Here is a 72,089-nt window from a genome sequence, read left to right as displayed (position 1 = left end):
GTTACTGGTAAGGTAAATTTTCACAAGTGGCTGTCTCAAATCATTTTGAGAGTAAGAGTTTTATGTGTGCATAAATAAATAAAATTTTCTTATGAATTAATTTCTAAGATGAAAATTATATTTCTTTGTGGAAATCCCTCAGTTTAAAAGTCTTTGGTTTAAAATGCCATGAACCTAGATAGTCCAGTACAATAATGGGATGGATAATCTCCAAAGAATTAGAAAGCAATGGAATATCTTGATGGTTCCCAAATAACTTCCCTTGGCACACTTACCTACTATAGGCTTGCTCAGAGAAAAAGAGATTAGCCACAATAACAGAAGACCTTCAACTTCTAGGAAATATGTGTAATAGTGATTCTGTCAGCTCATCTGTTATCTATCACTTCTACAGTTTGGGAGTAGCTGTGCATAAGTAGGACACCTAGTTTTCCCCACATGGTAATGCAAAGACCTCAAAGCAGCTCCTTTCCAAGGGTTATTAGTAGGCATGCAAACCAGCCTGGTGCAGACAATGGAGCAGGAAACCCTTATAACCTGCACATCTTCCTCAAGGAATGACTTTGGATTCAGTTCAGTTCAGTCGCTCATTCGTGTCCGACTATTAGCGACCCCATGAATCGCAGCTCGCCAGGCCTCCCTGTCCATCACCAACTCCTGGAGTTCACTCAGACTCACATCCATCGAGTCCGTGATGCCATCCAGCCATCTCATCCTCTGTCGTCCCCTTCTCCTCCTGCCCCCAATCCCTCCCAGCATCAGAGTCTTTTCCAATGAGTCAACTCTTCGCATGAGGTGGCCAAAGTACTGGAGTTTCAGCTTTAGCATCAGTCCTTCCAAAGAAATCCCAGGGCTAATCTCCTTCAGAATGGACTGATTGGATCTCTTTACAGTCCAAGGGACTCTCAAGAGTCTTCTCCAACACCACAGTTCAAAAGCATCAATTCTTCGGCGCTCAGCCTTCTTCACAGTCCAACTCTCACATCCATACATGACCACAGGAAAACCATAGCCTTGACTAGATGGACTTTAGTCGGCAAAGTAATGTCGCTGCTTTTGAATATGCTCTCTAGGTTGGTCATACCTTTTCTTCCAAGGAGTAAGCATCTTTTAATTTCATGGCTGCAATCACCATCTGCAGTGATTTTGGAGCCCCCCAAAATAAAGCCTGACACTGTTTCCACTGTTTCCCCATCTATTTCCCATGAAGTGATGGGACCGGATGCCATGACCTTCGTTTTCTAAATGTTGAGCTTTAAGCCAACTGTTTCACTCTCCGCTTTCACTTTCATCAAGAGGCTTTTTAGTTCCTCTTCAGTTTCTGCCATAACGGTGGTGTCATCTGCATATCTGAGGTTATTGATACTTCTCCCAGCAATCTTGATTCCAGCTTGTGTATTTTCCAGTTCAGCGTTACTCATGATGTACTCTGCATATAAGTTAAATAAGCAGGGTGACAATATACAGCCTTGACACACTCCTTTTCCTATTTGGAACCAGTCTGTTGTGCAATGTCCAGTTCTAACTGTTGCTTCCTGACCTGCATACAGATTTCTCAAGAGGCAGGTCAAGTGGTCTGGTATTCCCATCTCTTTCAGAATTTTCCACAGTTTATTGTGATCCACACAGTCAAAGGCTTTGGCATAGTCAGTAAAGCAGAAATAGATGTTTTTCTGGAACTCTCTTGCTTTTTCCATGATCCAGCAGATGTTGGCAATTTGATCTCTGGTTCCTCTGCCTTTTTTAAAACCAGCTTGAACATCAGGAAGTTCACGGTTCACATATTGTTCAAGTCTGGCTTGGAGAATTTTGATCATTACTTTACTAGCATGTGAGATGAGTGCAATTGTGCGGTAGTTTGAGCATTTTTTGGCATTGCCTTTCTTAGGGATTGGAATGAAAACTGACCTTTTCCAGTCCTGTGGCCATTGCTGAGTTTTCCACATTTGCTGGCATTTTGAGTGCAGCACTTTCACAGCTCATATTTTAGGATTTGAAATAGCTCCACTGGAATTCCATCACCTCCACTAGCTTTTTTCATAGTGATGCTTTCTAAGGCCCATTTGACTTCACATTCCAGGATGTCCTGCTCTAGATGAGTGATCACACCATCGTGATTATCCAGGTCGTGAAGATCTTTTTTGTACAGTTCTTCTGTGTATTCTTGCCACCTCTTCTTAATATCTTCTGCTTCTGTTAGGTCCATACCATTTCTGTCCTTTATTGAGCCCATCTTTGCATGAACTGTTCCCTTGGTATCTCTAATTTTCTTGAAGAGATCTCTAGTCTTTCCCATTTTGTTGTTTTTCTCTATTTCTTTGCAGTGATCGCTGAAGAAGGCTTTCTTATCTTCTTGCTATTCTTTGGAACTCTGCATTCCCCTTATGATTATACAGTGGAAGTGAGAAATAGATTTAAGGGCCTAGATCTGATAGATAGAGTGCCTGATGAACTATGGAATGAGGTTCGTGACCTTGTACAGGAGACAGGGATCAAGACCATCCCCATGGAAAAGAAATGTAAAAAAGCAAAATGGCTGTCTGGGGAGGCCTTACAAATAGCTGCGAAAAGAAGAGAAGTGAAAAGCAAAGGAGAAAAGGATTAGGAACCCCAAATCCCAACATAGACACATTTTACATAACATGAGTTCCAAGTCAAAGTCTCTCTACAGCTATCAGACACTATCTAAACCAAAGATGTGAGTAAGGGAAGTTTCAAATTCTCTTTGTTACTTCTAAACTAAGAGAAGTTATAGAAGGATTCCAACATGGAAACTCTAAATCTTTTGCCTATTATTGGTATCCTCTGTCTCCTAGGTATAAATGCTGTTGAGTGTCATATTTATCCAAGGATCACGAAACAGAAAACAATGGGAAAAGCTCATCTGGGCCGAATCTCTACTTTTCTGTAGAATTTTACTAGACCTCAGAAAAATTGCAGTTTATTTTTCTTTGAAGGCAAAAAGAGAATGGAGCAGCAGAGGATGAGATGGTTAAACAGCATCACTGACTCTGTGGACATGAAATTGAGCAAACTCTGGGAGACAGTCGAGAACAGAGGAGCCTGGTGAGATACAGTCCATGGTATTGCAAAGAGCTGGACACAACTTAATGACTCAACAACAACAATAACAAATTTTTCTTTGAAATGTATAAAAAGTGAAAACAGTCAAATGTTTCATAATTCTTGAAGCAAGAAATTCCTTAAAAAAATGGGGTTTTTTTCCGGGGGGGCAGATTTTGATACTAAATCTTTACTATTTGCTTAGGAATTTTCCTTTACCTTTTTTTAAAATCTTTGGTTCACTTTTAAGTATTAATTTGCATGTCAATATGTAACATTTCAAAATAGTTTAAATTCATTTTCTTAGTACTTCAAGAAAGAACATATCCAGTGAGTGTTGAATAAGTGATTTAGTGGTCCACAGTGGGGAAGAAATGGATGTAGCATCTCAAGAATGGCTGCTGGCATGCAATGCAAATTGTTTATTGTATTTGACTTAACTTTTCAGTGTATATGAATGAAATAATATTAATTTCAAAAGTGGCTTAAGATCTTCATATGAAGCTCTTTGATGGTTATTTCAATTTCTGTTTTCTTCCATTCAAAATATATAATATATTTTAAAAAACCGACTTCTTTTATCTGCTTTATTGATGACTAGCTGCTCAGTTTTCTCCTAAGCATTCTTTGCCTAAATGTTTCTGTTTTACCTGGAATACTCTTAGAGAGAGGTAATTTCCCCCCAAGTTCCTTATTAATTAAGTCCCATAAATTCAATGATCATCCCAGGATTCTGTTCACCTCAGGAATTTTACTGCCCTTTTCCATTTTATTAGTAATCCTCAGCCTCATCAGATATGATTCTGGCTTCTGACTTCTTTGTCTTGTTAAATCTTCTTAGTTTCTTGGTTCAATGAAGATTCATCTCCTTTCTAGAGCTTTGGAGAAAGTAAGGAATAACAATATATGAAAACAATTAAGAATCCTTGAGCATATAGTATTAATGTTTTAGTATTTACAACTTATCTTTTACAGTGGATCTAACTAGGAAGTGTACAAATCTCAAATCTAGTGTAGAGGACATTATCAACAATTTCAGAGGTCAGAAATTAGATCAATTTGTTTTAACTAAAATTTGGATAATTGTTTATTTCCTTATTCTGTCTATTGTTTGCTAAGAAAAAGGTATTAAAATCATTGATATCACCAATGATAATACTCTTGGAAGTATTAATTCTGAAATTAAAACTGATAGTTTTTTTAACATAACGTTTTAAAGTATATTCATTGATTTAATCTTATTTACATGAAATTTGTACAGAAAAAATCTTGATAAGTTGAAGATGATTTATTTCTTAAAACCTAAAGTTTAAAGTCATTTCATTTTTTTTAAAATAAAAGGCCAAGTTATAATAGCTTTAATGATCATTACTGTAGAGATCAATAAGTTAAGGCCTACAAACCAAAGCCAGCTTGCTGCCATATTGATACTACCTACCAATGAACATTTGCCACCATATTGATGGCAGAGAATACTAACTTTGAAACTTTATTAAGTGAAATATTATCCCAAAAGAAAAAAAAAAGAGAACTTTATTCTTCCCATTAGTAGATATGTATTTTTAATGTTCTCAATTATTATTGTGTTTTGAATTTTGTTAATAAAGCAATTTGTTATATTTTCTATAATTTGTTATATTCCATATGATATTCTTTATTTTACCTCTTGGTCTGCAAAGCCTAAAATATTTACTCTTTACCTTTACAGAAAAAGTTTCCTAACCTCTGCATTATACCATCACCAAATGCTACAATCACACTAAACCATTATCAAGAATATAAATATTATAAATGGAATATACTCTGTATAACATCTACTCAAGATATCACTAATAATTTTCTTAGAAGAGTTATAATTTTCCTAAATTTATAGATGTATCTTTCCTTCTTCAGATACTATTAAATCTAAGAGATCAGAATTGAGAGATATTATTTTAGTCCATCTCTATCTGAAAAACATGTAAGATCTCTCAATTATTAGCTCAACATATGTGACCACCTTCAAGCACTGTCTGCCTGCAAGTTATATAACTATTACTTTTTCATGAAGGGACAGTTTCCTGAATGCCTGATGCCAGGCACTTCTATGGTTATCTCCTTTAATCCTCACTCAAGTTTCATGCCCTGCTATCCCTGACTCTGAAAGCTGTTTTTTATCATGCTGTCTCTCATTGGTATAGCGGTTGTGTTGTTTTTCAAATTTCTGTGGTTTTCATGTTTTCTAGCATGGATTATTGTTGTAAGTTTCTTTTTCCCCCCTCTCTTAACCATTTCTTACCACTTCTTAACAATTGTCAGTAATTCACAAATGGAGGTACACACTCATGGTAAGGCTTAAGAAATAAAGGGATTCTGAGATATAAGAACAGAAAAAGTAACATTGGAAAGTGGCATCAGCAGTGAGGTAAAGAATGAATCTTAGTGGAACTAGGATAATCTTACTTCCTCAGCTCAACTCTATACCTTCAGCTTATGGTCATTTCCAAATAGTCTAATTTGGCCCTGTTTTTCTTACTCATAAAGAAAATGGTTTCAGACACAGTCTTAAACAACCAAATATCAAATGTTTTGTTGTTGTTTTGCCGACACAAGACTAATCAGGAAAATTTACTAATATTTAATTATCTTTTCCAGTTTTTGTTAGATATTTAACTTTCAAATTAAAAGATGAAAAAAATAAGAATAGTTTTGATTGTACAATGGAAATTGCTTCCAGGAAATTACAGTATTTTGACAGAGAAGTTAACTTTTATAGGAAGTTTTCTATAAATGGATATTGAATTTTGATGCAGAATACAACATATACTAGGGACATATATTTTAAAAAAGAAAGAAAGTTAAAAGACATTTTCCATGACAAGCTTAGAGGTAAAAAGTATTTTTTCTATAAAACAACCCAAGTTGCCTCAGAAGTAAATAAATAGAAGATAATTTACTGATAAGAAAATACTTGAATACTTACTAGGTATGGAATAAAGGAATAGAGTATTGTGACAGTGACCTGGGAAATTTGTACTTTCTGCAGGATCTCTGCCTTGCTTTTGGCCCATTCCAGGTAGCCACAGTGAGCAGCATCGAGCCATGAGCAGGCTGACTCATCTGCCTCCAGAACCACTAAAGTACAGTGACCCAAAGTATGACCAAGCTTTTTTCCTCTTAGGCAGATGAAATTAACAATGTTCCTCTGATTTGCTACACTTAAGGGCTTAAGCACTTGACATCTATCAGCCCTTCCATCATGGAGGCAAACTAAGATTACAGTTTCCCATTCAGAAATCATTGGCTTTGAAACCCAGTGTTATTTCTGCTTTGCTTCTCAGCTAACTGGTTAGATCCACCTTTCAATTCATATTGTTTCTGACCCTGTTTTCTTGGGTTTTGTCCTGTTTTTTTTTTTTTTTTTCAATCTGTTCCTTCAAAGTTCTGATTAATTTCAAGGAATTAAAAAAAAATTGACACTCCAACAGATTGCCCTCCATATTGTAGAAATCTCCCCCACTCTGTGACTCCCTTTAGACTAAGATTGAATTATCCAAGAGGTAGAAAGAGGACCACATTCAAGCAGGATCATGGAATCCTAAGGAAGATGGCTTCAGTGAGAGTCAGGGTTCAGTAGTAGTATTCACTACTGCAGATGAAGACTAAGAAAACAGATTTAACTTATGAAGTCCTCAGCACTGTTTTCAATTCTTTTCCTCCTATTTCTGATCAGTTTCCATGCTTCTTCCCTATCTTTGCCATTAGTATCACCCTTGAGAGAATCACCAATGCCCTACTACCTTCAGACTTAATTTTAATAGAAGCAGGACAAGGACTACAGTAGAGTAACATATTGGAACCCCGAGGAGGGCTTCCTCAAGAGAGTGTTTGGCAATGTTTATTTCTCTTTGGGCTTAAGAGTTAATGAGAGGGCTATGAAGGATAGGAGGGAGGTGAAACAGAAGAGATAATTTTTATTTTTTTAATATAAATTTATTTATTTTAATTGGAGGTTAATTGAAGTAAGCCAGGAAGAGATAATTTTTAGAACAGTTCAGTTCAGTCGCTCAGTCATGTACAACTCTTTGCAACCCCATGGACTGCAGCTCTCCAGGCTTTCCTGTCCGTAATCAACTCCTAGAGCTTGCTCAAACTCATGTCCATTGAGTTGGTGATGCATCCAACCATCTCATCCTCTGTTGTCCCCTTTTCCTTCTGCCTTCAATCTTTCCCAACAGCAGGGTCTTTTCCAATGAGTCAGTATTTCTCATCAGATGGCCAAAAGTATTGGGGCTTCAGCTTCAGCATCAGTCCTTCTAATGAAGCTGAAGGACTTAGAATAGGGAAATTTAAATTTAAGAGAAAAGAAGAGCCCACAGGAGAAAGATTGGAGATACAAAAAAGGGAAGGAGTGAGGAAGGGATGGGTTACACTTCTTATGCTGAAGCAAGATTGTGAAAGCAGAGTCTGGATGAATTTACTAAAATATTAACAGACAGTCAGAATTAAGATGAATAGCTCCCATTTGAGTAAACTAGGAAGTGCTATCAGATTACATTTGTTTAATTGCTCAGAAAATTCAAGTGAAATGACATAGAAATGTTTTTATATACTGGTTCAAGAAGGATGACTAACATTCTGACAGATTTTTTTCTTTCCACCCTACCAAAATTTCATTGAAATGACATAAGAAATGTAAAATAGTAATAAGTTCATAGAAACTTTAAAAAGCAAGTAAGGGTGCCATCAGAAATGCAAATTTCTGGAAAAACTTAAAGCGAATAGGATAATAGATATGAAGCATATCCCAGCACGAAGGAGCCTGTACCTCCATAGAGATGGAAAATATCTTCCAGAACAAAAGGAGCCTATAAATAAGCCCAAAATTAAAGGCTTCAGGGAACTGAAAATAGGTTGTGTCTGGTTGGCCATGATGGTAGAACAATTGCACCAGTGTCCTGCCTTCACTGCAACTAATTCTACTGTGAACAGGAGAAAGCCACAAATTTGGAAATCCAAATATGATGTGGGAGAGTCCCAAAAGAGATTTTGATGAGATAGTGTCTCCCCTGATTAATAGGCCCCCAAACAAGAAAGTGCACCCCATGTAGAAGATATGCAGTGTACACAAAACAGCCTGACAGTGCGGCCAGCAGCATGTGATCACTGTCAATCTCAGAACCAGGTGAAGGTTGTCACTTGATACATTCCAGGAGACAGTTCTTGGTAATCAAGATCCTTCCTTGTAAATATAAATAGATAACCAAAAACCAAATATTCAAGAATAGCCAACCCAAGCAAAAAGAGGCATCAGATTCAACAATAAAACAATGCAGCCTTTGTGGGAACAAAGTTAATTGGGAAACAAATAAAACTTCACAATTATTTTATTTAATATATTTAGTGACCTTCAGGTAGACAATAGCATTTTTTTAAAAAGCTGCTGTGAAAATGAAATGATTAGTGATTTTTTTAAAAATTACTCAGGCTAAATAGTAGACATAATAGCTAAAGATCAGCTTAGTGAAAAAGAGTGAATGAACTAATTCTTATATAATCCCAGGCAAAATGGCAAAGAGGTGAAAAGTATAAGAATTTATTGTACATAATGTCCTTCTTGATCCCTTTTTGGATTTGCAAGTTCTCAACTCTGTTGCAATTCTTTCTTAATCTTTTTTCCCCGATTTTGTTTTATACCTTCCAGAAATTTCTTCTTATTCTTCTATGCTAGTAGCACTCCTCTAACTTTAAAACATTGCTAAAGATATATTTTTAGATTTATATTTCTACCATCACTTACATAGAATTTGGAGAGAGACAAGAAGTTAATGTTTAGGTTCCATGAGTGACCTTAAAGGACAACGATGAGAGAAGATCCTCTCCACAGTTATTTCCTTGGTTTTGGTGTTTTACCTTGTTTCTCTCAATGTGGTTTCCTTTTCGGAGTATCTGTAGAAACTATGTTGCCAGAAGTACGTTTCTCCATAGATTGTTTTTTCCACCAGAGTGACATGAAAATCAGCCATGGTCTCTTTCATCCTGAATAGATTCTGCATGTTCAGAGTTTCTTATTGGGCACCTGAAAACACTGGACTGTAAGGTCATTCTACTAAGGTTAGTAGACATGTATTCGTGTTTTTGTGGCAATCGTCTAACTACATGAAGGAAGTTGACAAGCTGGCTATTTTTTAATAACAAAAATTTTCAGTTCAGCTCTAATCTTTATCATGTTAGTTATCCCAAGTATATATAGTGATGTCTTTAAAAGAGGAAATTTGATATATAGGCAAAAATAATTAAGAAAAGCAATTCTATATGTTATTTCATCTATGAAAAGTTAAGACACTTTAGATTTTTTGGCAATTAACTGAAAGTAAATATAAATTTATTCCTATTTGCTATAGTCTTAGTCTAGAATATGGAACAAAGATATTTGTAATTCTTTGATTATTGATTTCTAGCTTAACTAACTGATGGTCAAAGAATGTGCTCTAGATAATTCAGCCTCTTGCAATTTGTTAAGGTTGCTTGACGGCCCAGCACATGGTCAGTTTTGGTGAATGATGCATATACATATATGTTCTTTTATTGTTTGGTGCAGGATTGTATATATGCCAATTAAGGGAGGTTTATTGAAAGCATTCTTTAGAACATACACCTCAATGTTCGTAGCAGCACCATTTACAATTGCCGAGACACAGAAGCAACACAAGTACTCATCAACAGATGACTGGCTTAAGAAGATGTCTTAAGAAGATATATATATATATATCCCATGTATATATACACATACATACATATAATATGGAATATTACTCAGCCATAATAAAGAATGAAATATTGCAATTTGCAGCAATAAGGTTGGAGCTAGTATAATACTATGCTTAATGAAATAAGTCAGAGAAAAACTAATACCATATGATACCACATATGTATGAAATCTAAAAAATAACACAAATGAATTCATATATAAAACAGAATCCAGACATAGAAAACAAACTAGTGGTTGCCAAAAGGGTGATGAAGAGGGGAAAGATGAATGAGGAATATGAGATTAATAGATACAAACTACTATACGTGTGTGACTCATTGCAGTTTTCTTTGATTTGGTGTCTTATCAATTTGGACATTGTTTGCCTTTATTTCTTCAAGTTTTTACCTGTTCTGTTTTTCCTCTGGGATGCCAGTTGTGTATACTTTTTACTTGTATTAAAGTGACAAACTTTTTAGTATTTCTTCTCTTTTATTCACCAAATTTTAACCCTAATACTTTCTTTCAGATCACTTATCGTCTCTTCATCTTTCAATGTTCTATTTAGCACACCTATTTAGTTTTCTGCAGATGGTGACTGCAGCCATGAAATTAAAAGAAGCTTACTCCTTGGAAGAAAAGTTATGACCAACCTAGATAGCATATTCAAAAGCAGAGACATTACTTTGCCAACAAAGGTCTGTCTAGTCAAGGCTATGGTTTTTCCTGTGGTCATGTATGAATGTGAGAGTAGGACTGTGAAGAAGGCTGAGCGCCGAAGAATTGATGCTTTTGAACTGTGGTGTTGGAGAAGACTCTTGAGAGTCCCTTGGACTGCAAGGAGATCCAACCAGTCCTTTCTGAAGGAGATCAGCCCTGGGATTTCTTTGGAAGGAATAATGCTATAGCTGAAACTCCAATAATTTGGGCACCTCATGCGAAGAGTTGACTCATTGGAAAAGACTCTGATGCTAGGAGGGATTGGGGGCAGGAGGAGAAGGGGACGACAGAGGATGAGATGGCTGGATGGCATCACTGACTCGATGGTCATGAGTCTGAGTGAACTCCGGGAGTTGGTGATGGACAGGGAGGCCTGGCGTGCTGCGATTCATGGGGTCGCAAAGAGTCAGACACGACTGAGCAACTGAACTGAACTGAACTGATTTAGTTTTTAAATTCAGTTATTACATTTTTAGCCCTAGAATTTTTATTTATTCTTTTTAAAATCTATAAATTCTCCATGTTATTTTTTAAGCCTAATTATACCCCTTTTATCCAAGCTGATAATTCTAATAAATGGGTCATCTATTGATCTGATCTTTTCTCCTATTTTGTGTCATGTCTGTTTTCTTAGTATTTTATTAGTATCAAAGATTGTGTTTGCTAAAGTATAGTGACTTTGGATAATGTTATCTTTCTCTGTGGACCTAGTTTACCAGTAAGATGTTGGCAGATTACTGTATTCTAATTCTAGGATTCAATTGCAGATTTGGTGATGGCCAATCTACCTTTTGTTTGTCTCTGCTTTTCTGGTATGTGGACATCTGGGTTGCTAATTGATATACTGGACTTTTTCATCAGGATCTCTCCCTCTTGGAAACTTCTGAACTATAGTTTTTGTCCCCCTAGGACTGTGAGTCTATAGAAAACCTTACTCAGCCAGTCCTTCTTTGGCTTTCTGCCGAGCTTCTTATTACCTTATTTTGTATAATTTAATAATTCAGCAAATGATTTCTTATTCTTCACTTATTTTTTAGAAATGCATGCTTTATTATTTGTACTAAGTCTTATAAAAAACTGCATGCATGATAAAGCATATGCTTTTAAAATGTACTCTCTTAGTACGATCTTAAATTTTTTTCTTAGCTTAAAAAAAAAGCTTCTTTAAAAAAAAAAGCTTCTTCATATAGTCTGCTTTTCCTGGAACACAAGTAAAGTTATTTTGTTTTTATTCTTTTTCATTTTCTTAACCAGGTCCTCAGAGTTTGTGTCATTAAAGTCGTTATTCATATTTGAAATAGTCATAAGATTTTAAAATTTAGATTAGAAGGAACCTAAGACATCGTCTTCTGTTGGCTAATCTCCCACACAGTACAGAAATGTTTCCTGCAGCATCCTTGGCAGATGCTTATCCAGTCTCAACTTGGATATCTTCAGCAAAGGAGCTCATCATTTCCTAAAACAAACCATTCTGTTGGACAACTCTATTTTAAAAATCCTTATGTTGAGCTAAAATATGTTTCTTTGTAACTTATACTCATTTACTCATTGTTTTAAATTTTCCTTCTGGAATAAGTCAAAACAAGAGAACATTCCAGAGAGCTGTATTTAAAATACATCTAAATGCCATTCCTATCTTTTTTATTTATTTTATTTTTGCTTTCTTGTCCCAAAGCACTAAGCATAATTTGCTAAAAATAGATAATAATTATAAAAAAAGTTACCTATTTGGTAATAATTTAAAAGCTATCTTTACATTATATAAACCCCTCTGACATTTTGAAGACAAAAATCCTTTTGTAATTATCTTGAATTACATTTTTGTTTACCAACAACAACAACAAAAAGAGTAAGAAGACTGCCATCTATTTTCAAAGGTGAAACTACGTGACCACATGTGGGAATGTAGAGAAAACCAATTCAATTATAGAGGTCTGATTACAATCTGGGGGTGTGCATTCTTGTTCCCTTTTCATATGTAGACTGTCATTAAAACTTATTGCTTGTGAATTAATGATGACAATAATCTTGTAGCAGCTAGCATTTGTTGGGTACTTGCTATATGTAATTCATGTACCTGGTCTCTACATTTAGAGTGAGTTCTCTCTCAATAAGAACTTTCTAATCCCTTATAATATAATTTATGGTCCAAACAAGATGCTTTGAGCATCAAAGAAGGTGCTATTAATAGCTACTCTGAGACAACTGTATAATCTGAACTGTCCAGGCAGAGGGGGACTTAGAGTCACTCTTCTTGAAGTTAAATTCCAGTTATTACATTGGCTGATACCATTTGTCTAGAAATTTGCATAAACATGCCACATTGTTTCAAAAAACTCTAAAAGGCATTTTTAAAACATTATGTCCTGTCCACTTTATGAATTAAGTTGCCACTTAAACCCCATCTTCTCCATTGAACAATGTAGTTTTGTAAGCAAAATTTACTACTTTTTTCATAATTTGTCAAAAATGAAAACAATCCATTGTTCTTATTCCACTCTTCCTCATCTAAAATGGAGGAAATAGAAGGGTTTAGAAGTCTAGACCACCATCCTCCAACAGAACCCTATCAGCCTTAAGATGTTCTCAAAATGAGAAAAGACGTAGAGTTTGAAGAATCAGAGTTGTTGTGTTAGTAATCCCAAATTTCCAACCTAATTAAAAGTCAGAATATGGAGAGCACCTAGTGCTTCCAGATTATTTTGTAAAAGTGCTGTTTTTGCAAAACTAATCCCATGATCAATAAAGAATACCCATCCTCATTCTAAGCAGTGTTCTCAGTCTCAGCTGCACCATCACATGGGGCTGGTTCACCCTTAGTTGGTCTGGGGTGTGACCTAGGTGTGAGACTTTGATGTATATCTCTCAGGTTGAAAGCCATTATTCTAAACCTACATAACGGGGAAAAAAGGTTTTTTTTTTTCTAGGTCTAAGATTTGTGATTGCAAATGCTAGCATAGTGAAGGCAAAAAGAGAAGGGGATGGCGGGGCGTGAAATGGTTAGATAGCATCATCCACTCAAAGGGCATGAGTCTGAACAAACCCTGGGAGATAGTGAAGGACAGGGGAGGCTTGTGTGCTGCAGTCTGTAATGTTGCAGAGTCAGACACGCCTTAGTGACTGAACAGAGCAGGAGGATCACATAGATTCCAAACTTTGACATCTCAAGATCAATGCCTTACTCTGAAACATCTGGTTGATTCTAAAGGAAACTTTCAGAATCTTGCTGGTCAGATCAAAAGGGGAGGAGATTCTTATTTTTCCCTCAAAATATGTCCTTTTAACCTCAACCTGGCAGAAATCACTTTAGACCTTCTTCTGTTCATAAAATAAAGACTTTTGTGAGTTATTTCCTTTTTGCAGCATTGTATACTACAGAAATTGGATCAAAGCAGTGATTAGGTAAACTTTGGGGAAAACAATATCTATTTCCTTTTGTTAGTAAAGGAGAAAAACAGCATAGAAATACTTGTTTGCCACTGTTCTTGCCTTTGTACTCTTTAAAATGGATTTAAGATAATTACCATTTATCCTGTCACTAAGGAAGCAAGGTACACGCAAATAATTTTCATAGGAGCAATATCAGATATCTTCATACAAAAGTACCTCTTCTTTTTTTATGCTATCTTTTCTAATTTATACATTGCCACAATCCATCAGCCTACCTGTACTAGCTCTAGGATGTGTTAAGGAAAATATTTTTTTCACTTTAGTATCAAATACTCTTTCCTTAATGACTCAGTATCATCATATCCTTTGCTTTATTTTTGAAATCTGTATACGATTTTCTTTCCTGAATAAATTATATGTCCTAAAGGTAGCTACCAAATCATGATTTTGACCCACTGAGTAGATACTTCTGATTCTACTTACTCAAATGAAATGAATCTCACATGAGCCAGCAGCTTAGTTCTCATACCAAACTGCCAGAAGGTCACATTACAATGAAACTTCAGTTCTCAGAGTTAATAGTTTCCTCACGCTCCTCCCTCTGTCAAATATGTTCAGCTGAGCTTGTGCATATGACTTCAGCTCATAAAAAGTTTACAAGTGCAGCTGGAATGCTTAGCATTTGATTGTTACATAAATAAGTATTTGAGAACATATGTAAACTTGACAGTGTTAGTACCAGATGTTCCAGTAACACAATAATGGACTTTGAATGTCCCTTCTCACTTTCAACTTGTTTATTTTGTCAGTCTCTCTTTATCTGCTAAGTTTCAGATAAGCACATATTAACTCTATCCATAGTGTTGATCCTGTAATTGTTACATTCAAATTAAATGTATTTCATTTAGTGTGTAGAAGTACAAATAGCATAGATGCTAATACACAAAGTCATTTTTTACATTTCTCCATAAAATACAAATATTTCAACTCCTAACTGTTTATGGTTTATAAAGAAGAAAGAAATCTCAGGGCATATGAATATATTCTCAGATCTATAGCAATTGCCCTTGCAATTCTGAGTTTTCCAAGGTTTTTTTTCCTCTCTTTTTGACCACCAGCCACTTCAATTAAGAGATTTCTGTCTCCTACACAAATTCCCCTGCCTTCCTCCAGTCTTCTCCACCCCCCTTACCATAGTTGACTGTATCTTGATATGTAGAAGCTATTGGCATTCTGAGCACAATTTTTGCTTCTTTTTGGTTTTGTTTTGCAGTTATTTCAAATTCACTGAAGAATAGTGACAATAAGAATCATACATAAAACACTCATACATCTTCTTGCCAGATTCACCTGTTGTTGATATTTTGCCCCATTTCCTTTATCGGATGAATGTGCACTCTCCTTCTCTCTTTGCATAGTGTATGTGTGTGTGTGTGTGTGTGTGTGTGTGTGTGTGTGTGTGTGTGTGTGTATAGAGAGAGAGAACATGTATATATTATGAATATATTTATATACGTGTGTTTATATGCACACATGCATTTTTTCTAAACCTTTTAAATATTAGTTGCATGGTCTTTTACTCATACACTTCAACGTGTATTTTTTCTACAAATAAGAATATTATCTTACATACAAGTAGATTTAAAATAGACTTTTTTCCCCCTAATCTTCCATCTGTATTCCAGTTGTGTTAGTTGACCCAGTGATATTCATTACAAGGTATCCAGGTTTTACTTTTGGAGTCAGGTTGCATGTGTTGTATGCGATACCAGTAAGGGGATAGGTTGAGATAGTTATAGGGCCCTGGAAACTTTAGTGGCCCAGCAGTTTGCTGAAAGAAGAAACTTATTTAGAGGAAAAATCCAAATATGGTCAGGAATGAAAGCAAAAAGTTGAAGCCAGAAATTCAGTTCTAAGCCTCAGAATGAGAGGTCATACAAGGCCCCCAAAGGACAATCAATCATGAGATTGGGAAACGTGATACAATATGTGTTAAGGCAAGAGATTTAGAATTAATGCCCCGAGATTGATGGAGGTCTGTCTTCATGTGAAAACATCTCTATAGTAAGGAAGCAAGCTTGATAGCCTAAAAGAGCCAGAGCCTGCCTTGCTTGGGCTTTGCCTGATAGAAGACTGTGACTCAGTTAGTGGCATGGCTTACTTAGGTGAGATGCGATTCCCTCGGTGACACTCTGGAGCAGAACCTGAACTGTGCTTCAGAGATAAAGGAGTTCAAGACCTCCTGTACTCGTTGCCTCTGATCATGAGGGAAAGGGTAGAGAGCCATCCAAATAAGAGCAAAATAGTAAGAAGTAACAGGGGAAAGGAGTAAAAGACAGGTGGGGAAATGATTTCTGATTTTCAGAGTGGACCTAGGAAACATGCTTCAGGTTTGTCCAATGGATGCACAGTTCCGGAGGGAAGAGAGTCATCTAAGTCTGCTGCTTAAGTTGTTTCCTTTGGTAGAAAATGTGTTTTATTTATACAAAATATTATTTGTAAAAAAAACTAGAAACACTGTGTTATAAATTTAAAGCTTGCTTCCAAAGATACAGGAAAACAAGAAAAATGTGCCTGGAGTTAAGTAAGAGGAGACCTAATTAGCATTCTTATAGAATGAGCTGTAGATTTACGGAGACACAAAAGGGAAAAATACCAGAGCACCAGACTAGCACATCAATCATTTGAAATTGTCTGACAGTCCTGAAGAGGATATCCTGGCTGCAGAAAGCACGGAGCTGTCTTAAGGCTAGGGGCCCAGGTCAGAACTTAATAAGAACAAAAGATGAGCAATTTTGAGAGGAACCAGCTGGCTTAAGGTGATCCAAAGTGCACAGATGTTAAAGGCTTACTGTTCCAACAATACTGTTACTGACACAAGAAGAACAGAATAACCATTAAAAAAAAAAGTAACAAAACTTGATTTACCACGTTGACCCTTGGGATCTAACAATATATGTATTTCTGTTCTGCCATACTAATTTTCTTTTTTTTTAATTTTTATTTTCAGTACATTAAATTTACTCATAAGAACATTCTAAAAATGTACAATTTTCCCTTTTTAATACCATATAATAAAACATAAAAAAACACTAAACAGAATACTTGACGTTTACAATTCACAATCAAATTAGGAGAATCTTAAATATTTACAAAACTGTATATCTTTTTAAAAACACTTATTAAGTTACATGCAATTTTTTAGAATTGGTATAAAAGAATGGCTCAAAAATGGGAGAATTTTCCTTCATTCCTAAAAAGAAAACATCCAATAGAAGATTCTTGAGTACCATATCTACTTTAATGTTATTTTATTTTGTGTCTTCTGGTTGATGACTGTGAGAAAGAACAGAATTTATTATAAAACTTGAAAAAATGTAGCTGATCTTTCTTAGAAATATATATATATATAGCATAGCTGATCTTTCTTAGAAACATATGTATATATATATATATAATCCTGTTGATGTGATATCTTTAAGTAGGTTTTTTAAATGGTCTAAGCACAATAACTAAGAATCTATAATTTCCTTTATGCTTGCATCAAAATTCCTCGAACTCTTAACACAGGTGGTTTTGTGGCAAGTAGAGAGATGTTAGATCACACATCAATTATGAACTTTTTGATGTGGTTATTGAATGTAAAAGGGAGTAATCTAACACATAAAATCTAAGCGGTTGGAGTCATGGGAATAATCAGGAACTGAAAACAAAGTGGTTTGGAAAATGTTCATTTTGCTAGCGCAGAGTATGTTGCATATAAGCCGTAAAAGTTATTTTTCCATCTTTAAGACTGTGGCCATTATCTTCTATCAATGACACTGAATATTTTGTGAGTGTAAGAAATGTTACTGATAATTACACGGAAGCATTACGTACCCTAGAAAAGAGTCACTATGTACTACCTTTTAAAAATATTTAAAATGAATCATTCACCATATATAGTAGAATCAACTATCTCAAAGATACCCAACTTTATTTAGCAAGGAGTATTAAATACTTGGGGGCTTCCCAGGTGGCTCAGTGGTAAAGAATCTGCCTGCCAAGCAGGAGACTTGAGCGCAATCCCTGAGTCAGGAAGACCCCTGGAGAAGGAAATGGCAACCCATTCCAGTATTCTGGCCTGGGAAATCCTATGGACAGAGGAGCCTAACAAGCTACAGTCCATGGGATTGCCGTCATGACTTAGCAACTAAATAGCAGCGGCTACAGCATAAAGTACACAATAATAAAAAGCTTTTATGCCTGTCTCTGTGGCATTATTGAGTACATGGGTTGGCCATGTGAAAATTCCTCGTTGCATGCACCATGCCATACATGGAGACTTCCTCATTTGTTCTTACATGAAGATGTGAAAATAATAATATTAAAAGTGTTCCTCTGTGACTAGTTGTCTCCATTTTCAATTCTAGGACAGAGTAACTGCATAAATAAGCAGAATTTCAAATTTGATTATCAAAATCTGTAAGTATATCACGTTCATTTTGTTATTTGTATTCAGAGAACGTGAAAGAGAGGCTATCTAATTTCACTGCAGCTTGCTTCCTTTTTTAAAAAGAAAACATCAAAATAGTTTCATGGAGATGAGCTTTGAAGCACGGCTTAAACATACTCTTTTTTTTCTTTCTTCTAAGGTTAGTGTCACTTCAAAAATAAAAATAAGCACTCTTATTGGAACTTTAGGAATAATGCTGGGTATAAACAGGCTTAGAATATACTTAACTGTAGTAATCCTTCCCGACACACATAGAGATGAATTGATAACTGGATTTGGCATTTCAAATATTTTTTACCCAAGGCAAGGGCTTTAAGGTGTTTTCTTGGTATTAGAGAGTTTAGAGATGAAAAAGGTGCCATTTATTATTTTCTCTTTCTGTCAGCTTAGGACTTCTGTTTGCAATCATGTTTATAATACTAGGCATAACTGTTCTTAAATGTCTTACCTGTTGAAGAATGTTCCATTCAATGTGTATCCAAGGTTTTGTCTGAATAGTAGTCTGATAAAATCAGCTAAGGTAATTTATTGGAAGAAAACTTGAACTTGGGATCATAAGTGAGTTCTAATCAGGAATCTGCAACATAGTTTGTGTTGATCTCAATCAAATCACTTCCTCTCAGGTCCCTATTTTCTCATATGAAATGCAAGAGGTAGGTTGTAAGTTTCCTCAGTGTGAAATTAATTCCATTAATTAGGCATCAAATAAACAAGTCATTTAATTATGTTAACCACATCAGCTGGTTAGTTCAGCCAAAATATTTAAACAATTTACAATAAGACTATGAACAATCAGAAAACTTCATTGTTATAGCTTAAGAACTATCTGCTTTCTTAATATTGGTACTACCTTGCCAAGTAATAGCAATTTAAAAGATCTTTCTGTCAAAAATTGTAATAGTATACCATTTTCCTTCAGTATTATCTAAAAGAATATAATCACAGCTTACTTATTGTTGGGGCCATAGACTATAAATGTAAAAGTGATTAACTTTCACAATCCTACTTTCCCATGGGATTCAAAGAAGAAAATATCTGTCCTCCTTGTTTAAAAAAAAGGAGTGGTTACATATATTCCTATTCCTCCAAAAAGCAGAATATCCAAATGGAAAGGGTCGTTAAACCCTTTTATTAACTTGATAGCCCACTTATTTGAATAATTTTCTCTTCACCAGAACTGATAGGATACTTTACTATGTCAACAGATTATTTCTGATTGCAGACATAACCTCACAGTATTCTTATAATGAAATAAAGCACAGAATTTCAAGTCAGGAGATTTGGATGCAAGAATCTATTCTATCACCTATCATATACATATGATTAGGGTAATTCAGCATCTTTGAACTTCAGTTTCCTTATTTTTAACAAGGAAGCAGTAATACTTGTCTCTGGAGGTGTTGTCTGAATGCAATGAAATAACGAATGAATCATAAAGGCTGGTATGCATTGTTAACATTAACTCCTTAAAAATATTCAAAATAATTAATAGTTCATAAATCATGTTATTTCCATTTGCCTACATACAGATAACATCATACGTTTATGGTAATATTATTAAAATTTGAATATTAAAAGGGAAGTAAAGAAAGGAAATGGAGCAGACATTTCTTGAGCACTCTGCCACACCATCAGGAAGTCAGATGATAGCTTTATTTCTAACTCCTACATAAAGTACTTTCTAACTTCTGTGTTAGAAATGGCCTTGCATGTTTTCAACTCCACAAGAGAAGGGAACTAAAAATCTTTCTGGGTGCTATAAATGTGGAATAAAGAATAGCTGCTCAAATATGGAGAAATTCCAGGTTTTTTCCCCTCCACTCTTTCACTCCATTTCTCCAAATTTTATTTTTTTAATATATAAACCATTCATAAGTATATAGCCTAAAAGTCTAATGGATGTGGCTGCACACCAAGCTGTGAACTGATTTCCTTATCAGAAGGCTGCTATTCAAGTTGGAATCCAGGTGGATTTTTAACTGAAATGGCATGAGGAAAAAAAAATGAAAAAAGCAAAACCTTCTTCATTATGAATGTGAGATAATTACTTTTCAAAAATTGCAGCCCTAATCCAAGAAGGGGCCACAAGGTTTAATTGTGGGTGTGCTATTTACAGATTAATTAGGACATTTAACTTCATTTTTTATACCACAGAATTAATCCCATAAAAATTAGTGATCTCGAAGGAGTCAGTTGTCAACTCTGACAGGATCTCTTTGCCATAATCTATTAAAATGCCGCTTTTATCTTGTCTTGCCTGTGTCATATTTTATGGATTTTTTCATAAACACTGCCTATACTTCATAAATGTCTCAATTTTCTAGTCTATTAACATTACTTCAAAAGCAATTGATAAAAGAGTAGGGCATGCATGAAATAATACACCAATAATGTGAAGTGCTGGAGGCAAGAACAGTGGGTAGGATCTGCACAGCTTGTGAGCTGAAACAATGAAAGGATATTTTATCTACTACAATAAAGAAACAAATGATCATTTTTGATAGTAGAAAAAAGATTGCTAGTAATTGGGCGGATGAAAAATGGGTTACACAGAAAATACAGCATATTTTGAAAATGAAACTGAAATGAGAAAACAAACATCTCCAAGTATATGTTTACATTATGGGAAACACTTTCTCTTTGGTTACTAAAGATTTGGCATTCAACTTGATTTAGCTTAGATATGATATTCTTATTCTATTTATAAACAATATTTCCTTTGTATGCATATATTTAACCTATTAACATATATTTATTAAGTAAAATAAATGTTGAAATTGCTTTTTAAATTTTTAATGACTATTATTTTGGTTTTTGAAATCATTTAATTTTTCTTTTGAATGTATAGATGATTTATCTATAGCATCCTCTTTATATTTTTAAAGCAGTAATATATGACCTTATGGCAGAGAGCGAAGAACTAAAGAGCCTCTTGATGGAAGTAGTAGAGGAGAGTGAAAAACTTGGCCTAAAACTTAACATTCAGAAAACTAAGATCACGGCATCTGGTCCCATCACTTCATGACAAATAGATGGGGAGACAGTGGCAGACTTTATTTTCACGGGCTTCAAAAATCACTGCAGATGATGACTGCAGCCAAGAAATTAAAAGACGCTTGGTCCTTGGAAGAAAAGTTATGACCAACCTGGACAGCATATTAAAAAGCAGAGATATTACTTTGCCAACAAAGGTCCATCTAGTCAAAGCTATGGTTTTTCCAGTAGTCATGTATGGATATGAGAGTTGGACTATAAAGCAAGCTGAGCACCAAAGAACTGATGCTTTTGAACTGTGACGATGGAGAAAACTCTTGTGGGTCCCTTGTACTGCAAGGAGATCCAATCAGTCCATCCTAAAGGAGATCAGTCCTGGGTGTTCACTGGAATGACTGATGCTGAAGCTGAAACTGCAATAGTTTGGCCACCTCATGCGAAGAACTGACTCACTGGAAAAGACCCTGATGCTGGGAAAGATTGAAGGCAGGATTAGAAGGGGACGACATAGGATGAGATGGCTGGATGGCATCAGCAACTCGATGGAGTTTGAGCAAGCTCTGGGGATTGGTGATGGGCAGGGAAGCCTGGCGTGCTGCAGTCCATGGGGTCACAAAGAGTCAGACATGACTGAGCAACTGTACTGTACTGTACTGTAATATATGATCTAGATTGACATAATGAAATGAGTATCTTACCTGAATTTGTGCCACAAATTTAATTCACAGTTATGTAATCAGACTTTAATAAATATAATCAGTTTTTAAATCAATCAAATAAATATATTTAAATCAATGAAATAGAAGAGAAAGAAGAGAAGGACCATTATGTAGAGGCGGAATTCCTGATTTTCCTTTCATTCTATTCTTTGTATTTTGCCACTTGATTTAGTTCAGTGAAACCATATACTGTTCTGGACTTTCATTCTTAAGATATCATGGTTTATAAAAAGTAGTGACCCTAGGTCCTAATATGCCAAGATAGTCCCATTGTTTACCTGTAGCTATCAATAATTATTCTCACTCTCAAAAAATGTTTGCCTTGAGTGACACAGTATATCATGACCTATTGAACCATGTTGTCAAATAAATATTGGAATGGATTTTTTAGTAATACATTTAATTTTAAATTTCCTGAAACCTAAAGATACTATCTGAAAGAATTAGTGTGACTTAGTGTTAAATTCATAAAAGTTCTTGGTTCTTGACTCATACTCTTTTTTTGACTTGGAAACAAGAGCATTTTGTTGTTGCTCAGGTAAGAAATAGGCTTGACTAACTCCGTTGTGATCATTCAATTCTAACACTTAGAAAGCACATGATTTTTCTCAGGCTGAGCGACAGTGATAGAATAGGTTGTTGCATTGTACTAGGGGTACTCTATGAAGCAGGCAATGTATTATAGTTGTATAAAGTATAGGGTCCATTGTAATGATGCTGTAAGTTCCTGTGACCTTACAGGGTACAGGAAATCATGATCAAGGAAATGCTGTAGTCCTCTAATGTTGCAAAGAATATCTGAGAACCCTGATCCTCAGGACTAACATTAAGAAACTGTCACCAGAATTATATGAGTCATATCCAAACTTCTCATGTAGGATAAAAGACAATAAGCAACATAATAGTTTTTTAACCTGATCTAATTTACACCTACCTCTTATTGTTCAATAGGAAACTTCATAAATATTCACCCAGTTGCTCAAGCCCCAAACCTTGGGGTTGTCCACGTTTCTTCTTTTGCCCACTGTTTGTACCAACAAATTCTACCCCTTCTAATCCCCTCTTTTCAGTCAGAGTCTATTTTTCTTCCTCACCCTCAGAAGCCTAGCCCAAGCTACCTTCATCCTTCTCTATGGTTTTACAACAGCTGTGTTACCTGATTTTCCCCACTTCTCCTCCTGCTTTCCCCCACCCCCACAATTCATTTTGCATGCCATACTCAAGGTGACCTTTCTTTAAAAGAAAATTTCAACATATTTATTTATCTAAAAAAATTTTTTTGTAGTTGCTTTACAATGACAGAGTGACTTTTTAAGAAGGTAAACTTGCAAAGATAAACAAATGAGATTTCATCAGACTAAAAAGCTACTACACAGCATAGCAAACAGTCATCATAATAAAAAGGCAAACTTTGGAACAGCAGAAAATATTTGCAAATCATGTGTCTAATAGTGGCTACACTTCTAAAATATATAAGGAATTCCTACAGCTCAATAGCAAAGAAACTAGTAACCTGAATTTTAAAATGGTCTAAAGACTTAAATACATATTTCTTCAAAGAAGATATGCAAATGACCAAAGTAATGTCACTAATCATCAGGGAAATGCAAACAAAAATCACAATGAGATATCATGTCATGCCTATTAAGATGGCCATTAAAAAAAAAGATGAAAAATATTGACAAGAATGTGGAAAAATTGGAACCCTTGTATGCTGTTAGTAGGAATGCAAAATGGTACTCCTGCTATGGGAAACAGTATGAAGGTTCCTCAAAAAAATAAAAATTGAACTACCATATCACTCAGCAGTCCCACTTCTGGGTATTTATCCATTAGAATGGAAATGAACATCTTGAAGAGATATCAGCACTCCCATGTTCCACAATAATCAATATGTGGAATCAACCTAAATACATCATTCCATGAATGGATGAATAGAAAAGAAGCTTGTGGTATATACATACAATAGCATATTATCCAACCTTTAAAAAAGAAGAAACTCCTGCCGTATGTGACGCAACATGTATGCACCTTAAAGATATTATGCTAAGTAAAATGTCACTCATAAAAGGTCAAATACTGCATGATTCTAGTTATAGGTGGTATCTAAAATAGTCAAACTCATAGAAGCAGGGAGGAGAATGTTGGTTGCCAGAGGCTGAGGTGAAGAATAAATGGGTTGTTGCTAATCAACAGATGCACACTTCTGGTTTTACAAGGCAAATAACTTCCATAGGTCTCTTGTACAACGTTGCGCCTATAGAAAACATTGTACACTTAGACATATATTAAGAGGGTAGATCTCATGCTACATGGTCTTACCATAATACTGTAAAAATTTTTAATGTAAATCTGATTGCATAATTCAGTAGTTTCCATCAATGTTGAGGATAAAATCCAAGCTCTTCACTGTGGTTTGTGAACACTACACGATAGAACCTGTCTTCCTCATCTCCTGTCATTCTCTTTTTCCCCATTCTCTAGCCACATTATCTTTTATTTAAGTCCATCCAGCAAACCTTGATATTGCCTATGCATGTCTGGTTCCCTGGTCATCAGATGATCTTTCATGAGGCCTTTCCTGACTATCTTATTGAGTACGATTTCAACCCACCCCTCACTACTTATGTATAGAGAAATGACTTATAAATTTATCTCCTTTAATCTAGATCATTCCTTAGAACTTCAGACTTTTTGACTGAAGTATAGTTGGTTTGCAACGTTGTGTTAATTTCTGCTGTACAGCAAAGTGACTCAGATACATGTACATATGTATTCGTATATTCTTTTTCATATTCTTTTCCATTATCTTTTATTACAAGATATTGAATGTACTTTCCTGTGCTATACAGTAAAACCTTGCTGTTCATCCATCCTATATACAATAGTTTGCCTCTGCATGCCTGCTAAGTTGCTTCAGTTATGTCCAACTCTTTGCAAATCTGTGGACTGTAGCTCACCAGGCTCATTTGTCCATGGGATTTTCCAGACAAGAATACTGGAGAGGGTTGCCATGCCCTCCTCCAGGGGATCTTCCTAACCTAAGGATCGAATCCCCATCTCCTGCATTGCAGGCAAATTCTTCACCGCTGAGGCACCGGGGAAGCCCTAGTTTGCCTCTGCTAATCCCAAACTCCTGATCCTTCTGTCCTTCATTCCCCTCCCCCTTGACAATCACAAGTCTATTCTCTGTATCTGTGAGTCTGTTTTTATTCCATAGATATATTAATTTGTGTCCTATTTTACATTCCACATGTAAGTGATATCATATGGTATTTGTCTTTCTCTTGCTAACTTACTTCACTTAGTATCATAATTGCTAGGGTCATCCATGTTGCTGCAAATGGCATCATTTTATCCTTTTAAATTACTGAGTGATATTCTATGATATATATGTACCACATCGTCATTATCCATTCATCTGTTGAGCTGTTTAGGCCATTTCCATTCTTGGCTATTGTAAGTAGTGCTACTGTGAACAGAGGTGTTCATGTATCTTTTCAATTATAGTTTCATATGGGTATATGGCTAGGAGTGGGATTGCTGGATCATATGGAGAGTTCCAGACTTTTATACCTGTCGTGTTGTCATCTCTTCCCAAATATGTCAAGAGAAATTAAACTTAGCAAGCCCGAACAACCACTTATGATTTTTCCCTTAAACCTTGGCCTCTCCCACTGTCCCTAAGTAAGTGACACAGAAACACTTGGTGACATCCTTCAAATCTCCCTTTCACTTACCCTCATTTTTCATATCCAAATGTAAGGGATATCATTTGATCTTCCTAAATATCTCTGCAATCCATTCACGTCTTGTCATCTCTTCCCCGGGTCGTAGTACAAGCTCCCATCATCACTCACCCAGATTATGTGAGTAGCTACCTCATTGATCATGGTATCAATTCTAGCTCTCCAGCTAGAACAATATTTCCTTAAAAGTGCATATTTGATAGTGCCGACTCCTTTACCCCTTCTCCATCACTATTTTTTCCAATTCAACCACAATGTCAGCTCCCACTCATTCATTCAACTACATTCTAGGAACTGAATATGCAGTCCTGGCCTTATACATTTATATTTTAGTAGAGAAGCAGACATTAACTACACAAATAGAATAATTTCAGATTCTACTAAGTACTGTGAAGAAAATTAATTCGGAGACAGAGATAGATAATAATTAGGAGAGGTATCACTTTTGGGTTAGAGAGTCAGTAATGTCTTTTCCCCAAGGAAAGAGGAGGCTAGAACAAGTAGGCTCTAAAATTAGAAGGTGGAAGTTAACAAATGGAATGTTTAAAATAAAGATTTGGGAAATAATTTGGTTACTGGTGATGACAAAGTTGGTCAGGGTTTCTCATGTTTTTTTGGACTGGACACAGTAAATAATATGATTTTCAAAACAACATAGAATGCCCATACATATATTATATGTATCTGAAAGAAATGTTTATGAAACAATGTTTACCTTACTTAATAAACTGATATTTTAAATTTAATCTGTGTTGAACTTTTAAGAAAAAAAACTGATTATAACTCAAATCAAAGATTATTGTTTTGGTTACTAATGGACCCAAACTTGCAGTTTGAAAGCACAGCTCTAATGACTCTAAAATCATGGCCTCTGGTATGGCACGATCTCTATGGCACTATGGCACTATGGCACTATGGAATATAGTGCCATAGATTTTATTATGGCACATTATGGCGAATAGGTAGGGGAAAAAAAATGGAAACAGTGGCATATTTTATTTTCTTCGGCTCCAAAATCACTACAGATGGTGACTGCAGCCATGAAATTAAAGATACTTTCTCCTTAGAAGGAAAGCTATGACAAACCTAGACTGTGTATTAAAAAGCAGAGCTATCTTTTGATGGCAAAGATTCGTATAGTCAAAGCTATGATTTTTCTAGTAGTCGTGAACAGATATGAGAGTTGGACCATAAAGAAAGCTGAGCACTGGAGCATTGATGGTTTTGAATTGTGATGCTAGAGAAGACTTTTGAGAGTCTCTTGGACTGCATGGAGATCAAACCAGTCAATCCTAAAGGAAATCAACCTTGAATATTCATGGGAAGGACTGATGCTGAAGCTGAAGCTCCAGTACTTTGGCCACCTGATGCAAAAACCTGATTCATTGGAAAAGCCCCAGATATTGGAAAAGATTGAGGTCAAAAGGAGAAGGATGCAGGAGAGGATGAAATGTTTAGATAGCATCACCTACTCAATGGACATGAATTTGAGCTAAACTCACTAAATTCCAGGAGATAGTGAAGGACGGGGGAACCCAGTGTGCTGCAGTCCATGGGGTTGCAAAGAGTCAGACATGGCTTAGCAACTGAACAGCAACAACAAAAATGACCCTGAGAATAGGTAGTTAAGATTGAGTGAGGCCAAATGTTGTTAAAAATGTACGATTCAGACTTCTGAGAGTCCACAGGGGCAGAAGGATTATCTGTCTCTACATGGAAACTGCCAAGGATGACAGGGGTCATGGCACAGTGGAAGACAGTGAAATAAATGCTAACTTAGCCCATGAAGGAGTTTGGTGCCAAGGTGCTTGATGATATAAAATAAGGGAAGTGGTTATACAGGCTGGTGGTTGTTTGTGCTTCTAAGAGGCCATAGGTTTTAAGAAACCGAGGAGGACACACCAGCTGAAGCCCTAGAATGTGGGGTGGAAAAAGGAAAAAGCTTCATTTTGAAAGTCTCAGGGGAAGACATGGACTTAAAATATAGCCTGGTTGCACTGTAAGTAATAAGGGGAAGAGAAATTTCAAAGAAGGGGTTATGGATATGGGGGTTTTACTGCTGTCAGATTTGGGGGCCTTTTATAGAGCCCAGGAAAAGACTTCTGGAGGTCAGATATGGGTAGGAGATGAGGTCAAATGAAAATGACCTTTTAGGCTTGGAGTGAAATGAACATGGATCTGAGTAGTCTTGATGATAAATATAAGAGGTGGGTGGTCAGTCTATACGACCTCCCTGACAAGACTTTTATGTCACCTTGTACTTCCCCTTTAATCCGTTTATCTATGTTTTGCAATTGCAATTTTATACCTATCTGTGGGATTGTTGAATCAAACTGGACTCCTTTACTAGATTAAGCACTACGCAAAAGGGGCTATCCCTCCTTTTATTCACTATTGTCTCTTAGGCACAGTGTATGACATATAGTAGGTGCTTAGCAATGATAAATTGAATAATTTAATCAAATCAGAGCTAGAAATTGTTAATGACCAAACAAGCATTGTGGGTGGGAGCAAAGCAGTATAAAGGGAGCTAGAGAGAACCAGCAGGAGATAATGTTGAATTTGCAAGGAGGACAACTTGCTGCAGTTAGTGAGACCTCTGTTAAAAATCTACAGCTCAGTTCTCAAGGACATGACCTACTTGATCTTGAGAGGAAAATACTGTGAACCTAGTGTCTGAAAGCACAGAATTAATTAAAGACTGTATTAATTACCAATAACCACCAGAAGGGTTATTAGATGGAAATCTGGGGGAGAGGGCAGAAATCTGGAGACAGCTTCAAAGATAACTCCTGCAAGGACTCAATCCTAAGGAAATAAGAATTTTTACCTTTCTATAAGTGTCTGAGAAAGCAGGGTGAACCTAGTAGAGAAGAGATGCTTTGAAGGCAATGGCACCCCACTCCAGTACTCTTGCCTGGAAAATCCCATGGACGGAGGAGCCTGGTGGGCTGCAGTCCATGGGGTCGCGAAGAGTCAGACACGACTGAGAGACTTCACTTTCACTTTTCACTTTCATGCATTGGAGAAGGAATTGGCAAACCACTCCGGTGTTCTTGCCTGGAGAATCCCAGGGACGGGGGAGCCTGGTGGGCTGCCATCTGTGGGGTCGCACAGGTCGGACACGACTGAAGCGACTTAGCAGCAACAGCAGCAGAGTGGGGTAAGGGGCTTCCAAGGGACTCAGTGTGTGAAGAATCCACCTGCAATGGGAGAGATACAGGAGACATGGGTTCAGTTCCTGGATTGGGAAGATCCCCTGGAGGAGGGCATGGGAACCTACTCCAGTATTCTTGCCTGGATAATCCCATGGACCGAGGAGCCTGGCTGGCTATAGTCCATAGGATCACAAAGAGTCAGACATGACTGAAGCGACTTAGCACACACATACAGCACAGAGTCGGGCAAAGAGAATGAAAGAAGAGAACTGAAAGCAGCATTGAAACATTTTGAAGCAGGGAGGCAGTGGACTGCAGTGAAGTAGATTCAGAAATGGAGGCACTTTGGGAAGTATGGCCGCGCCAAAAACAGCTATTTGGGAAAGAGGGAGTTAGTCAAAGTTGGAGCAAATGACTTAGCTACCTATCATTTGGGGCTCTCTCCTACCTGAGTAGTACTTGGAGTCCAGAGGTTGAAATGCCAAAGGTTTGTGGGACCTGTACTCTTCCTTGGGCTTCCAAATGTCATCCAAGACAAATATCATAAGGCGATAATACATAGCTAGGTCATCTTTGACAAAAGTCATAGCAAAGTTGAAGAATTACCTCTAGGGAAGATTTCATTCTGTTTCCATTTTAATTTTGTACTGGTCAGGAACACCGTTACATTCCTTTCACACCCATCACCCCTCACCCGCCCCCGTGCATTTACAATGCATACTCTTCATTTTTCTTGTTAAGACCTGCATGTGAGAAGTGATTTTTTTCCTTACTGGATCATCGTTCAATAGCAGAGTAGGACGCCTCTGAGCCATCACTGAGTTTCATCTTTCTGTCACAAAGGAATTCAGTGATTCACCTCTTGTAACTGAATTAACTCCTTCAGGCCAAGAGGCCACTGGGCAGCCTTTTAGAGGAAGCAATTTACTAAATGTTGACTTCGTGGCCAGAAAGGCTTAACACACATAAAAGAGAGACCAAGTATTCCATTTCTCCTCTTCAGAGTGTTGGAAATGATTAGGATTAATTATGTGTTTTTGTGTGGAAGTGATGATATGAATTTCAATGGCATATAGAAAAAATGGTTAAGCTTATTTTTTAAGGGAAACAGTTCCAGTTTAGGTCCATTATAGCTACACAATATCATTATGAGATATGAGAAGGAAATAACTAAATTATTCATATTATAATTTTATTTGTATTCTATTCTTTATTTTTCCTGTAAAATGTCCCTATTTGTTATTAGAACTAGCATGTTTTGTAAAGAGATTTATGTTAATTACACAGAAAGATGCCTTAGTCAAATTAGCAAATTCTGTAGTGAATTTCAGGATCTTTTAATGTGTGGTCTCTATGGCGCAGAATATTTCTTGCTAATGGTTCATGCCATCTATATATCTAGTGATCTTTGAACCCTATGTTCATTATTATGGTTATAGCTGTATCCAAATGGCAACATATTATTAAAATATGAAGCTCTGATTGAAGAAACTAGATATAATTGTACTTGTAAGGAAAACAAACCTTCTAGGAGTTTTCAGAAGACAAAATAATACCTTTAAAATATTATACTCAAAGTAAACACATTATGACAGATGACAAATGCCGGGCTTTCAAACAAAGAAGGAGAGACTGAACACAGTATCAAAGGCCATCTCAAAAAATTTGGTCACTTCAAAAAACTGTATTTTTTAAATAGGAGGCTTCCCAGAATTTTCTTCTGATAGATTTGAAATGTTTTATTATACAAATGAATAAATATAAAGTCACTGTTGTTTCAGCAAAATCTGAATAGTGTCACTCCTAGCTTTGTGCTATTAACTTTCAGCCCTTCAGATCTATTTCGGTGTCATGAAGGCTAGGAGCCTGAAAAAAATAATGAAAACTAGTTCCTATCACCAGCTGAATCAGTTCTATTATCACATTAGTGCTAACAGTTCAGGGAGAGAAACAGGTATCCAATACTCTTGTATCCGTCTGCAAAAGATCTTGTCTCACCACAGAGACCCAGACATGGAGGACTGGCTGAACTTAAGCTAAATGTCCTATAGATTGACCAGGAGTTGATCATTCATCTATTAAATTTCTCTAGGAGATATATTCATTATTGGTTAGGACCAGGTAGACTTTATATTTGTAGTGTATTTTTTAATGTAATAATGTCTTAATAACACTGCCAGATGTTTAGAAAGTGTGTTTACTTTGGATGCAACTATAAGGAAATGTATTTTTAGCACAGTAACCTGTTAACCTAAATATATTTTTATCAAAATAATTATTTATTTATGAAAATGTGTTTGGGGTTTGCGTGAACATTTGAACACTTGTCCTTTTAACACTAGTACTCCTTTTAGGGCTTAATTCTAAAAGCTTTCTGAGAAAGGGAAAAAGTGCTTATGTGAAGAGGCATGTGAGCTGCTAATGAATGAAGTATTAGGGGGAAAGGAGTGGCAATCACTGAAGCCAGAAAAAAAGGGTGAGAAAAGAGAATTGAGCAAAATTACAAGAAAGACAAAAGTGGGATATGAAATCAGAAATAGAGTGAAAACTATCTCAGAAACAAAGAAAAAATAAGACCCAGGGGAAAAAATGTGTATATCACAAGAAGTTACCAATCTGACAACATGATTCCCATTAATCTCTGCCCAAGCACCTTTCTTCATATCTGTCTGGTGAGCTATCTGCCTTAAGCCCTAAGGTATCACAGCATCTTTTGTAGCCAAGATGCTTGAAGTAAATCCTAGAAAATTGGGAGGGGCTGCAGATATTTAAGAGTTTATAAGAAAACTTATGTCACTTATCCTCCATTAAGTCATATCTTATAAAAACAAGCAAAAAAATATAAAATAGCCAAAAATTAACAATTACAGGATTTATATTAAAACAATTTATGAGTGGGGTATTGTGCAGTTTTATCATAGCATAAAAATCTCTAGGCTGAATTATGTTAGAATATTGTGTTTCCCTTGCTTTTGTCTACCTGGATTGCTAAACCAGTGTTTAACATATTTCCTATTCATTGTTGGTTGTCAAGTCATCAGCATATAGGTTTTCATTTTTAAATTACTATAAAACTGTAAAGACAAAAGAAAATGTCAGTGAGGTGATTTTCTGTAATGCTCCCGATTTCACTTCTTTGAGGAATAAGTTAATTTTCTGCTAATGGTTTTGGGGCCCAGGTAAGCAACTTCCCCTATTGCCTGTAAGTAACTGACATAATGGACATTATTTCTTTTAGACGAATTTGACTTATGTTGGGAACTTTTAATGTTAACTATGTGAGAATGTAGTATTTATTTCTTTAGCTTCTCAAATCCATTGTAATTACTTGGTTGGGATTATACATGCTACTTAAAAAAAATTCCATGTATCATATAAAACAAAAGTATTAAACACCTCAGCCTTCTAGTAACAAACACTGTGGCATGCACAAAGGGCAGATGCATTAGGTGGCAGAGGGAGGGACGGAAGTGGATAATTGTTTGCAGCAATGCTTTTACTGTTGTTCGAATGAGACAGACTAACAGTGGCAGCAGTCATTTTGCTGAATCAAAGTCCATGTTAGTCACATTATACACTGCCACAAAAGGTTGTTAAGGCTGGTATTAGCATGTACCACTGAGGACACTGGAAGGACTCGATCTGTCACACTAAATCGCCTTCTTGCCCTCAACCATTGAAGTCTCCAGCTCCTCTGACATGTTCTTTCATTAATGGCCTGGCCTTGACAACTGATCCTAATTGCCTCTGAACCGCACTTCATGTATTATTGGTGTCTGCCTGCCCTGGTTCATGTCAACAAGCCACTGCATGCACAGGGTGTGCCCAGTGCCTTTGCTGAAGCCATGCTCACGTTGTCTATTCCTCTGAGGGCTCTGGGTCTCACTGGGAGTAAAGTAGAAAGCTAAAGGTCTTCCTATCTCTTCTTAGTAATACTTTAATGTCATTTTGTGCTATGAAACTTCTGTAAGGACCCACTAAAACATTAAGCCAGTAATGCAACATTTTATTAGAGCACAGATGTAAATAAATACTGACTTAAATGTGCCCTTATTTCAGTAACTAGTAAAATGTGTGTTTACTGTAAATTCCCTTTTCTACTTTAAATAGTATGGTTTACCTTCTTTTTTCCTTGATTATGCATAGCAATTTCAACTTGATACATGATAATGGACAAAAAATGATCTATAATATTATGTAGTTTCCAGGTAGAATTGCACATTAGACCAGAATTCCCCAAAAGTAAATTATTGAAGGTTTGAATAGGTTATTTTACTCCTAACACTTATCAACAGATTTATATTTACTGCATCTTCTAGAAGTAGTTACAAATAATCAATTTTAGTGCATTACATGTATTTAAAAGTCTTTATTTTGTTCTGACATTTTCAGAAGACACTCATAAATGACAAAAGAGCTTAGATATACTTTAATTTACTATTCTATAAGGTGAGTTATTTGCTTGCAATGAAATGTTTTAAAATATGAAATATAACATTAGAAATGCTCAAGATATTTACCTATTGTGGGGGGTGGGGAGGTGTGTCTCTGAGATTTAAAATTTACCTCATTCCCGTGAAAATTTTTTACAATCACATCTCCAAACAATAATACGAGATTCTTTCAATCTTTTCATCCTTTTTTATTTATAGAAGGCAGTTTTCTGGTGAGCCTTTTAAGCATGCAAGTTCTACTAGTGATCATAAAAAATAAATCATAGAAGCTCTTCCATGCTAGGTATCATTTAGCCTAATCTAGACAGTGGCATTTGGGCCACTAACAGCATAATCATGGTTATTGCTACAAATTGCTCCATGTTTGAGTTTTAATGTTATAAGTAAATTATGCCACCGGATAAAATATATGTTTCTTTGGGAATTAAACATGTTTATTTCAGCAATGTGGCCGTGGACTAGCACGAAGACTTTAGACTTCTTTCATGTAGTAATACTGCCACCTTCTGAAGCACAGAGGGATTGTCCTCAAGGTCAGCTGTCTGACTTGAGGCTTCTCAGGTGGCTCTCTGCATGCTCCAGCAGCATAAAACATCCAATCAAAAGGATTTCAATCTGAAAACTGATTTTTATCATATAAATGATGTTTGATCTTAACTCTTCATTTTAAATAGCTAAAAATGAATACGATTATTCAACAGTCAGTAAAAATGCTATTTTCTATTTTTATTTTACCACCAAACGCCTTTAACTTTCTTGACTTGAAAGCTATCTTGACTGGTGATTTGGTAGTTTTCCTGTAAGACAACTCAATTGATGTGAGGTTAATCATGTGAAGTACGGAAGTTATACCGCAAGAGCAGTTGCTTGGCAGAAGTGGGGCAGTGGTGGCCACAGCTGGGGTTGTGAGAAGGAGATGGCGAATGTTTTCCTATCATTCAATCAGACAGTAATGCCCTTCAGCAGAACATCAAGCCCTCCTGATTCTTCAGAATTAGTGAGATTAGCATGAAGCACTTAATGCAGGATGATGGAATTTGTCATAATTTGCATTGTCCTGGAAAAATGCGGGTTGATAGAGCGACGCAACTTGGAGCATGTCATGTCCCACGGGCAGGTCACAGAGGAAGCTTGGCAGAAATAATTTTGTGATATGTGCATCGGTTGCAAATGCTTCATAGACGATTTGTCAGAATAAAATAGAATAAATAGGAAGAGGTTAGGAAGGTAGAGAAAGTAGGGTCATTGCCGAAGCATCTTGAAGAATCGTTTTCAGCGTATAAATGAAAAGGCACAGAATGAATGACTTCACTCTTTTTTTGGCTTTAAATTTCCAAAGCCTATTGGTAAGTCTTTTGTTTTTCCCTGGCCTAAGAGTCAGATCTTGAAAAGTACATATGTGTTTCTGCAAAGTTCATTGATGGAAGCTCATTGCAGAAATTATCAAATACAGCCACATTAGGAAAGGTTTCCTGAGAGATTGTTTCTGACCTTGATAATGTTCCCAAACTGCAGATAGGAAAGCATAATCGGCACGTAGTTGATAAAACGAACATGACAGTGTTCCTTATTTGCAGCAGCGTTTCTGGAAATGGGCATGTAGAATTCAGACAGGCAAGGAGAGCATGCTTATTTAGCATAACGGTGCAAGAAGGAAAGGTCCAATGTCAGGAATTGTCTGTGGTTTATTTATGGGCCACCTGACAGTGATGCCACTGTCTTTGATATTTAGGAAATTCTTCTACTCAGGAACATTATAGCTAGTGTTTGCAGGTTATATTATTTATCATTTCAATATCTGCTTCTACTTCACAGAGACATTTTGCAATGTCTCCTTTATTTGTCTTTCTTTATACATTTCAAACAAAAGATTAATGCTGGCAGTTCAGTAACACTGATCTTTTATGACAGTTGAACATTTGTGGGTTGAGGGTCTAATAAAAAAATTTAAGAGTTTGTGGAAAATGAAAAAAAATCACTTGCGAGGATCAGGCTTGCAATAAAAACGTTTCTTCTTACTACAGCGTTAGATAGGAAGAATACTCATTTTCTCAGATGGTTATAATTGTAGAATTAGATTTTATGAAAACTAAAATTACCTTAGGGCACAGCTCAACATGAATAAATCTTTCAACACCCAGTATCTGGAAATGTGATACACATGAAACTAATAATGCCCTACAATTACAAGTAGATCAAGAAGAACTGTGTGAAGTTTTTAAAAAGTATTATTTATTGAGTTCTATAACATGAAAGGAACTCTGAATAATTGTTAGTTCAGACCATTTTAAATCATTTGTTGTTTGTAAAATAATAGCCCTCTATATAAACCTCATATGTTTTAAAACTTGCCCTCCTGTCTCTATTCTTCAAAACTGATTGCTTTCAAACAAACTGTTTTACTAATCAGAGATAATAACTGCTTTATGGTGCCAATTGTCCAAAGTTAGGTTTTTTATGAACATTATTTCTCTAATATATCATCTCTTGGCTCATAAAAAGATTTTTTAAATGAACTCTGTTTGCTGGGTTGTAACATTTCAGCCCAATTTCAGCATTGTGCCCGTAAGTAGATATCCTGTACAATATTTGATGCATTCAGAGTTGGGATTGTAGACTCCATTTTTATTCTCTATGCCACATTTTAACTATTTTTTCCATTGTCTTCTTTTTAATGGAGACAACTGCGCAAAGAAAAGACACCTGTTGCTTCTGTGAAATTTCTTTCCTTGCAGGAAATGTGCTTTTAGTAGCCAATAGTTTACCTAGATTAGAACTTTTTTAGCATTTTCCCCTAAATGTCAAAGCCGTAGTACCCTTACATAACCTTCAGGGAAGAAACCAACAAACAAAAGAGCAAAGACATTGTTTCTGATAGATGATGAACATTTTTTTCAAATATAGAAGTTTCACCACCTCCTAATTTTTTTTCATAAAATAAGAGTTTAAATGATATTTTTCATGTAAAGTTTTATAAATTGGTGAACCAGGGTAAAGCAGTAGCGAGATCAACGTTTGCAGTATTTTTACGTTTTGTTATTCTGTTACTCTACCTAGTGACTGCTCCCCTAGCAGTGGCAGTTTAACTCTTGCTCTTATGAACTGTTTATTCAGTCATCTGTTCACTCAGTCAATGTATGTTCCTACTATTTATGGTGCCTCCTCTGTGTCCTATGAAGGTTACCATCCAAGAGTTTATTTCCCAGAGAGAGAGAGAGAGAGAGTGAGCAGAGAAGGCCCAATCAAGGAATTTAACCAAGAAATATTTATTAGACAAAGCACCTCATCCAGAGTTAATGGTGTTGCCATAGTCAAAGCTATGGTTTTTCCAGTAGTCATGTATGGGTGTGAGAGCTGGACCATAAAGAAGGCTGAGTGCTGAAGAATTGATGCTTTCAAACAATGGTATTGGAGAAGACTCTTGAGAGTCCCTTGGACTCCAAGCAGATCAAACCAGTCAATCCTAAAGGAAATCAACCCTGAATATTCATTGAAAGGACTGATACTGAAGCTGAAGCTTCAATAATTTGGGTACCTGATGCAAAGAGCCTACTCATTGGAAAAGACCCTGATGCTGGTAAAGGTTGAAGGCAGGAGAAGGGAACGACAGAGGACAAGATGGTTGGGTGAAATCTCCGACTCATTGGACATGAGTTTGAGCAAGCTCCAGGAGAAGCTAAAAGACAGGGGCCCCTGATATGCTGCAGTCTATGGGGTCACAAAGAGTCAGACACAACTGAGCAACTGAACAACAACAAATTCTGAGAATGAGTGGAATGAGTGGAAAATAAAGAGGCAACTAAAGGAATAAGCTTATTAACATGATTTTGTCACACCTGGACTCAATCCAGTCTTGGTGCTTGCCTGGAAAATTCATTGTATTATCAAAGTACATGGTGATCTACATGTTAACAGAGGATAGCTAGTCTATGGCTTTATGTTTGCCTAGTCCGTGATACAACTGAAATCACTGGTTTATTGGAGAATAAAAATGATTTTTTTTTTTTTTTTTTTTTTGCCTAGGACAGTTGACTTAAGGAAGAAATCACTGATTTTCCATTCTACTTTCATTGACCTGTCTTCTCTAATACACTTAATGCCTCAAAGATTATTATGATGTTTGGATGCTTCTTACATTTTACCATTGTTTCAATAGTTGTCCCTACTAACTCCACCATTTTAGAGTTCTTTAGTATTCTCTATGGTGGGCAACGGGCTTCTCCAGTGGCTCAGTGGCAAAGAATCCACCTGCAATGCAGAAGACATGTATTTGATCCCTGGATTGAGAAGATCCCTTGCAGGAAGAACAACCCACTCCAGTGGCAACCCACTCCAGTATTCTTGGCTGGAGAGTCCCATGGACAGAGGAGTCTGGTGGGCAATAGTCCATAGGGTCACAAAGTGACTTAGCATACATGCACGCATAGTGGGCAGATATATTGAGGAAGAAAATCAAAGGTAAAATTATGACTGAGTCAGCCAAGAATGTTGTTGAGCCAATATAGCTTTAGGAAGAATATGCCATAGAGTTGTCTATTGTAGCTATTTTAAGGTAGATAAATAACTTCCTTGAATAAATTAGAATGTTAGCTAAACCACTATTCTATTCCACAGAATTTAAGGCTAACTATTCATTTCTGAATATAAAGAAAACAGATTAAGTAATTAATTAATATTTATTGGATTTTTGTTTAAAAGTTACGTTTTAAAGAAAAAATATTGGTTACTATAAATTCCTTGAAAAGTTGTCAGTAATGGGAAAAAACTAAGGCAAGAAATAAAATATGCATATTTTAAATACAGTTTTCATTTTCACCACTGGGGTAGATATGTCTAATACACCTCAATGTACATAACTTTTGGAGGTTCACCTACTAAGACTATAGGAGAAACAGCATGTTCCTTTCTTTACTTATTCTTATTTTTACAACTTTATCATCTATCCCACCCCCCAAAAAAGTAGGGGTCTATTGCCTCTTACAAAATAATGTATATATGTATAATTTATATTATAAGGTGTTTCTGAAGTTTCCAATGTGTTCTCTCTTTTTTTTTCTTTATTAATTTTTAAACCACCATTTTCATTGCCCAGATAATTTTTGTAGTCTGTTAGTCCATGATGTAGACAAGGCCCTTTGGAGAATTTCAGATAAGAATTTAGCAGAATGATAGTCATTTTACCTTAAGGGGAAAAATCACTTTATTTCCTTCACATACATGGTAATTTTTATACCTCATAGATGATTTAGAGGACTTCTCCTTGCATATACTATGTGGGAAACGTATTATTTGTAAATATGTAATAAGAACGCACTGTACACTTTCTAGGGTAGGATGTTATCCAGCTCTCAAAGTTTCCGAAAGTTCAGTTGAAGAGTGACAATAGATGACAAAAGAAAAAAAGCCACTAGACTTACTATGGAAGGTGATCAGATCATACTTACAGTGGAAAGCTTCCCTGTTGACAGAACAGAATTGTGTCCAGAAAAGAAATAGTGTTCCTATGTCCTGTCAGCCCCTTGGAACTGGATTAAAACTAATGGATTCTAAAATTTATGCTTGATGAAAGAATAAAACATCTGAAATTACTACAACACAGAGAGAGCTGAAAGAATCACTAATGTAACTCTTGGAGAACTAGTTCTCCCTGCCATCAATTTATATTGCCATGGCATATATCTTACATACAGAATGTCAAAACTAGCTTTCCAAGACATTCGGAAGTTGTCTGAATCGTGTGCTCATGCACATGCATGAGCACAATACTAGATGCCTGATGAATGTAGGTAGACCTCCTCTCTTGCAAAAATGCTGGCTACTGGTTTTAATTTAGGTTGAAAGTGAATTTTGGTTTGCTGATGGGGTTCTGTAGGGTCGTTTCCTGGGAGTTGGAGGGGGTGGATGGACAATACGAGTTCTGAGTCCTTTAGTAGAACCAAGAGAAGTGGGGAGAGCTGGGCCAGTAAAAGGAAGATATATGAAGCTTGCTTCTGGGCAAGAAAGGGAGCCAGTATGATAATATCAAGGGCCAGGAAAAGAAAACATGCCCCTTAAAGGCCATATGACTACGGTTTGGAGACAACATCCAAAAAAAAAAAAAAAATGAGAACAACAGTGAAGAAGCCTGGGTCCACTAGGTAGCTGGCCCATTCCTACCTGCAAGTTAGTTCAGACCTAATAAAGAAACTGGTCAGGGACCAGGGACAAAGCGTGGAGACTCAGTATATTCCTCATGCTAAGCTAGACATTTATCATTATTGTTATCATTTTCAAGTATGGAAACTGAGTTTCAGAAAGGTTGTGTAACTGGTCCAAAGCACACAACTGGTAACTGGTGGAATAAGGGTTTGAACCTCAATTTTAGCTGACTTCAGATCTATGTTGTTATCATACATTATTTTTCAATTTTGGGAAAGAAGGAAGGAAATCATTTTAAAAAGTAAAGACTAAGCTTCTATGTGCAGAAATTACATCAGGCCTTGTGAATAACCAAAGCAAGTAAAGATCTGGAATATTATTTTTTTATGGAGGGAGACAGAAGAATTGGGGATTGTGTTAGAGAAGCAAGGACTCGTAAGATGAATTGAACAATATTATATTCTTGAATATTGTTATGTTGTCTAAATCTTGAAGCATTTTCATGAATATAATACCGGTTGTTCTTCTATTAATTGAAGACAATCTACAAGGAAATTAACTTTAATGCAAACAATTAAAAACCAATTTGTTGCTTGTGAGAGTATCTTGACAAAAGAATACTGAAAGGCTGAGATAGGCTACCTGAAATATCTGCTATACATGTCTCTACTGAGTATTCTTCCTTAAGTTGTAGATTCTTGCTTAGAGTGTTTGCCTGACACAAACAGGATAATCAATAAGAATTTTAGGAATGAACAGATGACTGAATGAATGAGAACTTTTCCTACCCAGCCTGGGAATTCATGAATGCCTTAGTTAAAGGAATGACACCTGAACAGTGGGCCAGTTTTTGGAAAGAAGAATGGAAATTGAGAGGTCATGACTTTGCTAAAAGTCAGAGAAAGGAAAATGACTTCCCTGCCTGCCAGCTGCCTTCTCAGGTCAAAAGACATGTCTCCTCTAGGATATTTTAAGTAACACTAAAAATGTATTATTAGAACATGCTTTCTGAATTTAAAAAATTATTTGGGATCAAAATATGTTCATGCATATTTAAATAACAGTTTTTAGGCAGTGTCTTTCTTGGAACTTATGAGCTATTTGGGGGATTATACCTCCATAATTTTGTTTTAGAATGGGTTGTCTTTAAAGTTTTAAAAGCAAGTGGTGATGATATTTGCCCTTGAGATCTCCTGTAAATAAGAGTTTGCCTGAGGGAACAAGGTTTTAGATGCCTTTTTGATTTTTACAAGATAGTTCACTCAGAATTGTAAAGGAAATGGTATAGATAAGCAACGGTTTGTTTATTTTAATATTACATTTGAAGTATTCATCAGTAGAAGGCATAGAATTATCTGTCCAACAAAGACGTAGTAGAGCTAACAAATTTGCTATAATATCTGAAAAAGCTTGGACTTTTAGAAACTGGTTCTTCGCAATGAGAATAATGAATAAAGTTGAGAGAACTCATAACATTTGCATCCTCACTGAACATAACACAAAACAGAAAAATAATTTTCACCTTACCTAGTTAATGATGCTTTAGGTTTTATTAGCACATCTTAATATTTAAATTAGAGATTTATGCCTTTAAGATATAGTGGGAAATAAGTCTCCATAGCCATTTGGATTATTACCATTGAGCCTGATGTGTACTGCAGTGCTCTGCACAACACATACAGCTCTATGCTGTGGTCTCTGTTATCAGTGCATTTTCACTCTCTCTACCTTTTAAAAATTTAGCCTTTTTTACGTTCCAGCTTAAATTCCATCTCTTCCATGATACCTTCATCCCGGCCATGAGCTGCAAGTGACTTTCGTCTACCCTTAAACTACAGTATCATTTATTGGTAAGACTCTTCGTGCTGTGTGCTGTGCTCAGTCACTCAGTCGTGTCCAACTCTTTGTGACCCCGTGGACTGCAGCCCACCAGGCTCCTCTGTCCTTGGAGATTCTTCAGGCAAGAACACTGGAGTGGGTTGCCATGCCCTCCTCCAGGGGATCTTGCCAACCCAAGGATCTGACACAGGTCTCCCGCATTGCAGGTGGATTCTTTACCATCTGAGTCACCAGGGAAGCTAAGACTCTTTAGAGATCAATTACAGAAGCCTAGTTACACTATTGAGGCAAACAATAAGAAATGTATCATGATGATGCTGTGCTATCCCCTGGAACCTCAAGGTAGGAATCTGCTAGCTCCCAGAAAATCACCAGGAATGAGAACTAGAACCAGAAACTAAAATCAGAAAAACAATGATAGCAAAAGTTTATGTCATGTGTATTGCTCTGCTCAGGCCACTTGAACAGAATACCATAGACTGGGCAGCTTTAAGCTGAAGGCTGGAAAGTCCAAGATCTTCATGCCAGGCCATTTGTCTAAATTTTGTCTAAAATTTAGGGTTTGAGCCTCAATTCAGGAAAAAGTCTCTCTTCCTGTCTTGCAGATAGCTGCTTTCTCTCTGCGTCCTCAGATGCCCTTTCTCTGTATATATACAAGGAGAGAGAGAGAGAGAGAGGTCTTCTTGTAAGGCCACCAATCCTATAAACAGGACTCCATCTTTACGGCCTCATTTAACCTTAATTACTTGCTAATAGCTTTAACTCTAAATATAATCACACTGGGAATTAAGGCTTCAACACATGAATTTGAGAGAACACAAGTCAGTCCATAGCATGTTACTCCTTAGTTACCAGGCCTTATTATAAGCATTTTACATATAATAGGTTATTCAATGCTTTCAAGGATTCTATGAATTAGATACTGTTATAGATGAGGAAATGGAGAAGGGAATGGCAACCCACTCCAGTATTCTTGCCTAAAGAATCCTGTGGACAGAGGAGCCTAGTGGGCTGCTGTCCATAGGATCACATACAGTCAGACACGACTGAACTGACTTAGCATGTATGCGTGCATTGGAGAAGGGAATGGTGGCCCACTCCAGTATCCTTGCCTGGAGAATCCCTGGGACAGAGGAGCCTGGTGGGCTGCCATCTATGGGGTCGCACAGAGTTGGACACAACTGAAGTGACTTAGCAGCAGCAGCATAGATGATGAAACGGAAGCTGAAAAAAGATTAAGTAACTTGCCCAAAGTCTCATAATTTATAAATGATGAAGCCAAGTTTAAACACAGCTGTCTGGCTATAGGGTGCATGCCCTTGAACGCTGAGCTTAACTCCTCCTCTGGAAACCAACAGGACTCCCTCTGTCATCTCTGCTTCTATGTCAGTGTTTGTTCATCTTGCAGTACAACTTCCTCTGCTTTTTCAGTTTACAGAGAGGAATATAGGCAGCCCTTAGTCCCAGAGTTTCCATTTTACAAATCTTTCAGGCCCCATCCCAAATGAGAATTGTGCTACCAATGTGGATCAGCTTTGTCCTGTGCAGTACCTAACAATATCGATTAAAGACAAGGAAAAATAATGACTATGCGTTGCTCTAACTGCTTATACTCAACATGTGTTGCACTGGCAGTCAAAATGGGTGACTCTTGCTCTGCTGGGTACACTCACCTTGTTTTACTGTCATTTACCCCTGAAATGACACCTTGATTCAGATGCTTTCCTTGGAGGCAAGTTTAACTGTTGAGGGTATTTTCATCAAGTGTTCGTCGTCCTGCCTAAGGAAATATTTGCAAAAGATATGTTTTCTTTTTGCTTTTTTTTCAAATCGTCAAAAAAAAACGTTATCCAACTATAAAAGGAAAAACCAAGGAAGATAGGTAAAACTTATTTGCTTGTTTAGCTCCATGGACAGCTATTTGAATCCTTCTGCTCCTAAGAGAACTCTCTGTGGTTTGGGCAGCTTTGTGGGGATAAGTATTACCTTCAATATGTGAAAGAAATTTGGCTGAACTAACCCTTTTCAGCACAGCCTTTTGTTTGGCTGTTAGTGGTTTCCCAGGCATGTTCATACCCCACCTTAACTTTCAATCCTTCTCTGTATCTGATTAGACAAAAACTAAATGGATTTGTAGACAGACAGTCTTGGTGTCAGCTCCCAGTTCTGCCATTTTACAAGCAATGTGATCTTTGACAAGTACTGAACTTCTCTGAGTCTATTTACTGACCATAACATGAAATTAAAAGACGCCTACTCCTTGGAAGAAAAGTTATGACCAACCTAGATAGTATATTCAAAAGCAGAGACATTACTTTGCCGACTAAGGTCCATCTAGTCAAGGCTATGGTTTTTCCTGTGGTTATGTATGGATGTGAGAGTTGGACTGTGAAGAAGGCTGAGCACCGAAGAATTGATGCTTTTGAACTGTGGTGTTGGACAAGACTCTTGAGAGTCCCTTGGACTGCAAGGAGATGCAACCAGTCCATTCTGAAGGAGATCAGCCCTGGGATTTCTTTGGAAGGAATGATGCTAAAGCTGAAACTCCAGTACTTTGGCTACCTCATGTGAAGAGTTGACTCCTTGGAAAAGACTCTGATGCTGGGAGGGATTGGGGGCAGGAGGAGAAGGGGACGACAGAGGATGAGATGGCTGGATGGCATCACTGACTCGATGGACGTAAGTCTGAGTGAACTCTGGGAGATGGTGATGGACAGGGAGGCCTGGCGTGCTGCGATTCATGGGGTTGCAAAGATTCAGACACTACTGAGTGACTGAACTGAACTGAACATGGAAATGATGCTCATATCATAAAACTGCTATGCAAATTGAATAAGAATATATCTTAGTATCTTGTCTGTTTTAGAAGCTCAACCACAGTGGCTTTGTTTTCCAATTCTTTATTAAGAAAATATGACCATAAATAAAAATATGTGGTGAACTGGATTCTTCTAGGCAGTTACCATTCCCTTACATATATAATAGTGTTTGAAGGAAATTTTAGTACTACATGATATCAAAGAGTATTGGAGAAATAACTTAAACTTTTCTTCAATGGCCTTAAAGAAATAAAACAGAAAAAATTTCCACTATTGTGAACCAAATTCTTTAATTAAAAAAACTAAAAATAAGTATTGAAAAATAGCCATACTGTAGTATCAACATACTGCCACTTGAGGCACAATTTTTAAGACTGGAAAAATTTTGTAGCATTCAGCCCTGCATATTTCCTTGTAAGATTTGGAAACCAGAGCCCAGATATTTCTGTTCACCTTGGAAATTATCTTTCCTTTACTTTATAATACAAATAACTAAATAGCTTAATAGGACTAGCAGTACCGAATGCACTCTGTCTGTACTGTTTCTCTGAAAACGCCTTTCCACTTCAACAGACTGTGGATCACAGACTGAAGATCAAATGTTAGGATCACAGACTGAAGATCATAGCAAGGTCATGGCAAGATGTTATTTCCATTGTTTCTTTTTATTTCATATTTATTCTTTGTCTTGTTGGTGCCAATGAATACCGTTCTTTTGATTGCTAACAGCTCTATGGATTACTACGTTTTATATTTCAGTTAACATTTTTTAAAATTTAAAACCATAGCCTTGATAATGGGAGAAAATACAGATAATGAGGTCCTGAAGCTCATTGAAATAAGTTTATTCTTACTGAATAATAATTCTAAACATCTTATTGTATTGAAAGATTTCAGGGATTGCATTAACTCTCACTACTTCTAGATTTAGACAGATCGCATAATCAGATATTTAATCCTACGAACAATAAGAAGCTAAAATTTGGGAGAGTTCATAGGACAGCAGTGAAGAAAACAATATGGATCTTGTGAAATTGAAATCATTTAATTCAGAAAGGAACAACTTTAAGAACAACTTATATTCTTCAAACATAGGAAAGGATTTCATTTAGGTGGTCCTTGCAATGTGCTTTCTACTTTTTTTTTTTTTACTTTATTTCACTTTACAATACTGTATTGGTTTTGCCATACATCGACATGAATCCACCACAGGGGTACACGTGTTCCCAATCCTGAACCCCCCTCCCTCCTCCCTCCCCATACCATCTCTCTGGGTCATCCCAGTGCACCAGCCCCAAACATCCTGCATCCTGCATCGAACCTAGACTGGCGATTCGTTTCTTACATGATATTATATATATTTCAATGCCATTCTCCCAAATCATCCCACCCTCTCCCTCTCCCACAGAGTCCAAAAGTCTGTTCTATACATCTGTGTCTCTTTTGCTGTCTCGCATACAGGGTTATTATTACCATCTTTCCAAATTCCATATATATGTGTTAATATACTGTATTGGTGTTTTTCTTTCTGGTTTATTTGAATCAGTTCTAATGAGCTGCTTTCTACTTTTACAGGCTACAGGAGATGAGTCTGAATAGCAGCAAGGACTTGGGGGACTGACATGGAGAAGTCATCTTAAATGATCCATCAATATAATTATTTGCTAAGGGATTTACATAATCAAAAAGGTAGCTGATAACATCCACCTTGACATTGTTTTGCATGTAACCTCCTTAATATTCTTTAATTGTGTATCATTCTCCTTTACCTAACTAATGGCCTTCCTTGGCTCTTCTTCTACCTTACTAACCTCACCTTTTCTCTTTTCCTCCTCATGTGACCTACCTGTGGTTACTGCCGCAAAGTCCGATTCCTGGCCATTTGTTTTTTCCAGACCTCCTAGTCATTTTTTCTGCTTTTACTGACTAGCCTATCTATCCTTATGGTTTGCGAAGCTTGACTTCATGTAGGGCTTTGTGCCTTCTAGTCTTATGTTTCAGAAAAATATGGTATTATAATATATCCTGTGGTCACTTCATCTTCTCTAAGTTCTTTTTTTTTTCTACATCTCCCTTTTAGAAAAAGGAAAAAAAGAGAGAAACAAGAAGACTCCTCTGCCCCTGTGTTCTCTTTAAAGCTATAAAATCACTAATCTGCCAGGCTTCCAAAACAGGAGTCCTCAAGTCATTTTATATTTCGTCATCACATCATATTTGTCAGCAAGTTCTTCCACTTTTTCTTTAATCATGCCTCTTAGATCTATATTTCATCATCCTTCCCTCGGCATCCTTATGACCTTATGTCTACATTGCTGCAGTTGTCTTCTATCTGGTAAACCTAGTTCCATCTCCCTTCCTCCTAATTATTTGTGGAAATATGACTACAAAATTATTTTATTATTGATATTCTAGTGTTCAAAATCCCTTCTGTTTCCTTTAATATACTACATCAAGTTCAAATTATTTTGCCTGGCTTCTGTTAGATCATATTGGTAGCATTAGGAAACTGTTAGCACATTGGCCTAAGAAACTCAAGAGTTCTCACATCCTGTCCTGTGTTGCCCTTGTGATGTTCTTAAGGGAGATAAACACACAAAGAGCAAAGCAAATAAGAATATGAATTATATGTCATACTGGCAAGGTATCAAAAGGTTTAAATTATTCTAGAAAACTGATGAGCCATTGGAGGTTTAGGCTTAAACACAGCTTCCCACCCTGCAAAGGCCAGATATTGCTGTAAATAAATCACAGAATAAAGTCTGAGATAATCAGAACTCCTAGAGGAAGCTAAGTGCTGGTAAGATCAGGGAAGACCGAGCCAGATAGACAAATAGGTGGGAATAAGTACCTGTCTTGAAAACAGCTTACCCTTCAGCCTGATGGGTGAGAAAAGAGCAGAGCAGCAGAGAGAGTGCTGGTTGACCCAAGAGGAGGGCCTTCATTCTGTTATTACAGAAGAAATTCCAAGGGTAGGAGAAAGGCAGCAAAGAGCTTCCATCCTTGAGTGACCTTTGATACACCTAAGTAAAATGGGCCCAGACCAGTTCAGGGCATCTCACCCAACTGGATCAGCATCTCCTGCTTGTCCACTCAACACTGCTTACAAACCTCTTTGAATTAAGCCCCTGACAGCCTACTTTTCAGTCCTCTCAGTTTTGTTTTCACTGAGCTTTATCCTGTCCATGCATGTTTCCACTTACTGGATTGTTAAATTTAAACTGTTTATTTATCCAGATCCTTACATTTTCAAGACCAGTTTGTGACTGGCCTCTTAATTAAAGTCTTCTATTCCCTCTCCCTACTGCGATTGCAAATCCTATGAATATCTATGATTTTCATGATTTCTACCCAGTGAAGCATTTAACTTCTCTCTAACCATTGTATCTATTTTAGTAAACTCCGTGAGTGCATGAACTTGCCTGAGGAGGAGACATTCCCCCACTACCTTTCCTGAGTTTTTCTTGGCTGGCCAAATAATAAATAGACACAGACAGATTCATAGGAGAAAAAAAATTAATTCATACGTACAGAGGTCTCATAGAAATAAGGCTTAGAGAAATGAACAAAGCAGACGATTTTAGACAAAGAAACAATACATTTGTGAAGAACTAGTAAGACGAAGATTTGGGTTTAGGGTAGTGAATTTCTAAAGTAACAAGGTTTGTTTATACCGACTGCCCTTATAAACAGATACTTAAATCATGTATATACAGTACTGTTAAATGCAGTTATAATGAAAATGTCATCTGGTTTACCTCTTTTAGATATTGAACACCAATAAAGAATAATATTCAAAATATATCGATCATTATTGAAAAGGCACAGACTGATCAGAGTGGATTTTGACCAGTATATTACAGAATCAAATTTATCGATTGAAAGTACAAAATCCAGCTAGCTAGCTCAGAACTAAAATGAACTTTAATGCCTGTTTTGCCACAGATTAGCAAATGGTCTGTAGCCATACCTGGCATATCTTAACTGATTTTTCACTAGATCTGCCTATAAACCAATGTATGCTAATCAAGCTAATGTAATACTTAATCTGACCATGCTTTCTTTTCTCCCTCCTGCTACCATAGTTCTCCTGTATATGTATATATACTATAGTATGATTACCTATTCCATAAGAATTACACTGTCCATAAGAATCATATTTGTGATGTCATGGTCCACAGTATATAATAAGCATCTCCATTGGCTACTCTCATAATTATGTGATTGGTGCAATAGCAAATGCCACTGAATAGCAGTCTATGCTTTAATGATAATGAAATCCTTTTGAATAACTTTTTTCCCCTAAACTGCATATACTTAATACACAAAGTTTAATGAGTTTGGAGATAACATACACTCATGAAATTTCAATTTAACAACTCCCTGTTTCCCCCTTCTCCAAAGACCTTGGCAACCGCTAAATGGCAAAATTTTTCTTTTTTTTTTTCCCCTTTACAGTAGGTCTTTGTTGGTTATCCATTTTAAATACAGCAGTGTGCACATCTCCGTGCTAAACTCCCTGTCTATCCCTTCCCCTTATTGATCGCCCTGGCAACCATAAGTTCATTCTCAAAGTCTGTGAGCCTGTTTCTGTTTTTAAGTAAGTTCATTTGTTTCATTGCCTTTTAGATTCCAGATAAAAGGGATGTCATACTATATTTCCCCTTCTCAGTCTGACTTGCCTCACTCAGTATGGCAGGCTCTATGTCCATCCATGTTACTGCAAACAGCATTATTTCATTCTTTTTAAGGGCTGAATAAAGTTTTGGATTACTTTTTATGTAGAAATTACTTTGGGCCTAGATGTTTTTATATTACACATACTTTTACAAAAATATATTCCTTATATGTGCCCTAAAGTACTTGTATTCAGACTCAGCCAGTTGAAACTATAAACAAAATTGTTTGACTACTGAGGTAGCCATCCCTACTCAACGTTAACAAAGTCATTTCGGTGTTCTGTTACATTATTTCAAAATAGTGATAATGCCACAACTGTCATTAGACAGCAGCATAAAAGAGAGACTATGCTGGGTTGGTTTGTTTTTTACTTTGTCAATTTACTTGTTTTTTGTTTGGTTGGTTTTTGCATTGGTTCCATATTTTACCTGTCAAGTGGTAAAAGTTAGTATTTCTAAACTGAACTCTAACATAGTATGTGTATACATGTGTATGTTTTTAAAGACAATAGATCAGTCCCAATCCAAAAGTAAAAGCTATGCAATTTTTTAAAAGACAGAGAGATGTCTTTCTGGGTGCTAACACCTTCAGAAGCTATTATCACAGTGTAGCAGAGAAGGACTATCTTGCAGATGGAGAGAGTAATGTTAAGATTCCCACCAGACCTTGTCCTTCTATGCCTTTTCCCCTTGTGCAAAGGAATCTGTCAGATCTTATTCCTTTCTTTGAAGAAATGCCTAAAGAATGTCACTTCAGTCTGGCTACACTTAGGCATCATGTGGAAGATTGTGGATGCCTTCAGGAAAAAGACACATTCTGAAAAATGTAATTTAATTTAAGAATTACCAAAAGGAAGTTTTTTGGCTTTTTATGACTAGATTGAAAGTTTACTCTTTTTTCATAATAATGGTTTCTTACATTTGTATTGTGCTTTTTTCTTTTTTTAAAGCACTTAGAATTAAGTATCTTATTTGATTCACATTATAGTCTACATTTAAAGTTATCATGTTTATCTCAAAAACAGTACTGTTATTTTGCATTTTGTGATCACTACAGCCTGTAGCTTATGTTGGATCATTTTTCTAGTAACCATGATGGATTATTTTTCACTGTGTGGACCACAAACAACATGGCCCAGTCTAGAAGGGAATAATTATATATCTCAATAATAATTACGGACATTGATGTATACTTTCATTCAATCATTTCTGAATGTTCAGGAGGATTCTCCAAACCCTTCGTTTCTTATTATGCTCATAATCAGATGATTGAGGCCAAGTGTCTCATCAAAGAAGTCTCCCTTGACCCTCAACTGAATTAGACACTCTGTCTTTCTGCTCTCAGAACACTTGCACACAGTATTGACATTGTATTGTGGTTCCATTATGGTCCTGACTGTTATTTTAATTTCTATGTTCTCAATACCTAGCTCAGTAAATGTTTTTTAAATGGATGCGTGCACAAATGAATATGTGTGTTGTGCTTTGTTTTGTTAAACTGATACCTCATTTAAAGGCCAATCCACATGACTATTGCTCAGTGGGAAACTGAACAATATTGCTTACCCTCACTGAGTCTAGGGTAAGTTCAGCAACATGATGGGGAAATGCAGAAGCTACTTAAAGAATTTCTTTATTATCTTTAATTAAAATTAAAAATAGTAAACCTTTTTATTTTTCAAAAAACACTTGTATACCTGTATTTCCTGAGAATAAAAGAGAGTCCATGATGGTTTAAGCATGGCCACTGCTGCTGCTGCTGCTTCTGCTGCTAAGTTGCTTCAGTTGTGTCCGACTCTGTGCAACCCCATAGACGGCAGCCTACAAGGCTCTCCGTCCCTGGGATTCTCCAGGCAAGAACACTGGAGTGGGTTGCCATTTCCTTCTCCAATGCATGAAAGTGAAAAGTGAAAGTGAAGTTGCTCAGTCGTGTCCAACTCTTCGCGACCCCGTGGACTGAAGCCTACCAGGCTCCTCTGCCCATGGGATTTTCCAGGCAAGAGCACTGGAGTGGGGTGCCATTGCCTTCTCCAGCATGGCCACAGGGTAACATAGAAAAAGATATTAAAGTATTGGGTTAAGTCAGAGCAGAAACTTCAATGCTATTTTGAGCAAAGCTTTGAAAATATTAAAAGGGAACAGTGGCACTGTTTGTAGTATAAAAAATAAACTTTACATGGAATAAATGTCAAATGAAACCCAATTTATAATGAGCAGATAGCACTGAAGAAAACAAACAAAGCTTTATTCTTTATTTTTATATAACATTGGTAAACACACCATATATGTTCTTGAAAGACTTTTCTCCTTGCTCTAGAGGAAAAAAAGAAAACTATGAGAAATACTTATCTGTATCCTTCCTTTTATCTTGAATTGTAAAATTGATCTCAGATGGCCTCAGCCATCTGGTTCCTGGCCAGAGATTGAGGTTGGGCCATGGTAGTGAGAGTGCTGAATCCTAGCCATTAGACCAGTGTTCAATGACAAGGCCTTGGCCCTTTGACTTTGCAAAAAAACATTCCCACAAATACAGAAAGTAGTGAAACAAGTAAACTGGTTATTAGAAAATGGTATGTGTGGGGGGACACATGGGCACACTCAGAGAGAGAGTCACACCCTCGCAGTAGTTTGAATCACTTGTATGTGGCATTTTGTATGGGTTTCCTTTGGCCAGTCATTTTGATTCGCTTGGTTCTGGGTCCGTATTTGATATATCTCAGGATTCTCCCATGTGTGTGTACACATCTCTCAGCCAAAATAGATTCCAACAAAGAGGCCTATGGGTAGATTTGACATCACTCCACTTCTGACCTCCAAGGAGCTTTTTGTCTGAAAGATCTCCTTGACTTTGAAAATGAGAAATATGTGGTCCCTTATCCTTTATCAGGGCGGGGCCCAGCCTCCTCTCTTGATAGTCTTGCTATTGATATTTTGGAGTTTCTTTCCACAGAGAATGAAATCAAATTACTCACTCTCAGAGGGTCCATCTACCTCTGGCCTCAAAATGAGGCTTAATCCATATGAGTGAAGTTAGAGTGGACTAGAAAAAGTATCATTAAAAAATTATGAACTGTAATGTTTCATTTAAAATATTTTCTTGGTATTATCCTCAAGAATTTAGAGAAAGTGTGAAAGAATCTTTCTAGAATTAATTTATACCTGTAATATTCCAAGGTACCATACTCTCAGTGGGAGTTTGTGAAAATTAATGAAATGTTTATAAAAAGTCTGAGATATCTGGATGAAATGTGATATGTAGATAGAGTATTATTATTAGTTGGTGTGATAAACTAGTGAATAAAACATCTTTCTTAGTTACAAGAGCTGCTGCTGCTAAGTCACTTCAGTCATATCTGACTCTCTGTGACCCCATAGATGGCAGCCCACCAGGCTCCCCGATCCCTGGGATTCTCTAGGCAAGAATACTGGAGTGGGTTGCCACTTCCTTTTCCTGTGCATGAAAGTGAAAAATGAAAGTGAAGTCGCTCAGTTGTGTCCGACTCAGCGACCCCATGGACTACAGCCTACCAGGCTCCTCTGTCCATGGGATTTTCCAGGCAAGAGTGCTGGAGTGGGGTGCCATTGCCTTCTCCAGTTACAAGAGGAATGAATTCAAATCCATTGAGCTGTCTCTCTTCATTAGAAAGTGTTCATGTCTTTTTTCATTATCATGTTAAATCGAGATCTTACCTTTAGCACTTAATCATCCACACTAAGCTGAAATTCCCCAAGACTCGGATATTTTAAAGGGGTTTTCCTTATCTGAGAGTAAACTTTTCTAATTATTTGTAAGGGAAATGTTTGCATGGTTCTCTCATTTTAGTTTTCTACTTTCAGATATGTAAGCATGAGAGTAATCTAGTGGGAGACACCTGGAAATTATCTTGGTAAAGATCTCTCTACAGAGGTTGGCAAGAAAATAAAGATATTTTTTAGGAAGTAAAGAAAGTCTTGCGTAATGGGCTATTCATCAAGATTTCTTAAAAATCACTTAGAAATCTTTTTAAAGAATTAGGAAAATTTATGGGAATATTGGTTAATTTTTTCATGAAATTACTAGAAAAAGTTAATGTTAATTGTATTAACATTATAAAATAAATTATATTTATTTTATAATAACATTATAAAATAAAAAAGTTAATTATATTCTGAGTTACTATTAAAATTAGAAATTTTAAGAGTGTCAACTGACAAAAATTCACAACCTGAGAGCTGTGAGTTCAGTTTTACTTCATGACTTATTGAGGACTATAGTCCGGAAACAACCTCTCAAATAACTCTGAGGAACTGGTATGGAGAGATAGGAGATAGGTTCGGTATATATATGGTTTCACAAAGAGGGTATGTACATCAAGCCCACATATCGGTAGAATTTTCTGGTAGTCCCAAGGAGCAGATGTCTCTGTTAATGATTTTAATGCTTTTCTAGGTATGAGAAGATGCAAAACACTAGGTTCATAAAATCCCCTTCTGAAATTATCTACCTGAAGGCCCCGTGAGCCAGTTTTTCCCAGAGCACAGAGTGCCTCACTCTTGATTGCCATTCTGAATTCCTTTCAGGATACGTTGGAGTCAGTATCTGCAGTGGCTAGTGACCTAATTCTTGTGGAACTGATGGCAAGTGACATTCTTTAGTTGGCAAGGGCCCTAGTAATAAGTCTAAGTATTTAATGAAAAAAAAGTCACAAATGTATATAAATGTATTGAATGTTATAAAATCTTGACTTATAAGTAGCTTTTCTAACATATTTATTAGTTGTATTACATAAAACTTTCAGGATTGTGAACCCAGAAAAGTGCTTAGGGCCATACGCAGAAGTTCTCAAGAGGTCCCTTTCATATATGACTCCACTCCATATCACCTTTCTTATATACATGGTATTCCCTTGTCTTTCACTAAATAAATTCAGCAGAAACTTTTTCAATCCATGTTGTGGGGCACTTTAACTTAAAATATGTCTTTTCTGTAATTCTTAGGAGAAATTTTCTTTTTTCCTCTCACTTTCTAGATTTACACTCCTACTTCATCCTGTGATACCAATTTATCTAAGCCCTTCCATTATATATGTAAAGTTTATGTCTAATAACTTGGAGTATATCTGTATGTGTGTGCTCAGTCATGTCTGACTCTTTGTGACCCCATGGACTTAGCCCACCAGGCTCATCTGTACATGGAAACTTTCCAGGTAAGAATACTGGAATGGGGTTGCCATTTCCTACTCCAGGAGATCTTCCCAACGTAGGGATTGAACCTGCATCTCTGGGTCTCCTACATTGACAGGCAGATTCTTTACCAGTCACCACCTGGGAATCCCAATAATTTGGAGTAATTGAATCTATATCTGTAACTATATTAATGATCAGGTGGAACTACTAAATACAGAGAAATTATACAGCAGTCTCAGCAAAAGATAGTTAACATGAGAAACATCATGAAGAGAATTAAGTTCAACCTAAACTAAAAGACAGGGCATAAAAAAGATTTGCGAGGAGGAGGGAGAAAGTGCTTAAAGCCAACAAAGACTTCAAGGTAATACCGGATTTCAGATTAGCTGAATGTTTCTAGTTCTGCATGATAGCAAAGAGAGTGGTGTGGCTATGGGCACCATGCTTGAAGGCATGCTTTATCACTGAGCTGCATCAGGGAGGATAAAATTTCTCTATAAAAGTCTAGTGAAACCATATGAGGAATGTATTTGGGACCTCCTGCTAAAGAAAACGGAGAAGGCAAAGGCAACCCACTCCAGTCCTCTTGCCTGGGAAGTCCCAAGGACAGAGGAGCCTCGTAGGCTACAGTCCATGGGGTCACGAAGAGTCGGACACGACTGAGCAACTTCACTTTCATTTTTCACTTTCATGCACTAGAGAGGGAAATGGCAACACACTCCAGTGTTCTTGCCTGGAGAGTCCCAGGGACGGGAGCCTGGCGGGCTGCCATCTATGGGGTCGCACAGAGTCGGACACGACTGACATGACTTAGCAGCAGCTAAAGAAAAAAAGAAAGCTAAGTCATCTGAGTAGGAGATGGGACAAGAATGTATACAGAAATGAATTCCTAGAGGAAATGATTTAATAGAATTTGGGCTTTGATTTCTGAATTTCTTTTCACAAATCAACAGTTAAGCTGTGAATAACAAAATGTTATATAGAAAATATACAAAGTGAAAACAAAACTTTAGAGTTCTTCCAGAAAAAAATGATGAATTTTGCCACAGTCCTCTACACATCATATGATGTCCTTAGGCCCAGTTCATCAAGAGAAAAAAAAAAAAAGGCCTAAAGTCAGAGGCTAAACAATAAGAACCAGAAGATAACAAAGGAAGTTTCCTCTTGAGGTAAGGAAAGATAAAAACGGAATTAGGTAAAATAAATGAAAGTTTGTATCACCAAATCAAAAGTGAGTTGAGGAACCATTGTACAAAACTACTTCATTTATCCTAAACTCAGAGAAAAAAATATTCTATGTAAGTAAATTTACTTAGATTTCTTATGAGATTAAAATATTTTGAATAAAAAATCTTTTAAAATTATATTTTACTTCACTCTGCATGATAAAAAGAATATACTGAAGATGTTATTTGTTCTTAAAGATTTGTGGTCACTTGAATATTAATTATTTTACTCCAAAACAGTAATTCTCCCAAAGGCAATTGAGGTTAGAAGAACTGTTTATCCCTGCTTGGATTTCTTAGTATTTGTACTTGCTTTATGTAGTCTTCATATCTCCTTCCTGGCTACCAGTTGACCTGCTGTCATTTCCTGGAATGATCCATGAGCTTGAGTCTAGTAACTTCCTCAGTGCTTTTTTCCAATTTGTTGCTTCTAACTTATTGCTAACCTAAGAAAGAGGCAAGAAGAAGTGTGGTGTAACTGTAACTAAAGTAGAGTGAGTTTTGAGGAAGCTATCTGAGAAACTGTACGAAGATTGTGTAAACTTAGCATGTGGCCATTTTAGGACTGAGATGGGCTTCTCAGTGGCTTTATTGTGGAGAGGAAGGAGGAAAGGTCCTTGATTCAATGTTCTTGACTGCATTCTGCTTAGTAAACCTCATAACATTACTTGTTTCTGTATTTCAACTAACTTGTTGGAAATTATCAATGTATTCACTATTGCAAACAGAAAAGCCCGTAGTATGGCATATCTAGAAGATTCTGTGAAGCTGTGCTTCATAATTGAAATTTTATCATCTATGTTATATTTCTTGTGAATAAATGCTATCATTAATTATAGGAATGTATCTTTTCTTTATATGATAAGTTATGTGTCAAAGACAGCATCTCCTTGTGGGAAGTATAGTATACATAAAGCAAGCTGTCATTCTTGTTTAGTCGTTAAGCTGTATTTGATTCTTTTGCAATTCGATGGACTATAGCCAACGAGGCTTCTCTGTCCAAGGGATTATTCAGGCAAGAATACTGGAGTGGGTTGCCATTCCCTTCTCCAGGGGATCTTCCCAACCCAAGGATCGAACCCAGGTCTCCTGCACTGCAGGCAGATTCTTTACCATCTGATCAACTGGGGAAGCCCATGTGGAGTACTAGGGGAAGTAAATATATAAGGGAAGGTGGAAGGACTTGGGAGGTAAAGAAAGGTATGTATATCATCAAGTAGCGAAAACAGTTTATGAAACCATGGAAAAGATAAATGTCCAAGTACTGGCAAAAAAGAAAAAGTGAGAATATTTCATAGAAAACTGAATTTCTATCTTGATAAAGGTTTATTGCTATGTTAGCATCTCTAAGCTTCCTGAGACAGGTCAGGATAGAAAAAGGAACATTATTTTAAAAAATAAGTAAGAAAGGACATTAAGCTCTAAGTCTAGCTCTATTCTAAAGAAACTTCTGGCTTTTAACACTTAACAAACATTTAACCCAGACTTTAGTTTTCTCACTAAAAGTGAAATGAAAAGTTTACATAATGAAAAATTATGTATTTTATAATTATATGCTGCATTATACATTTATATGATAAAAAATTATGAAATGAAAAGTTTAGAGCAGATAATTTCTAATATCCTTTCCAACTCAAAATTTCTGTAATTTTCTGAGGAGAAGATTTTATAGAGTATTGGCTTAGAATTTGTATAGGAAACTAATATCACTATCAGAATGTCTTTTTTTCTTGTCTCATACTGTTACTAGTCTTTTTACGATTCTGGAAGTTGCCATGTTCACGGTTCCCTTCTAAGAGGAGCTCTGGGCCGCTTGTGCACTCCATCACTCCCAACCCCACCCCTCACCCCATTAGTGACTTTTTGCCCATGGTTCCAGGACAGTCATTCCGTCAGTCATCTTATCAAATGGTTCCATCTTATCAAATGGTTCCAGGACAGTCATTCCGTCAGTCATCTTATCAAATGTCTTGCCCGGTCACTTTAGTCATCTGACTCTTTGCGACTCCAGGGACTGTAGCCTGTCAGACTCCTCTCTCCATGGGATTCCCAGACAAGAATACTGAAGAAATTTACCATGCCCTCCTCCAGGGGATTTTCCCAACCAAGGGATTGAACCCTCATCTCCTGCATCTCCTGCATTGCATGTGGATTCATTACCACTGAGCCACTGGGGAAGCCCCATCAACTGGCTTGGCACACACCTTAAAGCAACAATTATGAAATTTTGTCCCCAAAAGATATGGCTTGAGCGAAGATCAGGCTGCTAAAGTAGAATGCATAAAAAGATGTCATCAAATAGGGGGAAGCATAATGTTGCATAGGAGAGCTAACATTGTAATTCATGAGAAACCAGAACCTAATAGGTAGAGAAGCTCTATGGAATGTGGATTAAATGGCCATTTGAAGAAGTGCCCTTTATTGCTTGCACTTGTGTTCTAAGGATAGCACATTTAAATTATTTAAGAATACCACCAGTCAACCCATACAAATATTATAATTATAGGAGAAGTGAGAAAATATGCACTCAAAAAATCTGAGACCAAGAAAATAACTATATTTTTATTTGAATGAATAACAAATTCCTCAACAACTGCTACAGAGGTTCTTATAACAGTCTTCAATCCAAAATAAGACTTGAGTTCCAGTATTCATGAAGCATTTTTCTGAAGTTCTTTTCCTATAAGGCCCCTTGTATTCCTATATATTAATAAATCCCCATTTCTTACACCTGAGTTGAATAGGACCCAAAGAACTTACTTAGGGAGTTGGTATACTTTTCAAATCATTCCCACATCTACACAGTCTCACAGCAACCTCTTGAGGTATATTAGAGATCGTTATGGTTATGGATACTTAGAGAATGTTTAAATGATCTTCCAGGGCTTTTTGGCTCTAGCCTATTATTTTCCAGGCCTAGAAGTAAGGAACTCTCTAATTTGGTATATCTCTAGTTAGATCCTTTACTCTCTCTAAGAAAAATCCCACCCTGTAATTTTTTTCCCCAAAGATGTTACATGTTTCTAAGAAATAGCTTACATAAACATGAAAAGCTAATATTCTTGGCTATTTATGACACTTCTAACATTTTTTTCTCTTCCTTTCCTGGTTTGCTATTCAGATGTTGTCTTTAAAGGGTGATACCTGCTCATGTAGTTACTAACACAAAATGGGGGCACAAAACTTTATACTGATGGTGCCTATCTTTTCCCAAGTTACTAGCACTCTCCAGAATCACTACCAAACTGCTAGCATTCTATCAGTGCTGAAGTAGCCTGGCACCACTGCCTCTAATGTCTATCAGCAGGCTCTATTTAATTTTTCCTTATGCTCTCTTTACATATTTCTTGCCCTGAACTTTAGAAGTGATATGGTTGAAATCACCACCACCACTATTCTACCCCCACCACACAAACTTGTGCACACACTCACACACATAGACAAGCTTGCCCATTGACTTTGCACCAAATTTGAAAACTTTCCTGTTTCCCCTTAGGTCAGATATATGTTCTTCCACTCCCATCTGTAACCTCTTGACTCTCTCTTTTGCAAATGGATCCCTAGTGGACCCAAACTATGAGTCCTGTGGACATGTCCAGACATGGCCTGAGCCTACAGTGAATACAGACCTTGGAGTCTACTAATTAGTAATTACTACTAATTAGTAATGGGGACTTTCTGATATATCCACACAGTCCCTTTTGTAGATTATTACTGGTGATTTAAATAATTTGCTTTTTATTTCTAAATAAAAATATATTTTAAGTACATTGAGTACCCTGAGAACTTTCAAAATTAAAAATATATTACTTATGTGAATGGCAGTTTACTTCCATGATCTTCCTTGCAAAACTCCATAACTGTGGTCTAACCATGAGAAAAATATCAGGCAAGCACAAATTGAAGAACAATTTATAAAGTGCCAAACAAGTACTACTCAAAATTGTCAAGGTCATCAAAAACAAGGCAAGTCTGAGAAATTGTCACAGTCAAAGGAGCCTAAGGAGATACTATGATTAAAAGTGGTATCCTGGATGGAATCTTGTAGCATAAAAAGAACACTAGATGAAAACTAAGAACGCTCCCCAAAATGGGAACTTTACTTAATAATGTATCAATATTGGTCCACTAATTGTGACAAATGTATCATGATAGTGGAAGATGTTGACAATAAGGAGAACTGGATGTGTTTTTTTTAAGAACTCTCTGTACTATCTTTGCAACTTTTCTGGAACTCTAAAATTATTCTACAATTAAAATTTTATTATATGTTTACACATATACATAATGTATATATATCCATATACACATGTATTTATTTACATTAAGCAGTTATATGGAAAAGCAAATAATGTATATGCACATGTATATCATTTACTTCTATGGATTATAATTATTGTTTAACTGGACAAAATTTACCCTAGTTGATAGGATTAATGATAATCTAAGGATAACATTCAAATTATTCAGTGGTACCCTCACTTAACTAGGGCTTCCCTGGTAGCTCAATTGGTAAAGAATCTGCCTGAAATGCAGGAGATCACAGTTCAGTTCCTGGGTCAGGAAGATCCACTGGAGAATGGATCGGCTACCCACTCCACTATGCTTGGGTTTCCCTGGTGGCTCAGGTGGTAAAGAATGTGCCTGCAATCTGGGAGATCTGGGTTTGAACCCTGGTTTGGGAAGATCCCCTGGAGAAGGAAACGGCTACCCACTCCTGGAGAACTGCCTGGAGAATTCCATGGACAGAGGAACTGAGCAGGCTACACAGTCCATGGACAGAGGATCCTGGCAGGCTACAATCCATCATGTTGCAGAGGCTGGCATGACTGAGCAACTTTCACTCATTCAACAAACTCATTTGACTATTTAGTAACAGGCAATGATTTTAAAAGTTACCAAAAAATTTTGAAAAAAGATTTTACTGAAGCCAATGAAAGTAAATTGGTGCATCCAAAATCATGAGGACGCATTCTACTTCTCCAAGATTACTCAACAAAGTTTGAGTGAATTCTAGTGGCTGGAAAAGTGATGTATAGATAATGATCAGAGAAAAATATGAGACAAAAGTAATAGTTATTTCTTGGAGAAACAGCCTTTTTTTTTTTTTTTTTTTTAAGAAAAGATCAGTATTAATTCTTGAAGAGGTCAGAGAAGCATTTGAAAGGAATATTTCCATGCTGATAACTATTGAATTTCAGATCATTTCTCATGAAGCCTTCTGTTAGGCATAATCTTTAGCCTTCATTTATCTTCGCTTATACTCTATTGATTCTTAAACTGATGGATGATTGAAGATTTTGAAGTATGGTTTCAGAGCAGCGGGTCTATTTAAGTAGATTTGAGGAAGCCCCGGTGCAGGACTAATATGCAACCTCCTTTTCATTATGTTAATGTTTATTCACTAGATGTCTTGTCATAATGGATCATTTGACTGTCACCTAAGGAAATATGATACAGTCTTGCTTCATATTTCCATTTTGAAAGACCCCAAGTAAGGCAGAAACACTTTTGCATCACCTTTTATACCTCTTATTTTCTAGACCACTGATACTTCTCTAGACTGCAACTGTAAACCACAGCTGCAAATTGGGTTGCAAACAAATTTTGCTTGAGGCACAAACCACAAATTAAAGTAATGATCACTTCACGATGAAACTTTTTTCTGTCTTTTAAAATCAGAATGAAAGTAGGTCAATGAAATTTAGGATATTTTAGAATATGTACAGTATTGTATTGTTTGCCAGTACCTAATTTACAATTACAGAGCTCCATGAATATTGAAATGATTCAGCTTCCCATTATAAATGTATGTGGCAGTTTGGTTGTTGATCAGTTTATGAAGTTAATGCAAATGGAACTGTCTTCCTGTCAGCATTTGAAATCTATAATGCAGTCATGTTGTATATTCAGGGACAGGCCATTGACAGTCAATTAACAAGTTTGATTGGTATGTCAACTCATTCTTTTGAATTGTTAATAGTATGTTAATAGCATTCATTTCTTTGTGCAGTCCCATTTGCAGCTTCACAGTTACAGCTATTTTTTATAATTCTGAGTAACCTAAAATAGTGCCTTAATAATAGATTATTAAACACCTGTCTAGTGTAGCTTAGGGAGGTTTTTCTAGACTGGGAGTTTGCAGTGGATCCCTTTGATATTCAAATCAACAAATGATAGCCTTTTTATTCAAAACGTAAATTCTTTTGATGGTTAGCTTGTTAAGAAATATTCAGCTCTAGTCTGACCTGATCTGGTTTCCCATGGAAAAGATCTGATGCCGTTTGAAGGTTCATAAATGGAATGCCAATGACAATTTGTTGTTGACGTTCTGCCGCCTCAGCCCTCAGATGCCGCTGGTTGATGTGCCGCTTTAGCTTCACCAAATAATCCTTGCAGGTAAATGATCTATGAATTGATCAGATAGTTTCAAAGCAAAGAGGGCTCTTCTGTGGTCTGGATTTTTAGGCTTGGAGGGGTACTTAAAACGCTGCATCAAAGTTGACAGATGAATCTTAAGGCATAGAATGATGGGAGAAAGCAGAAATGTGGGAATATTTTTAAGTGACTAGCATATTACTTAGAGTTTTGAAAACCTTCAAATGTCGATCAAATCTGTTCCCCATAGCAGATTTATTTCTACCTTGGTTTTTGTTATGGTTGTTTTGTCTGTGTGCACAGGTTTACTCTCACTTTTCTGGGGAAGTTGATGAGACATTAAACGTATTATTCCCGAATGGTGCTTTGGAATAAGGTTGCGAGTTCATTTGCACAGCCATGTTTTATTCATATAGTTCCTGTACACCAGAATATAAGAATCTGCCATTTCTCTAGCCTAAAAAAAAATTGTCTTCACCAAGGAAGCAGTAAAAATTTTATTCCTTTTACCTCCTGTTCTTCCCTTCTCTTGATGATGCTTTCCACGATCTACTATTTATATTTAATTTCTTCGGTAGAAGTTTATAATGTGGAGAAAAAACTCTCACCAATGTAGTTTAGATATTTAGTTAATATTTTTCTGTTCTATGTTTCAGCAAATTTGGAGGAGCACTTTGCATGTATTTGAATTTTAGAATTAGATGGTAGATTGAGAGATTGCTATTCAAAATGTTTAATATATAGATGAAGAAACTGAGGCATATAGTAGGACCTCACAGCTAGTTTGTGCATACCCATGTCTCTTTCTCCCTAACCCTATACACATCCCACTTGCTACCTTTAGAAATACACAGAAGCTCAATTGAAGATTGATGCAATTGTAAGGTACATTTCTCAACTGGACATGGAAAGTTGCTGAAGTTTTCTAGCTATAACGTGAAAACCTTTATACTATAATTTAAGAACTATACTTGATATAAGTACAAAAAATCATGAAGAATATGTATTTCTTAGTATGTGATTAAAGTTTCTGTAAATTGAAATGAAAGAAGTAAGAAAGGAAATTAACTACTGTCTTTGACAGTGTGTTTACATCTGCCCTTGGGCAAAGCCACAGAACGTGTGACCTTGCTCACGATTGGGGGAGAAGAGGAAAAGAAAGAGGCATACAAATATTAATTGATAGCAGATTTTATTTTGTCACCTTAAATAGCTCTCCAGTAGTGTTTTTCAAAGTGTGTTTCATGGATCACTAGTTCCGCAAGATGCTTGTTGACCAAAAGATTGTGTGTAAAGAATCTGAATCTGGGCACATATATATGCCCTTAATGTAGTTTCACATTATCACAATGCTTGTTGGCAGAATAAAGACTGTAAAGTCTGCAAGAAAGAAACTTGTTTACTTAACCCAGGATTGAAAAAAAAAAAAAAATTTGAACACAGGATCTTGGCTTGTTTGTTTATATGCTTATTTCTTTTAAAACCAATGAGCATTATTCACAGAAATTTGGGAGTACTTGAATGTCCTTTGGCAAATAATTTCTCTATGTTTCAGTTTCCTCTTCTATAAAAGGAGGTAATAATAGCACCTATTGGCATCGGGATTAAGTGAGCTAAAATACGTAGAACAGTGTCTGTCACATTGTTATGTAAGTATTCTCTATTGGTATTATTTATTAATAGCAATATTCTCAGTGTTACTATTGAGACCAATGCCATAGTTTCACTTACTTTGTTTTGATGAATGTATATGTGTATTAAACTGTGCGTGAGGCCCAGTTGGACCTAGAATTGTGAGTCAGTAAGATAAGGCAGAAATAAGTGGAAACAGATAAGTAAAGCTGATACATTATTGAGCAAAATGGTAAAGGCAGCTATAAATACAAGCTGCAAAGCAGTATGGGAATGCTGACGACACAAGTCTATCACCAACTCAAAAAGACACTAAAGATTATACTTAGTAGCTGACAAGCTATTAGATGTCTCAGAAACTTCCAGAGGAAGAAACAGGGACACTCCAAAGAGACAGGACAATTTTGTTTCTGTGAAACAGACTAGTGTATGCAGGACATAGGGTCTTGCATGTGGCAAGGGCGTGTGGCACGGCTGGCAGGGTGGGTTGGAGCCCAAGGTGAAGGTCTTTGTAGCCACACTCAGAAGGCTGAGTTTTACCCTTCAGACAGCAAAACAAGCAGAGAATTTTTACGTATGAATGTGACATGATCGGCCTTGTTTTTTAGAAGGGAAATTTGACAGCTGGGGCTGGGAATACATGAGCAAAAGGAGGCAGGAAAACATGGCGGGAGTCTGGACTGAGGCAATGGCAGTGGGGACAGGGAGGTCGCTGCCAGATTGGAGACAAGTCTGAGGAAGAACTGACAAGAAGCCATGACCAACTGATTAGGGGAAGAGGAACTTAAAAATGGGGAAATCAGGGATAAGCCTGGCATGTATAGTTTGGGAGGTTGTGTAAATGGTGATTTAATTTAGTTTTAGAAACACACTATTTTTAAAAATTCTTTTATTAAAAGAAACTTCCAGGTGTCCATAGCCCACCATCAGTTTTACAACCATGACCTTCTTCTCCAGGGAATTAATTGAATATATGTATGGATTGCTTGATACAAGTCATAAAGATCAGAGGTGAATAACTCGCCAAGTGACTTACTGGAAATATATGGAAATACACATTTAAAAATTAAGCATATAAAAAAAATTAAGCATAAAATGCCATATGCAAAATTAAAAATCATAGTGAAAAGTTCATGACCACAGTTTTACAAAATGGCTCAGCTAAAGCACTTCTAGTATTTTTATTAATTTATTATTTCAATGCTTTTCTCTACTCTCCTCCTCCTTCCTCATTCTGAGTTTCTCAGATGCTGAATCTTGCTTGTTGTCTTTGTATTTCCAGATTCTTTCACAAATAACACATAGTCAATATTTAATGAGATTTAGATACATAATACTTAAAACACCATTATTATAATTTCATTCTAAAAAGAGATGTAAAAATATATTCAGCAATATCAATTATAAAATATCATATAAGAATTTTTGCATAATGTGTTTCCTGTGCCTTCAAAATCATGAGACTATATTGGCATGTAGTATAAATTTGAGCTGCCATGTTAAATGAACATTAATGGAACAATAACCCCAAACTCTTTGTTTGATGTTTATTAAATACCAAAGAAACTGACATTTTAAGTCACCTGTTTTAGCAATAAGCCTCTCTTCCCTCTTCCCTATTGTGGGACTCCTTGTGGAAATGGCCTTCCATTTGAAGATCCAAGAAGCTCTAGTCTTCTGGAGATGTTAAGCCATTAGGTTATATCTTCTACAATTTTATCAGAAGATGGTTCACTGTCCTTCCTATTATCTTATCCTGTGCTTATCAGTATTTTCATCTAATTTTATATCATGCCAGTTTTCCCCATTCCCTGACACATTACACAAACTTAAAAGATAGCAGAAACGACACCAACTCCATACTCAGAATTAATAAATTATTTTTTTAAAGATTTTTTTTTATGTGGACCAGTTTAAAAGTCTTTATTGAAGTTATTACAGTATTGCTCAGTTTCATGTTCTGTTTTTGACCACAAGCCAAGTGGGATCTCAGCTCCCTGACTGGGAATTGAACCCATGCCCGCTACACTGGAAGGCAAAATCTTTATCGCTGGACCACTGGAGAAGTCCCTAAGCTATTTTCAAAGCTGTTCTTAACTCCCAAATTGGAGCAGCATATTACTTTTTACTGTCCACTCTATTTAAGCAGTACCAAGATTATAAATCTGTCCTGCAGAGAGACAAGAGGTAAAAAATAACCAATATAAAGACTGTGGAAGTTCTTAAAAGTTTTAATAATTATTCATTACACCTTAAAAGTGAAAAGTGAAAGTTGCTCAGTCATGTCTGACTCTTTGCAACCCTATGGACTATACAGTCCATGGAATTCTCCAGGACAGAATACTGGAGTGGGTAGCCTATCCCTTCTCCAGGGCATCTTCCTGACTCGGTGATCGAACCGAGGTCTCCTGCACTGCAGGCAGATTCTTTACCAGCTGAGCCACCAGGGAAGCCCATAAAGTATTATACCATAAAGAATTTTACATAAAATAATTTATCCATGCCTTTGTTACCCCCAAGAATATAGATTTATACCATGTATCTCCTTAAGTATTTTTAAGATTTCTTTTTTTTTTTTTTGGAAAGGAATTTATACCTTGAAAAGGAAACATGACCTTGAAAACTTCTCTCATTCCCAAACCTCTTTTAACCTTGATACTCAACTTTTTCAATCTAGATACTTTTTCTCTAATCACAGGTCTTTTCTAACTCCCTATAGTATGCCAGGTTTTCTCCAGGTAGTAGAATAATTTCATCCACTAATAAATATGGTTCATAAGAGGCTGCTTTCTCAAGGCATGAAGTTAGAGACTATAGTCCCTGCAAATATGTAGGCCATCCTGTTTTTCAGTAAAAGAAGCACAATTCTCATTTGTTCAGCCACTATATTAACCTTTTAATGATATGGACTATTTATTCAAATGATTATAAAATACTCCAAAGATCTGGCATTTTGTGGTATTAATGCTACCATTTCCTGTAGTCTTCCATGCTCATCATCTTTATTCATTGTTAATTTTGATACTTTAGACATGTTTTCATTAGAGGTATTACTAGAAGAAGGAAGAAAAATTGTAATGCATAAAACTTTGAGAATTATTTGCCCTTTAAATATATGATCATTATTGGGAATTATATAAACAGCTCCTCTTGAATGGATAAAATTATAATTTCACTGGTATATATTATTTGTGTCACAAAAGTCTGGTCATTTAAATAAGTCAGAGAGTTTGTCATTTGCATAGCATATTCCTTTAGATACACGTGTATTTCCAATGTATTTTTTAAAGTAGGTCCTTAATTATGTCATGGACAAACTGATGTTTTATGCCTTTTGTACTGTTTACCATTGATTTTATACTGTCATCCACATTTTCCCCTTAAAATTCAGTAAAATTTAACTGTTAGTTAATCCAGATTTCAGATTTGGGTCTGTGAATGCATGACTGCTAAGCAAAACAGAAGATGCAGTAATCAATCCTCACCACTTTGACCTTTACCTATTTTTTATTTATTGTTTTAATGCACAGGTTTGTTTTTTTTTTTACTTTTATTATTAGTACTTTTTAAACTAGCACAGTGAAACCAGTTCAAAAAACCGGAAACAAGTATGTCAAGGGGTCAAAGAGATAAAGATTGAGAAATCTCATGCATGTTATTTTCTTTTTGGCATGAAAATGACTGAAAACTAGAGAAATAGCAACAGATCTGCATTTGAGTATTTCCCTTCCCATTCGAGGGGCTTCCTCATTGGCTCAGCGATAAAGAATCCACCTTCAATGACGGTTCGATCTCTGGGTCGGGAAGACCCCCTGGAGGAGGCCTCACATGGCAGTCCGCTCCGGCATTCATGCCTGGAGAATCCCATGGACAGAGGAGCCTGTCCGGCTACAGTCCACGGGGTCGCACAGAATTGGATACGACTGAAGCAACTGAACAAGCACTCATGCACTTCCTATCCCCACTGAAGCAAATCTACGATAGTCCTGAATTTCCTATTAAATACTTGGGACTAAAGAGATTCACTTTCGGTAAGTTAAGAAATCCAGATTTATTTTGTGACTTGATAGAAGTTACTTGGTGGCAAGAAAGTGAGTTCCAGTAATGAAAGCTGGCAGGCCAGGATTTGTGCTCCACTCTGTTGGCGTATGAAATTATAGCACATCATTCAAACAAAATCAATAATCCAACTTTTATGTCCTTTTCTAGCTGCAGTGAAAATTTTATTATTCTGTGATCATTCTCTTCTTCCTGGATTAGGTCATGTGCTGAAGCAGTTAAGAAGCACCTCAAGTAGATAGAATATGCAAGATCAAAACTTGTGTTTTTACCCTCATACCAGAATGATCGTATAATATTCAAGGAAAGATGTTATAAAAGTCAGACTCTTTTTTCCTTAAATCATCCCTGTAATATCTTGAATGATGTTTAGGTTCAATTTACCTAAAGAAAGGTTCAATTTACCTAAAGAAAGGAATTTTGCCCCTCAGTGTGGATTGAGGTTTATAAACTGTAGTATTCTCTAATTGAAGCAAACAGAACAGCAAGAAATAGTCTCTTTCAACATCAGATTTGCTTTGCATGAACAAGGATAGAAAATCTGATCCTATTCTTACTCCTTTGATTTAGCTTCTTCCATGTCACTCTTTTTCTATGGAACAAGAATATTTTTATAGAAAAGACAGATTGTTCTTAGGGAAGGTCTATGGGGCCATATAAGCCAGGTAATAAATTTAGTTTAAAGCATCAGCTCCTAAAGTATGTTTGCATAGTGAAGTATGGACCAGGCCAAAAGCCAGGCTTAAACATTTTCTCCTTGTTATCACCTCGTTAAGCTCCCCACGTCTGAACCATGCCTCCTACAGTCACAGGTATGGTGCCGCTAATTAAGAAGAAGGGGCTCATTACCAATTCTCATTAACATCAATTGGAGTTTTAAAGCCAAATCCCTGGACTGAAAATTTACCCCCTTAATGTTCAACACAGGTGAAGGAATAAAATCGTTTAAATGCCTGTATCATGGGGTAGTGCAAATGTGCTCTCCAAGGATGAACAAATTGCTTACCGAAGTCTGGCACTAATCCCATTGCTCAGTAAAAGACAGGCAGGGCTTTGAAGAAAAATACTATTCAAAAGGGAGATTCTGACAGGGAAACTGCTGGAGCATGGGAACTGATATCGCAATATACAAATTATTGTCTGAATCTGTGCCATCTCTAGTAAGGATATGTGAATGCACAAAATCAACAACGGATTGTATCTGACAACTAAGTGCTCAACAAATATTATCTGAATTAGTGGTTTAAGAATTAATGTTCACCAGTATATTTTAAACTGTTAATGAAACTTATCTCTCAGTCTCTCTTTGCATTTGCTTCTGAATGTCCTAAGTCTCATTCCTTAAGCCTTCTTAACTGATTTTAATTTCCTGTAGATAACACTGTAAGTTATTTTATTGTTGGAGGCCCTTGAAGTAAAACATTTCAAAAATGCTTAATTGCATGAAAAGTTAAAATGTGTTGATTTAGTTGATTTGAAAGAGTTGTTCTGAAATTCATTGAAGTGATAAGCCACATGGAAATAAGTCTTCTTGGAAAATAAAAGCAACCCTGCCTTGCATCAGATTAGGCTTTCTCTGGTTTGTAAACCCAGAAGCTAACCAGTTTTTAAACTGAATTTCTACTTTCCCTCATAATCTCTCTTCCTTACCCCAATGTAAACAATGACCCAGAAATATTTGTAAGACTATTGTTTGCCCCTAAATTATATGTGAGTTGGAGACATGTTTCTGGTTTAATAGACTCGAGTTATATGATGGATTATTTTATGAATTGTCGATGTTTTTCCTGAGGGGGCATGTTCATATTTAAACCACATTAATGATGTGTACCATTATTCACCTCTCCCCCAAAGTGTACTGACTTTGCTCTAAATTTCTTATGAATATCAGATTTCTTCATGATGTTACTACCTGTCAGTGGCAGTTAAGAAATCATAGAATATTGTAGCTAGATGGAACTTTCAGAGCCATTTAGTTCAGTCCTCACATTTTACGCATAAGCAAGCTGATCTCCAAGAAGCTTGATTTACCTTCCCAAGTTCATAGGCAGTGATAAGACCCTAACTAGAATTTTGGTCTCCTGATCCCCACTGTAGCCCTGGTGTATATAGCTGATTCAACCCAAGTGTATAGTAGAAGTCCAGCTTTACCCCCTCATCACATGCTATCTTCTTTCATAATTCCAAAGTTGTTTTAAATTTGTGATTAATCAGAGTAAAAGAAACCCTAAAGGAGCTATTCTTCAGGATGTATGTTGAGATCAGTTCTTTTACTTCAGATAGGCCTGCCTTATAAGCCTTATAACCTTATAAGCATTAGCTTTTCATCTTTTCACCTGCTTGAAAATGGAAAGACATTGATAATGGATGCATAAATGCATCATGGGATGAATAAATTGTGTGAGTTAGAGAAGAGAAAATGAATGTGTTCGTGAAAGAGCGAGCACATCAATCAGTGGTTGCATGGTGTTTGCACCAGTGTGTCCAGGGGACACCTCGCCAATCAATCATCAGGAAGCTCCCTCCAGCTTTCAGTAAGAGAAAAAGATTTCACAGTACAGTGCTATAGAGAAAGCTTAGCATCTAAAGAAGTCATTCTATGGACTCTTCAAGTTCCCAGAGAGGAAGAGAAAGAGGGCAGGGAGCAGAATGCCATAGCACGCCTATAGTTTGGCTTCTTAAATTTTTTATTCATTTATGTTTAGTTTTGGCTGTGCTGGGTTTTCGTTGCTATGCAGGCTTTCCTCCAGCTGTGTTGAGCAGGGGCTGCTCTCTGGATGCAGTGCTCAGGCTTCTCATTCTGGTGGCTTCTCTTGTGGAGCACATGCTCTAGAGTGTGTGGGCTCCAGTAACTGGGACATATGGGCTCAATTGTTGCGGCTCCCGGGCTCTAGAGCTCAGGCTCCTTAGTCATGGCATCCAGGATTGGTTGGTCCTAGGCTGTGGGATCTGCCTGGACCAGGAATTGAACATGTGTCTCCTTCGTTGGCAGGCAGATTCTTTACCCCTGAGCCACAGGGAAGCCCCTGGAACTTTCAAAAATGTTAATTGTATTACGAATCATTCTCATTTTATACTGACTCAAAAGCATTAATTAAACATAATTTGGTATATTCCACTCTGATGTGAGCATAAAAATATTGACAAATGTATATAGCTTCTACCTTTGAGGAGTTTAAAAGCTGGAAAGTGTTTTCTCCTCAAAACTTTCATCACTGTACTGAATTACAATCCAGTACTGCTGTTTCTATTGAACATTAAACATACAAACATTCATTGGAAATATTTCAGTTTTATGGGTCATTCGTTCAATAATTGTTGGTTAGGTGTAAGATACTCCTTTAGCTACTGCCTTGAAGTAGCTTACATTGGTAAGGCAAATAAAAGTAGTATGTGAATAAATATGATGCAAAATAGAAGCAATTAAATGACATGATTGTTTAAGCAACATTGTCTAATTCTCAAATTTCCAAGAACATGAAGAGAGCCACCCAAAATATAAAAAGTTTCTTCAAGATAATCTATTATTAAATTGCAGATCTGGGAATTTCCTTCCCAAGGAGCTCTGTCTTCAGTAGTATTATACTTGCTCCTAAAGGTGATGTACCATTTGCATAACTAATTAAAGCAGGAAACATATTGAAATGTCTTAATAAAATACTACCCATTAGTAAAGAAAGGCAGCTACTGTCAATAAAGTGATTTTGTGAACAGCAAGTAATTCTTGCCACACAATCCTGACAGCATGGCTTCATTTACTGCTTGCAATCACTCCTTCTATGCTGGCTTTTCAAGTTAGAAACTGGTAGGTATTCAATATAAGGATTATCATCAAAGCGTAATTGCTGAGGAAAACCCAAGCAAACAATAATAAAGTGTATCCATTCAAAACCAAGGAAACCAATATTAATCGTAAATACAATATGAAATCTATAGCATCTGAGACAGTGTGTAGTGTTTAGTATAGAATTTGAAAGCATCAACTTGGGGATTGGACAGACAGGGTTTTAATTCTGTCTCTTCCATTCATTTTTTTTTTTTCATTTTAAGAAAGTTGTTTTTGGCTGTGCCGGGTCTTTATTGCTCCACAGGCTTGCTTTTCTCTAGTTGTGGTGAGTGGGGGCTACTTTTTAGTTGTGGTTAAACGGGCTTCTGATTGCAGTGGCTTCTCTTATTGCATAGCACGGGCTCTAGAACCCAGGCTAAACAGTTGTGGCACACGGGCTTAGTTGCCTTGCAGCAAGTAGGATCTTTCCCAACCAGTGATTGAATCCATGTCCCCTGCACTGACAGGCAGATTCTTTACCACTGAGCCATTTGTTAGCTGCATAGCCAAAGATTTTCCTCTCTCATCTGTATTAACATCACAATAAAAGATGGTAGCAAATGCTCTTTTCTTTCATATTCCCCCTTTATGACTCCTAAAACAGAGAATAACTGTTTCTTTAAAAACATGAGTACTTATCTTGCTTTGTCTTATATGATAGGTTGCTTTAGGCTCATCTATTGCCTGCTTCCTTGTAAACTATTTGGAGGTAAAGCTCTCTTGAATTCCATTAGTACCTAAATATACCATGCACATACAAGGCACTGAAAAATGACTACTGATTTGAATTTTATGGATGTTGACAAAGTAGCCAACTGCATCTAAAGTCATGTGAACAATCTGTAAATCCTTATCAAC

Source organism: Budorcas taxicolor, chromosome 10 (assembly GCF_023091745.1).
Source record: "Budorcas taxicolor isolate Tak-1 chromosome 10, Takin1.1, whole genome shotgun sequence".
Taxonomy (NCBI): Eukaryota; Metazoa; Chordata; class Mammalia; order Artiodactyla; family Bovidae; genus Budorcas; species Budorcas taxicolor.
This window is presented reverse-complemented; position numbering follows the sequence as displayed.